Genomic DNA, 71,545 nt, shown 5'->3' with positions numbered 1-71,545 from the left:
GCACTCACTAGCTGGGCATTTCTTGACTACTCAGGCATCTCTGTTCTCTTTGAATGCCTGTTGAAAATACTCTTCTTTCAGGATGCCTAGGGTTGGCAGCTAGATGGAAAAACCACAGTCTTTGTTAAGGAGAAAAGGCATCTTTGCACAGCTGTAAGCACAAGTATCCTCAAGGCCTGTCTTAGCACAGACAGAGCCAGCCCACATCTTCTGCAGCTGAGCCTGCAATTTGAAACTGTGTGGAGTGAGAAAGCCAAGCCTGGCTGTGTAAATGGTGGGGCTGGGCCCCTTATGGGCTTCCCTTGCCTATGTGGATATTTATCAGCTCTCATGTAGGGTATTGAAGTGTCTTCTGATGCCATTAAGACAAGGTATCCCTGTATCTGGGCTTGATTAAAAATGGCCTTTGGGTCGATCATTAATACCCAGTTAAGTGCAGCTGAACACTTCTCCAGCCTTGTAGAACACATCATGGTGTGAGCCTGGAACAGAGAGGAAGCAAAAGGCACAAAATCATTAAAAAGGACCTTGTCAGCATAAAACCTGTCTGCTCCTATTTGGCCCAGACATGAGGGAGGAGTCTGACGCTGGCCGGGGTCTGTGTACAAATCACCAACAGGACAGGGCTGCTGGGAACGTGCCTTGAGCTGTTTGATTTTCCACCATCAGCCTCATTACATGGTTATGACAATGGGAAGATGCCAGCAGCTCACATCCCAGGCAGCAGACTAAGAATTTAATTTAAAAGTTTTTTGACCAATCACACAAAGCAAAAGCACATTGACAGCAGTTCCATCCAACCACCATAAGCACAGGTACCTTTGGTTAAACAATGCTTGCTTATTTCAAATACAATACCTGCTTGTGAGCCTTAAAACACAATGCACAGAGCTCCATTATTAAGCTTAAAACTTCCTAATATCTTGCTAGATAAACTTTTCTGCAGCTTAGGGAGTTATTCTAGACAAGCGTTAATATACAGATCATTGTTCTATTTGTCTGTGCTTTTCTACAGTTTAAATAATTTTTCTGCTGACCAATCTCATGGCTGCTGCTTGGCTCTAATCACAGTCCTGTGCCTTTTGCAGCTTTCTCAAAGCCCTCTAATTTTGTAGATTCCCAGAGTCAAAATTCAATCCACTCCAATCAGCATCTTTTATTCCTGATTGTTTTCTCTTTGCAGCCCACAGCACAATCTTTAGGAGCCTTCTGTAGGGATCTGCAGAACCACCTCTGTCCCTCAAAATACTCTGACAAGGGTAGGCACATCACTGTATATCTGCAATCCCAGAAAGCAGGCTGTCTTTAAACTTTCTTTCCCCATAGATAAATAAGTAAATATTTAAAAAGAAATGTTGTCTTGATTTTAATGGAGGGGAAACCCCCAAAGAACAAAAAGCCCCATGTTTATTGTTTCAGCTGTCCAGCAGTGCAGCCAGCTGCCTGCTGCAGCTCCCTGAAGGGATTCTGCTGGTGCCAGGAGGCATCCAGGGGGCAGAGCCACCACCACCCCATGGTGCCAGCCTGGCAATGCCAAACAGGGGCAGTCAGTGCAGGCAGCACTGCACTGGGACAGCAGGGGCTCCAGTGAATTTATTTCACAAATAGTGCCAACATAGGCTAAGAGGGTCAGACTCCATCTCAAATGCAAAATAAATTTGGTCACAATTTGTCTGTATGGGATTAAACTGCATTATCCACCTCTTGGGTTAGCCATTCTGCTGTAAGTGGCATTCATTTAAAAAGTTTTTCAGAACTCTTTTTCATCTCTTGTACATCAGTTTATTTAGCCAAGGCTTCAAATTTCTCAAGTATTTTCAAACTTAACTGCATTTTTTTTGTGGGTTTGTCATTGTCTCACTCTTCTTCTTTGCTTCATCCCACCTGTTCTCTGTTTCATGGTGCGGAATGAAATATTGTTCTCCCTCTTGTCTTGAACAGCTATTACTTCTCAAGTAAGTTCATTAACTCTTAAATTCCCCAATTTCTCTATAGAATAAAGTAATCAGATGATCAGCTACAAAAGTTGCACACTTTGCCTAAGCCGTCTTTGCATTATCCTGATGCTTCCAGAGCTGCTTCCTACACATTGAAATTCTCTGTTTTGGCATTGCTCAAGCTGACTGATCATGTTGTCTTGTTTGACATTAATAGAATCTTGAAACTCTTGTTTAAAAACAAGTATAAAATATAAATGCACCTTGGTCTTCAAACGAAAGGCTGTGAGTTTCTTGTGTGTTTTGGGCCTGTCCTGTGCTCTTGCAAGCATCAGAAAACTCTGCATTGACATGAAGTGCCTGTTGATCCTTCCATCAGCACCTCTGTGAAAAATGCCAATCACTTGTTTTTAAAATTTTAAAAGTTTAATAGTAAGAAAATGGTTATAAAATAGTAATACAATTACAGTAATAATAATTTGGACAATTTGGATTAGGACAATATGAGACAATACAAACAAAGAGTTATGGACAGTCCAGGTACCTTTTTCTGAGCCTGAAAAAGGACCCACGTTAACAGAGGATTAACCCTTAAAAGCAATAGCCTGTTGCATATTCATAACCTCATATATGATACATAAATTCCATTCAGACACAGGATTCTGTCTGGTCAGTGTCAACTTCTTCCTCTGAATCCTGACAGCACCTTAGAGGCAGGAAGAAATTCATTTCTTCTTATAAGAGAGCAATAAATTTTTTTACTCTGAAAGATTCAGGTGTCCTGTGGCTGCTATCTCGCTGTGAGTCCTTTCTTTAAAAAAAGTATCTTACACAGCATAGTTTCTATTTTAACATTTTGTTATAACCTAAAAGTATATTTAACACAGTACTTAAGAGAATTTACACAGCATTACTTTCTAACACAACACATATAATATTCATTTTAATATTTGTGAAAAGCCAATCATAAAATCCATGCATTTTTCACAACCTCCAAAGGCAGGAGCCAACGTGAAGCATGTTGCCTGCAGCTGTACAAAGGCTCCCTGTGTCATGTGCTGCATGGGAATGAGCTCACAGCTGAATGGAGCTACTCGACCAGTTGTGGATGCAGTCTGACAGTCACAGAACAAACATGACTCACTTAAGAACATTCTCTGCCTTCCTTTTTAATAACTGGTTTCTCCAAAGTCAGTAAAGTAGAACTGAGGGGAGAACAGAGAGTTCTCCAGGGAGCTCTGCACAGTGTTCTCACACACCCCTTCCTGTGCTGCAGGAGCACGTTTGAAACCAGAGCTCCACAGCAATTCCCTCTTCTCTGGTGGTGTCCCAGCCCTCACACTGCAATCACCTCCACAGCAGACATGGACATGCCAACACTTACAACAGCAGTGGATGGTTCTGTGTCCTGGATCTAAAACCAAAAAGCTTTAAAAAACTAAATGCTGGTGTGCTGCAGAGACCATCACCCGTGTTTATCTTAATGATGGTATTCAGATGAGAACAGGATTCTGAAAATAAGGAGATTTGTGTCTGATTTGACCATCAAAGCTTGGTTGTGTAGCTTCACATACAAGAGTGTTCAACTTTCACACTCAGTTTTCTTAACAATGAGCTAAGAAATTAATTCCTGGCATGCTTTTGCCTTTCCACCTTGCAGTAAATCAATTATCACTTTGATAAAAGTTTTTGACAAAGTAGACAATAGAAATTACAATATATCAGGGTAAACTTTGAAAATTACAGCTTTATTTGTAAAATATTTTTGGCACTATAAAATCTTCACCAGTGCCAATAACAACAGAGAAAAAAGTCTTAATTATATAAGGGGAACTGAGGCTTTGTTTCAGATGAAGCTATTAAAGTATGCAAATAGTAGCATGATTTTTGAATGTGGAATACACAAGTCCTCATACTAGTTCTTCTCCTGTTGTTTCACTTTGATTGTAGAGGACTGATAGTACAGGATTGCTGTGGCATCCCAAATGGGAAGCAAGGGAATGCACCCACCTCAGGAGCAGTGGCTGTGTTTGGATGGGCCCAGGGCAATTTTCAAGTATATTTTGTTAATAGTCTTCTTATAAAATTTATTGTACTGTCATCCAACGTGTGGCTGGGAAAAACTTCATTCAAATAGATTTGGCTGCTGTAACTGACATTTGACATTAACTCAGTGTGAATTGCAAGATTCTCCATCTCACAATTCAAGGTGTGGTGTAAGGGCCTCATGATGTGGAAAGTGCCACATCTCTGGTCTTGGGCACTGATTTGTACTTCTGAGGGACCTGAGTCCAAGTTCTAATGACCAAGTTTATGGGACATAATGAGCTTTAATTGCATCTTAGAACTTGAGGAGATGTTTTCTCAGTAGTAAGTCAGTATATGACAAGAAAAGTTGATTCATTGGTTATTGGGTTCCAGTGAAGTCCAAAATCTGTCATTTAAAAAATTCACCTGTCATTTAAAAAATTCCCTTTTTCAGTTTGCTTTCTGAAGTGCCTTCAAGAGTAGGACAGCATCCTCTTTGCCTATGGTGACCTTGGGATGTGCTTTCTCGTACAATGTCACGTCATCATTGGAACATGATGAGAATAGTGGAGAGTAGGGCTAGAATAAGGAGTCGAGGGGAATTGTAAGAGTTGGAAGAAATCCCAAGGATATTCCAGCCACAGCTGAAGTAGATTAGCCCAGTCTTTAAAGACGAGCTGTGAAGTTTAATCAAAACACCTATTTGCTTTTAACCCTCCTCCAAGGTGAGTTAGGTAACCCTTGATAGGGAATCCCAGATGGGGCTATAGGGAAACCAACGCAGTGAAGGTGCAAAGTCTTTCTGCAGAGGAAAATTCTCCTCATTCTAGCAGTGCCATGAGTGGGGAAGCACATGAGGAAACACTTCAAGGCACCAAGAGTTAGGGGGGCAGCAGCAGCGCTGTGGGGTAACCATATGGCCACAGATAGAGAAATATGGTACTGATAGTACAGGACTGCTGTGGCATCCCAAATGGGAAACAAGGGAATGCACTCACCTCAGGAGCAGTGGCTGTGCTTGGATGGGCCCAGTGCAATTTTCAAGTATATTTCGTATAAATATGCCCATAGATAGAGCAGCATTTTTATAAATGTGTATGGAAGGCATACCTCACAACTAGGCTTTTTAGGCAAAATAAGATTTCTTTCATCTTTCTGTTTTGTTCTGGCTACTCCATAGTGCTGTGATATATAAGTGGGTGGAATATGTCCATGCTGTGAGCTCCCAGCTGGAGCAGGGCTCTGGCACCACAGGCTCCATGATCCAGCACTCCTTGGGTCCTTGGTGGGCTGTCCATCCACTCAGCTCTGTGCATGTCCAGGGAGTGCCCCTGCTTCAAAGCTGACTTGGGCCTGCCCTCTCAGGCTGCCACTACAATGCAGGTGTGCTCTAAGGCTGCCCCAAGTCTTCCTTGCACTTTACAAAGCCCAAGAATGCTATCCCTGCACGAGAGGAATCAGTCTCCCAAGCAAGCACTGCTTTCTTCAGTGTTAAATGAAGGCAGCAAAAGCTCCCAGCCTTATTACCAACCACAGCTGGTGAGTAATGCACAGCAGGAGAGCAGGGCTGGGGAAACAAAATGATAATTGTAAATTACCCATATCAATAAAAGGAATGAAAAGTGGCTGGATAAGTTTTTTAGACCCACTGGAAAGAAAGACACCCCAATGCTCATTTAGTTCTCTATCCAGACCCAAAGAAACCATGAGCAGCATTTTTGTAAATGTGTATGGAAGGCATATCTCACAACTAGGCTTTTTTGGCAAGGTAAGATTTCTTTCATCTTTCTGTTTTGTTCTGGCTACTCCATTTTTCTCAAATATAGTTCCTTTGCTTTCATGTAGCACTTTCCTCTAAGAAACAACAAATAACTAATATTACTTAGGATTATTAATTCTTGCCTTTTTAAAAATGTCCTTTAACCATTCTCCTTTAAGAAATGTAAGGGTTTGGTTTAGTTTGGTTTGGGTTTTTATTTTTTTCTAGTCACTGACTTAAACTACTTTGATTTTTTTTATTGTGAAGTTACACAACAAAAGCATTGAATTCCAGAGTTGTTCTACTGCTAATGAAGTATGACATGTTATAAGTGGACAGAATATGTCTCATTATGGTAATGAGTACTATATTTTAGTTGATTTCTGTGTAAAGGCTCATGTGATTGTTTTGTCTGCTTGTTTGGTTCTCCCCATTCAAATGGTAATTTTAAATTTATTGTCTACTGACAGATAGAAAGAAATCCCAAGGATATTCCAGCCACATCATTCTCAAGAAATTTTACACTCAGGAAACGAGGTGGTTGAGGATTTTGTCCCCAGAGCTGCACTTAGTAAAGGACTGTAGTCAAGCTCATACCAATTAAATACCAGATAATCCACAAAGATGGGAAAGATTTCTGCCCCCTTTGGTTTAGTTACTCTCTTGAGCAATTGCCAAAACTGTTTATGTCAAAGGGATTTATTCAAACACACCTTGTATCAATCCTTCGCCCCCTGGTTCTGTGTTTCAATGACAGTGTGCAAAGTGAGCTGTCCTTTCTCTTTTCCTTCTAATTGATTAGAATTAAACCAAAACAATTTCTGATCACTTATCAGAAACTATTTATTGATAACATCTATAAAACTTTGTTTTCTAAAGTTTCTCAAATTGACTCAGTACAAGGGACTTTTGCAATGCCTCATTATTAAAATCAAAACTACTGCTTTGTTTTCAGCAGTGTGGCCAGGTACATCAGGTTTTCTTCCTGAAGCAAACTCAGGACACAAAAAGTCCTGAAAACAAACCTAAGCTTCCTCTGACTTCAGTAGCAGCAACGAGCAGCTCAAAACAGCTCAAGTGTGAACGAAAGCCGGAAAATTAATTGACGCAGAGGAGTAATGGGAAATCCAATCTGAAAATGAAGTGGTTTTAATTAAGAGACACTCTCCAGAATTATACAGAAAGACACTCTTTCCCATTTGAAATTTGGCTCTTCCTTCCTCAACAAGCACAAATCACCGGTCTATAATTAGCACTGTTGTGGAAGGAGTGGCTGAGAGTCTGGCTGGAGTCAGGCCTGGGACTGTGGCAGGGAGGGCAGACACTGTGCTGCGACGCATTCCAGCTAGTTTGCCACTTAGCATCCAGTTTCTTACAAGTGTTTCTGTTATGATCTGTTAATGCTATCATATTTGCTAAAAATGAAAACAAAGTAAGGAGGGACGGTGCCTCAATTCCCAGAATCTGAGAGCAGCAGCATGACTCCCTGGCACGGTGATTGTCAGTTTACCTGTGAGCAAGTCCAGCTCCAATCCCATGCCAAAACCTAATCCAACACTTTATGTAATGATTATTTAATAAAAATTGCATAAATGCTCACTGGTGGGGAAGTCAGTACCCAGATGTTGTCTCTCCACCCTTATTCTGTTTGTGAAGGAAGGTTTGTCTCTCTCTATGTCCCTGCAAGAGATTGGTAACATTTCCCTCTGTATCTGTGAGCCCAAAAGCAGATCACAAATGTGATGGAGGGCAGGAAACTGACTCTGCTCAGCAAATGCAGAGCTGAAATCAATGCAGAGTGAGCATTAGGAACCAGTGGGGAGGCAAGGGTTGGAATACACTGTGGTACAGGTCCAGCACCATGTCCTAGGCCTGGATGCTCAGGTGTGTGTTGAAGAATTTGGGTGTCTCAAGAACACCTGCTAAATATGGGCACATTTAATCCAGAAAGGAGTGCGCCTCAGGTATCAAAAGCTGTGGAAAAGAGCCTTTAAAAGAATTTTTCAATGCCCTGTCCATGGCATACCTGGACTTGGGAATGTACTTTCTCAGTAGCTTACAGGCAGGAAACAAACTCAGGGAGCTTTCTGGGAGATTAACAAATTGGACTGGCTCACTGAGGGGCCAAAGAAGTAGCAGAGTGGGAAAAGGAACAGTCAAGACCACATAGCCATGAGTACTTGGTGGCAGTGGTGCCAACCCCTTGATGGAAGTGAAATGTTAGATCAGCTCAGAAATGCTGCGAAAGCTGTTTTTGGCATAAATGTCTGGATGCTTTTGAATGGTGAAGCCCAAGATGTGATCACTTTCTATCAGGGCAGAAAAGGATGTATAAATCCAACACAGTAGGCAAGAATAAGGATGCACTTTCCTGCTTGGCATCTCTTATTAGCTCTCTTATGCTAATCTAATGACATGCAAATTTCATTTTAAGTGCCTAACTCTGTAATTTGATGTTCCTCTTGGTCTTGGATCCTCGCTCCAGCTCAAAATATGTTCTTTGATCCTGTTTTGGTTTGGCTTTTGTGCTCCCACAGCTGTGATGTAATCCAACCAAAAACTTCTTTCATGGGATATTTTCAGTCAAGTTGGTTTCCTAACCTAACTAACAGCACAGTTGCATAATCACTGATTTTTAACTCAGTGGAGGTGGTGGGACTGTTCCTTTTGGTGGATGTGTAAGGACTTTGATCACCTGAGGCAGGCCGTGAAATCACAAACTATCACTCTCTGAGTTATGCAGGAAGCTCTAAACCCCTTTTCAGCACTGTGAATTCAATTTCCAGCTCTCTTCATTCAGCTTTCTGTGAGGCTGACTGCAGAAAATGAGTTGCTAATGCACACTAAACAGCAGGATCTCAGACCTGGAATGCTCTGAGCTGTCTGCTTCTAAAATAATGCTCATGAGCTTGGGGATGAGCACATGGAGGTACAGTGGGGAGATACACCCCTTCCATTTGTATCCCTCTAAAACAACAATTCAGGGCTCCTTCATGTGCCACTTTTCAAGATATTTGGAACATCAAATTACACTGCATTTGCCAACAGAAACTGAATTTAATAAGAATAGATAGAAAACAGTAAGAATAGGGACAGAATGAAAATTTATATTCCCCAGAAGTTGTTAGCAAAGGTCTGGCAACAAGCAAACACTTGTGCAAAGGACTTTTGAACTGCAGCATATTTCAGGAACTTGCTGCTTGAGTTGAAGTTCTTTATTGGTTTTTTACATTCCTTTGCATTTTAATTAAAGCATTTTCAAAACTGTAAGATATTGCTGTCTATTTGTTACAATTTATTCCTACATCCTCCAATTCTTTTAGAAAAACCTGTCCATATATTTACTGGTAATGGGCATAGTGGGTTTTTTCCTTTCCTCCCCCTTTTGTCTGTATGGAGAGTAAGAGTGACGACTTTTGCTCATTAGCAAAAAAAGCCTTTCCGGATCTTTGCAAGAATCAATGACTGTCAGCGTCACTGTAAATGGTGAGTAATTAGACCTAGGAAATGAAGAATTAGATGTGGGCTCCAGCTGTAAAGTATTGATTGTTTTTTTTAATAATATACAGTTCAGTCAATGCTGTGGAGTATCTTGGAACAAGAGACCTCTACAAGTGGATAGGGAAGAACAGCTACTCAAAAAGAGGAGACTTATTTCCGTAGCAAATAGGAAGCTACCTAACTTCCTAAGGTAGTTTTCCTAGTGGTCTCAAGTTATTAATTTTCCACATTGAAAGACTTGGATGTTTTCCCCTTTAAAAATGTAGATACTGTCAATACGTCTCTGCTTATCAGAACTGACTGAATTGGTTCAGTTAAGCAAACATTCTACTTTTTATGAATGCTGAGAAAAGGTTTGGCATTTGCGTGTGTGGTTAAAAATCTACTGATATAAGGGTGAGAATGAGCGGGATCCATAGGGAGTCCCACAGGAGCAGCATTTTCCCGGCGGGGCCGCACGAGGGAGCCGGGCAGAGGCGGAGCTGTGTCCGAGCTGTGTCCGGAGCTGTGCCCCAGCCCCGGGCAGTGTCCGAGCTGTGCCCAGCCCTGGGCAGTGTCTGAGCTGTGCCCAGCCCTGGGCAGTGTCCGAGCTGTGCCCCAGCCCCGGGCAGTGTCCGAGCTGTGTCTGAGCTGTGCCCAGCCCCGGGCAGTGTCTGAGCTGTGCCCAAGCCCTGGGCAGTGTCTGAGCTGTGCCCAGCCCTGGGCAGTGTCCGAGCTGTGCCCCAGCCCCGGGCAGTGTCTGAGCTGTGCCCAGCCCCGGGCAGTGTCCGAGCTGTGCCCCAGCCCCGGGCAGTGTCTGAGCTGTGCCCAGCCCTGGGCAGTGTCCGAGCTGTGCCCAAACCCTGGGCAGTGTCCGAGCTGTGCCCCAGCCCCGGGCAGTGTCTGAGCTGTGCCCAGCCCCGGGCAGTGTCTGAGCTGTGCCCCAGCCCCGGGCAGTGTCTGAGCTGTGCCCAAACCCTGGGCAGTGTCCGAGCTGTGCCCAGCCCTGGGCAGTGTCTGAGCTGTGCCCAGCCCCGGGCAGTGTCCGAGCTGTGCCCCAGCCCCGGGCAGTGTCTGAGCTGTGCCCAGCCCTGGGCAGTGTCCGAGCTGTGCCCAAACCCTGGGCAGTGTCCGAGCTGTGCCCCAGCCCCGGGCAGTGTCTGAGCTGTGCCCAGCCCCGGGCAGTGTCTGAGCTGTGCCCCAGCCCCGGGCAGTGTCTGAGCTGTGCCCAAACCCTGGGCAGTGTCCGAGCTGTGCCCAGCCCTGGGCAGTGTCCAAGCTGTGCCCAGCCCGCCGGGCAGAGCCACCCTGGGGCAGCACCACAAGGGGACCGGGTGTGCGAGGCACAAAAAGGGCTCGCTGAACATAGCAGCGATTTGTTCTGCCATGCTCCAAGAGTTACAACTGAACACACACTCACACAAAATAAACAAAGCTGGGAAAAAACCCTGACCATTTTAATGCTTTTCTTACAATCTTTATATTCTGGAGAACCATTTGTGTGTGCATATATGTATTTTACTACTGCCTACCAGACAAAGTGACCTTCAAAACAAACATGCAGCACCCATAAAATTTTGCAATAATTTTATTTTGCTTTGTTCCTTAGTAGATGAGTCAATAGCAATATTCACTCCTTTAGAAGCCATGTGCCACCACTCTTGTATTTCAAATTGGAGGTGTCTGGAATAATTTGTATCTACACACATGATTTCTCTTGTGCCAATTTTCTGGAAGTTGCAGAATTTGGACTGAACTTGTTCAGGGCGCATAATCACATTTTGAATAACACAGCTTACCCTGGTTAATGGTACATTAAATATAAAGCTGTAACGACTAGGTATGAATAGAACTTTTAAATTATTCCCATAAGCTTGACTTAAAAAATTGATTACTATCCCTTTAAAACAAGCAGAACTCAAGTAATGCCTCTGGTAGTTACCAGGGTGGGAAAGGTACTGCCTGTTTGTGGTAGTGGGGGTTACTCTTCTGCCAGGACTGGCATGTCCTGGGAACTCATTTAGCTCTAGTGCCATGCTTTGCCATCCTTCTCATGGGGTGGGGGACAGTGTGGATCTCAAGGTTTTGCTTTGGTTGAAGTGCCTTAGTTGGAGTCTGTGGTAACAGACCACAGCCCTTAGCACAGAGTCAGGGACAGGTATTTTTGGCACATAACATGAAAAACAACATGCCATGGAAACCAAGAATATTATTCTACATCCCTTTAAGCCTAAAGCAGAGAACTTGCAAAAAGACAGTAAAATTCTGGATGTGAAGGCCTACCAACAAGGGGTTGACCAAACTACAAAAAGACTACCTAATTAGGATTAATCTTAAAATTAGACTCCTCAGAGGAGTGCAACCTAAGAATGGTATCCTGGTAAGCTGACTTGTGCATCGCAACAAATCCACTTGCAGAATCTGGTCCTAATGCTTCCGCTGCCCACCCCCTCTCCTGCCCAGCAGTTAAATACTCCACAGTCCTTTACTCGCAGGCTGTTTCTGTAACAGTCAGAGCATAAATATCTGTGTACCTAATGGACTTATCCTTAACATCGCACTGAGGGAGGGAAGCGGCATTAACCTCATTTTGCAGATAAACAGTGGAAGCGCTGATGGCTGTCCTGTGCTTCATCCTATGGAGCAACTGCTTGCATGCAGTGAGTGTAAAATGCTGTCAGCCTGATCGTGGCTTTGGCACATTCTCTGTTCCTCTTTGCAAAGCCATCTACCACAGTGGAGACACAGGAAGCTCAGAATACACACACATTAACATTAATTTCTCAGCTACTGATTGCTCTGCCTAGCCTTGGAAGGTGTGAAGGCTGGAGAAGTGTTCAGCAATGGGTTATGGGGTTATCTCACCGAACTGCTCAGGTCCTCTCACCAGGGTAGGATGGATGGTGCAGGGGCCTGAGCAAAAACCTGTGTGAACAATGTACAAGAACTCATTAAATTCTTCCTTACTGTGAGATGGGAAGTGTCAATGGTCTCTGAATATTTTGCTTGAACACAAGGGGGAAATATTCTTTTAATAAATATAAAAAACTTCTTTAAACAGCCAGAACTGAAAGCAATCATATAGTGACGTGTTACCATGTGGAAATGCTGTTGCCAAGAACAGTACGTTTGAGAGCTCGGAAATTCTTAGTTTAATCACTGCTGTAGTTATATTCAGGCTGATGCTACGGGCCGGTGCGGGAGAAAGCTACAGCCCTGCGCTCTCTTGCGCTGCCCTTTGCTTTGTGACCCGGCGCCTCCTGAACAATCCGCGGGGCCACTTTCGAAACTTCAGGGCGTGCACCCAGCGCGGGCGGCAGCACCAGGAAATGGGATCCGGGCGCCGCTGCCTTATGTAAGCGGACCGAGCGGCGGCGGCAGGGTGACCCGGGGGCTGCGGCGGGGCCTGCGCGGGCCCGGCCGGTGTCCGTGAGCGCTTAGGGGGCCCTGGCGGGGCGCTCGGGCCGGCCCGAGCTGCGCTGAGGAGCCCGGGCCAGGCCCGGCGCGCGCGCCCCGGCCGCCAACGGTCGCTGCCCGCCCGCGCGCGCGCGCACGACACGTCACGCGCGGCTCCGAGCGGGCGGGGGCGGAGCCGCTCTCCCCGGGGCCGTCACGTGACCGCTGCCCCCCAATCCATCCTCCCCGGCCCGGCGGTCCCGTAGCGGCGGTGGCGGCGGGCGCGAGGGGAGGCGAGCGGAGCTACCGCGGCTTCGGCGGGAGGCGGCGCGGGGGCCGGTGGTGAGTGCGCCTCGGTGGCGGCGGCGCGGGGGAGGGGAGGGGCGGGCCGGCGGCGGGGCAGGCTCGGGAGGCGGCCGCGGCTGTCGGTGGAAACATGGTGCCACACGTGAGGCTTATGTAAAGTGAGCGGCGGCCCGCGCGGCCAATGGCAGCGGCGCGCGCCCCGCCCCCGCCCGCGCGTCTCGCTGGCGTCACGCGGCGGCGGCCAATGGGAGCGCGGGCGGGGCGGGCGCGCGGCGGCCGGTCACGTTTCTGCCCGTATGAAGCCCGAGCCGGGAGGCGCGGGGCCGGCGGGACGCGCCGCGCGCGGTGAGTGGGGGCCTGCCGGGCGCGCTCCCCGCGGCCCGAAGGGGCTGGGGGACCCTCGGGGAGCGACGGGAGGGGGCGGCGAGCGGCGGCCGCGGGGGGCACAGGGGCTCTCCCGCCTCCCCCGCCCGCCGGGCCGAGGTTACGTAACCCTTGCGCCGGGGCTCTCCCGTTGCCGGGACGATGCGCACTCGGGTCCCTCTTGTGCCGCGGGGTCCGTCCCGCTGCCGGCCCCGGCCCACCGGAGCGGGGGCTGCGCGGGGCTCCCTCCGAAGGGCGGCTGTGACACGCCCCCCCCCCCGCTGCCCGTGAAACCGCGGCAAGGGAAGCGGCGGCCGGCTGTGAGTCGCTCCCGGGGCGGGGTGCGGGGCTCAGTGCGGCACGGCCCCCGCCCGCCTTGGACCGGGAGAGCGCCCGGGTATGGGGGCACGGACACCCCCAGCGGGGCCGGGACGGCAGCTGGGCTCTCCCGCTGGGGCCGGGCAGGGGCGCGCAGGGGGCGCTGGCCCGGGCCCGGAGCGGGGAAGGAGGCGGCGGGGCCGGACTCGGTCCGCCGGCGGGGCTCCGCTTTGCCGGCCGCGGGCTGCGGCCACGGCTGTGCCCGGGGTGCGGAGCGGGGGAACCGGCGGAGAGCACGCGTGTCCCGGAGCACCGTGAGGGGACCGAGCTGGGCCCCACCGGGCGGGCGGGCTGGCTGATCCACGGACGAACTGTGTGGCAGCGGGTATCAATCTCAGCGCCGCTGAGATGTGTGAGCTACAGGTAGAGTAGGCAACAGGTGCTGTCCATTTGTTTTGTGCGGTGCCCGTAGCTTTTAGGACAGTCTGTGCCTTGAGACGGTGTGGCTGTGCTGCTGTTCACATTAGGTGCATAGTGTTACATGCATGATTACAAAACGCTTTATGTAAGTACAGTTTCATGCAAATAGGTGAGCAGCATGGTAACAGGCAAGCTGACGCTTTACATTTGACTTTTCGCAATAGGGTAAGCGTTTTCATAATGGGACAGCATTTCTCTGTGTACCATAGGGGCTTAAAAGGCCTCCCAGGAGGTTGGTATGAGGTATCAGGTACGTGGGAAACTACAGTGCTTTGTAAGTGTAGTCCAGTGAAAAAGTAACTTGGCTGAGACAGTGCATTGATTCGGATCAAAGAAACAGAACCATTAAGTAGGAAAACACCTCTGAGATCCTTAAGTCCAATTGTTTCATCCATATGTCCAATCTAAATCTACCCTCTTGCAGTTTCAAACCACTGCCTTTCATCCTGTCACCATATGCCCTGATAAGAAGTCTTTCTACATCTTCCTTGTAAGCTCATATCTGTTTCTGTTCTTATGAGCAGAGATCTGCTCGTATCGCTTTCTTTTCCAAATGCAAGACTTTGACATTTATTGTCTTGGACATTTGAGATTGAATAGCTTTCACGAGTAAAGGGAAAGAAGTGGAAATTCTCTAATGATTCTAGTGGTAAGAGTATCTGTCAAGTCAGAAGTAGAGTAAAAACCTGACTAACATAGTGAGAAAACCTTCCAAGCTGCCAGTATTGTTTCAGCCACAGTTTGATTGATGTTAGGGAGAGTGCCCACATTGTTGCACTATAACATCAAGTTCCTTCTTGCTTATGCTTGTACGAGTTTGAGTGCTTTTATGATCTTTCTGTTTTGCCTTTGTCTCTGAAACTTGCATTGTTTCTGCAAAGTGAGGAAGTTTCACTGTAGGACTGGACTGTGTCCTTGCTCCATGCAGAGCTGGATGTTAGTCTTGTGGTGATGACACTGTCCTGAGGTGTGCAGTCCTGATTCTGGACTCTGCAGGTTGCTCACCTCACTAGTAACACATAGAGGAAAAGAGATGGCCTTTGGCCATGAGTAGAAGAAAAAAGTCTACCAAAACTTTCAGGTTTTGGTGAGGTTTTGGCCATTTCAAGTGTGTATTTCAAGGTAGAAGGAAGATACTGTAGTTGGGTGTCATAAATGTCAAACACCGCAGTGAAAGAGGATGGTCTGTCCCATGAAGAAGTGGTTTGGCTTGATGTAGTTCAGAAGGCAAAGGCATGGAAAGAGGGTTTTTGGCTTTTGTGCACTTTTTCAGATTTGGCAAGTTTTTTTTGGTTTCATTTATAATTCAAAGAATGCGTGGTTTTGCTGGAATTTTTCTTTATTTGTCCATTGGTGGGACTTGTTATAGACTTCCTATATTCCTTTTAGCAAACAAATTCTGTTGGTGAAAATCCAAGTAATTTTTATTTTTACAATTTACTGTTACTCATTTTGGATTTCCACAGAGAGGCATTAAAGAGGCAGCATACTCTTGGCATAATACCTTTTCCCTTTTTTCTTCCTCTAGTCATATGATTAAAGTATGTAACAACACAGTTTACTTGATAAACTTACTTGAGCCTCTCCCTGAACAGTATTCTCTTACATTAATAAGCTTTTCTATTAAACTGAGATGTTGATGGAGTTTAGTCTCAAAGTATGAAGATAGAATGAAGTGGGGAAAGTGATTGGCAGTAGAGTTCTGGATTCTTCTTCCACTTCAGACGTTTATTATGACCAGGAAGTGTTTGGCTTAGATACAGACTGATAAACAGTTTTCTTTTTTTCCTGGGTTCTTGCCACGCCCTTACTTCTCTAACATCTTTACAGTATTAGAATATGCTTTAGTGCATTAAAAAAAAAATCTTTTTTTCACCCCTCAAAGAATAAGGAAATGAGCAAGTTACCATGGGATGAGGTATATTTGTTGTGGTTTAAAAGCAAGAAGATTACTGGTAGCCAGTAGAACAAGTAAATTATCACTAGTCTAGATCAACTGTAGTGTTTTCCATAGGGTTGCTATGGTTGGCCTATGCTAAAAGGAACGTCATGTTCTTAGCAAGGCCTTGTGTAATAGCTGGCATGAGTGTCCTGTAGACATTGTATTATACTCATAACATTGCCACATCATAATTACCAGGTAATCAGGTGTTTCTGAAAAGGAATTTTTGTCTCCAGTTTTGATTGCATGGCCTAGAATTCCTCTATAAGGATGGTGGATTATTGGGATTTTTAACTGGATTGTCTTACTGCATTCCACATTCAGTTATATCCATGTAGTGCAAGTTTTAAACTGCTGAAATATTCATTGTGTTAACTTAGCTTGTCAAGCACTGAACAGCAAAGGAGTCAGTTAATATCCCTATTACTCTTTGTGATACTGTTGTATTACTCTAAAGAGCTTTTACTTGTTCTTTTGGTTATGGATGAAGTTGAATGCAGAAAGTGTTGGTCTTGAAAGTAATGCTGCTCCTGTTTCATGTCCTGTGTAAGAAATGTCTGTCTGCTTTCCTGCTTGAACTGTGGCCTTAAACTTAACCCCTGCTGTGGGGTCAGACTGGAATATTGTTGGTTAGCAAGGAGGCTTTTTTCAAGTTGAACTGACTTTTAAAAAGTAGAACCAAAGCTACGTTGCCTTTGCGTGTAGAGCTCTGCCTTCTGACACTTAGAGCTTTGTTTGTGAGGGGATAGGGGTGTTTCTTTTGAGACTTCTCTCTGTGAAGTATTGTGTAAAACGCCAATCACTTGTTTTTAAAATTTTAAAAGTTTAATAGTAATAAAATGGTTATTAAAATAGCAATATAATTAGAGTAATAATAATTTGGACAGATTGAATTTGGACAATGTGAGACAATAAAGACAAAGAGTTACGGATGTCCGGGTACCTTTTTCTGGGCAGCACAGCCCGAAAAAGGACAACCATTAACAAAGGATTAACCCTTAAAAACAATAACCTATTGCAGATTCATACACCTCATACATGATGCATAAATTCCATTCAAATACAGGATTCTGTGTGATCATCATCAACTTCTTCCTTCTGATCCTAACAGTGCCTTTGAGGTGGGAAGAAGTTTGTTTCTTCTGATAAGAGGCAATAAATTCTTTTTGTTTGAAAGATTTAGGTGTCCCAGGGCTGCTATCTGGTGTGAGTGCCTCATTTCTTTCTTTAGAAAATCTCACTAATGTAGTTCTTATTTTACCTACAAAAGTTACCTTTTAATTACAAGACTACATTTATTATATTATTAAAATGTTAATGCAGGCCTACTAATCAATACATCAAAATACATATGGTAAATACCTGTGTAGAGCCATATAATATGCACTTTTCACAAGTATGATTAAAGGACATGGGAAAAGAGAAGGTAGAATCAAAGCCACAGTTCAGAGGGTGATAGGTTTGCTATCTCTTGCTGGGATTTCTTGCAGCCCCAGGCTGCTTTTGTGAAATATTGAGGCAGAGAAGACCAGGAGGAGAAGGGTGAGATTGGCGTGTCTGTAGAGCGAGTGGAGATGCGTGCAGTGCCTCCGAGCCCGTTGTGTGTGTAGTAGGCAGCAGCGAGCACATGGGGCCCCGCATGCCTGGTGGCCACGCCGGCTGTGCCGCTCTGAGAGGCTCAGCGCCTCGGCAGGCACGCTCGGCAGCCCGCTCGCACCTGCTGCCGGCGCTGCGGGGACACTGGGGAGGCTGCGGGTTATTGCAGCCCCGAGAAACGTGAACGGTCTCTGGTTGGGGCTGCACGTTCGGAGAATGACTCACAGCTCTTCAGTTCTCGGTCTCAGAGTTGTTTATTGGATCTTATCTGTAAAAATTTTCCTCCTGTCCAGCTGAGGTCTGTCCAGCAGGACAGTCCCAGGCACTCTGCCTGCCCCTGTGGTGGTGTTACCTCTTTATGCTACAAATTACATATAACGTATTTACAATTACTTTCTAATACCTATCACCTATGTTAGACAATGAACTTCTACTCTAAACCAATCCCAAAGTGCCAGCATCACTGCAGAAGATGGAGGTAGAGAAGAAGAAGAAGAAAGGCTGGACACGTCCAAGTCCCTCCATCTTGTCCCCAAAACCCTCATTCCAAAAACCCCAAAATCTACCCCTTCACCCAGTGATAATTTTATTATTACACTACTTAAACCTCTGTGGCTTTCACGTCTCCATACAAAGCTGGTAATTTGCTCCACGGGTCATAATCAAATCCCCAGGTGTTCTGGGCTGTGTGCCAGGGTCTCTGAGCAGGGTCCTGGCAGCTCTGGACACCCAGAGGGATGCACTGAGTTCTGACAGGACACAGGCGGGCTCTGGGCCTCTGCTTTGTGTTCTGGGGGTACCTTCCAGTGCATATGGGGTCTTTGTCTGAATGGCTGTAGCTGTGATAAACAGGGCCAGGAGAGCAGCTCCTTTAAAAGGTCTTTATTAAAGCCAGCTCTGGGTGGAGAACCCAAGGGGTCGCACACACCATGACACTGAGGAGGAGGAGGAGCGCAGCTTTGTCTCTGGGCAGAGCTGGGGCTTCCATCCTCACCAGAGTCCTTAGGAAGACAACGTTGGCTCATAGTTTAGGGGGATCCTCCAAGCTGAGTACTATTAAATTATGGTGGCAGGACAGAATCTGGCTCTGGTCAAGAGTGGATGATTTCCTGTGGTTCTGCTGGGTTAAAATCATAGTTTATGTGCTGGTTTCTTGTTTTGAGAGGGTTCATATAGTTCCCACAGCCTCTCATTTAAATTCAGTCCAGGTGCAAGTCCTCCTGGGAGCAAGGGAAGTGGTTCCCGATGGAAAGGGGTGCAAATACAGAGTATGAGGGGGAGAGATACAAATACAGGGTAAAATAGTCACACTTAATAGTGGCAACTAAAGGCAAGTCCTAGAACTCTAACATTCAATATTTAACAACAGACCAATACTTCAAATTAAGACCCTATCAACTTCATTAACATCAACGAGCAATTACTACTCCGAAAAAGAGCTCTCATCTCCAGGGTTTCATTTGTCACATTTGCAAAGGGATTGCACCAGTAGGGAATCCTCTGACTTGGTCCTGTCCCCTGTGAGGGGTTCCTGAGGGACAGCAGCAATGCACTGAGTTTCAGTGAGCTGCCCAGCTGTGTTCTGTGTTTTCTTGCTTATCCACATATGAAAGGGAGGTTAGGAGAATTTGTGTGTGTCAAAGCTTTTGTAAAGTCAAGAAGTTTTTGTACAGATGTTCTCAGCTGCTGAGGATCTGCTGCTGAGGTAGTGTGTGGTAGTCCTAGAGGAGCCTTATAAGTTCTCTGATGTTTTTTGGTAGGCAACTTTGCTCGTAGAACACAATCAGAGGCAAGGCTAAATTTACCTTCCTCAACATATATAAGCACGGAATATGGTTTTCATTTTTCCTTAATTTTCTTAATTTTCCATAATTTCCTTAGTTTTCTCCCAATAGGAAGGAAAATTTTATTGAGGATGCTGAAGGGGTAGTGACTCAATATGTGGTTTACATGAGTGGACTGAAATACACAGAAAGCATTTCTGGGGGCAGGAGGATGAGGAGATTCTGCAGATGGTGTGAGCAGGCTGCAGAAGTTCTGTACAAGCAGTACCAGTGTTGATCCTGACAGGATTTGGTGGTGGGAAAGAAACTTCATCTGTATGCCAGAATGTCTGGGAAAGACTTTAGTTTTGCTTCCCTCTGTTTTTGAGCATACCATGGTGTTTCTTAACACTTGATTTTTCTTATAGGTAGAATAGTTAGAGATGGGCAGAGATTTCCTTGTATATAGATGGCTTTTTTTTTTCTTAAAGTAGAGCTGACTTTTTAAAGTAGAACCAAAGCTCCATTGCCTTTCTAACATCCTGTCCTGAAACAGAGGCAATTCACTGTTAAATAACACCTGCAATTGGTTGTAATTGAAGCTTAGGGAGACAAGATGAAGTGGTGAGGATGTCTAGTACTTGTCTTTTTTCTTGGTTTTGCTTCCTATCCTCCTTATTCCTTGCAGCTTTTGTATCTTAGTACAGTTTTTGTGCTTGACCTTATTACATGTACTTTTCTATTTCTGCTTGGTTTCTTTAATTGTACAAAGATCTTCAGTGTATAAAAGCACTTGCTTGATTCCAGTTACAGCTCTGCCATGGTTCTCCTGTGACTTGAGCTCTCATTTCAGTACTAACACACCCAACTCCTAGGACAAGTGCATGGTGTTTGTCAGGTTGCTGCACTTTTTGGAGAGGATTATTGCTGTGATGGGGACAAGAATTTCTTTGGCACAGCATCTTCCAGAAGGGGACTTTGATTCTGGCTGAAATTTTGAACAGGCTGTGGACCACAGCAATGTCTGAAGGGCAGCATTAGCCTGGAACTACGGTAAATGTGGTGAAAGTGTGTCTTTTTCTTAGAGAGGAGTAGTAGATATGCAGATATACTGCTTAATGGGGATGTCAGCAAATACTAAAGTTCATGTTTGAGATACTTTTAAATTGAGATACTCTTAAATCTAGTTTCAGCTAGAATAAAGGTGAGATATATGACTGGTGGGAGATTATTGTTCTCTCTTTTCTGTGACAACACTTGGCAATCTCAAATGCATAATTTTTCTCATTTTTTTTCAAAAGGAGCAAGAATTGACATGCTAATTTAGAGTTCTGATTATTGATGTTGTGCTTAATTGTCTCTCCAGTTCCACTTGGGAAGACAGTGGCATTTTCTGGTTACAAAGGAAATAAGGTGTTTTTTTAAAATTCACACTGCATACAAATAATTTTACATACCTTTAAGAAGGCACCTTTTTTTAAGACAGGAAGCTGGAAAGAAGGATGTCTAGAAATCAGCATGGGGCATGTGAAGGAGATGGTGTTTAGTGTCTGTAGAAGATGTCTCAGCACAGGCTGCCTTTTTTTTTTAATAGCAAATACCCAACTTGTTGGCAATTAAACCTGGCTCTGGGCCAAGTCTGTTATTCAAGGTGAAAGAACAAATTTGAGAGACAGTTTCTATTTGTTCTCAGGGATGATCAGATTCACTATGGATCTTGAGCACAGATGGTGGGTTTAACAGCACAATGAATATTTACCTGAGAGGGTAAAATGAGCTTTGTTTCTGGTCTGGCAGAAATGAGAATTTGGGGTGGTTTCTTACATTTATAAAGGGAAGAGACTTCAGTGGGTAATTATGCTGGGCATTGCTCAAGGAACCAATTCAGAAGTTAGGTTACAATAATAAATGCTTTTACCAGTAAAATCTGGTTGCATTTCCTCTCATCTTGTATTTGTAGTCTTTATAATTGTTCTTCACTTGTGGAAGACATATTTTGCATTATTTGACTTCTGTTGCATTATGAAATGAATTTGATTTCTCTTTTATAAAAAATTATCTTGCTTACAAAACCTGATATTCTTTTTTCTTTTTTTAATAGGAATATATTGATGACACTTTGAGATTTGGAAAGACCATGATTAGTACATTCATTGAGGTGAGTGTTTGATGCTGTACCCAAGAAAGTGATTTGTGATATCAGTTCTGAACTTAGGAGGGTGGGAGGTGTCTCTGTGGTTTTGTTATTGCTCTTTTGTGATCTTCCTTTAAAATGCAGTGTCAGAATGCCCAAAAACAGGGATCTTCAGGGCTTTACATTTCCAAAGAACCTGCTGCACAAATCATGAAGTGCATGGAAATGCTGTGGCTTCTCTAAATCTTCATGAAACTTGAATGTAGTGTAGTGTCAGTATCAAGTGCTGCATCTGAATTGTTTGTGCAGGTGTTTATTAATAGCTTCCATTTTTTTGATTGCTCTTGCAGGTGGTAAGGAACTTTCAATTATGAGGAAAATTTTGGGGTCCAGAAAACTTTTACTGTTTCTTAGAAAATCAGGATGATAGCTCAGGCAGAAAAGGGAAAATATTATGCTCCTAAACTTGAATTTAAAAAAGCAAATTGTGGTTTCCAATGGTATTTTTTGGTTAGCTGTGCTCTGCTTTGAAAATAAAGAAAAGTTGATTGTTATTGGAACAAAAAAAGGAAACATAATTAAAGGAGTATGGTGGAGGAATGTAATCTGTGATGTGAAGAAAATTTATAATGTGCTTTCATTAAATGTAATCTGATGATGCCACAGAACTGGCCCTAGCCAGGAAAGACAGATGATGTGGATAGTCCTGCAATATAGCAGTACAGATGGAATTGTAACTGAGATTTTGAGCATTAACACTACAATGTCTGTTTAGTCTAAATGATTGAGGAAAAAACCCAAGCAATCCTGTTTTTCTGTGGTTGGAAAATGTGATCTGAGTGGGTTCTAACACCTGCCTCTTTCCAATGCTGCAGGTGTGACTTCAGTTGTCTGCAGAAAGTGAAGCTGGTTCAGCTTGGTTTGCCTCCCATATCACAGGTGTGTTCCTACAGCAGGGTTTTCACTCCTTTCTAGTATCTGAAGTCTTCTGTGCCTAGAATAGAGATATGTCAGTGTGGAAGGAAATGAGGAAATGTCACAAGTTCTGTCTTCCTTGGGAACTGAACAAATTAGGTTTCCTTCTGTGGAAAACACTTTACTGGTGATGGCATCTGTAGATAAAGTCTTTTAGTGTTTTGGGACTTGGGCATACTCAATCACCTGTACATTTCCTCTGAAAAATAACAGAAAACAGGTGAAATTGGCTGCCTCTGATTCTGTTCAGACTGTTTTAAAGACAAGTCATTCAAACCAGGCATTTTGTTTCTGATAAAAATCCTGTTGGTGTAGATTTGCCTTACTTTCCATTAAATTGCAGAAAGGCTTATCATGAGAATTTTTAGTAGTTTACAAGGACAATTTTTCTTGATGTTTTAATGTCTTCTTAAATGTGTTAAATACATGAAACCAATAAGATACACAATTAAAATGGTACATGCTGCCAGTCTGAGTATATCCTCAAACTTAGACTTTTGAAAACTTTTTAAACTTTTTTTAATTGAAATTTTACAGGGAGTTGAGTTAGTGTAAAGGAATTGCAAGAGCTGTCTTTAAGCAGTTAAATCCTTTAAACAAGGATTTAACTGGTGCTGAAAGACATTCCACATTTTCAATGTTCAGGCTGAAAACTGTGAAATCTGCAAGTAGTTCTGGCTACAGCAATTTCTAATGCTTCTTCTGGTCAGAGATAAAGCCTATAATTTAAATCCTGTACTATCAGTTTGTGATAAAAACAGAAGCAAAACATTTCAAGAAGCAGTGCATACAGACTTCTATCATAATTTGAGTATTTTTAGAGCTTGCACTGGCTTCACAACGTCACACAGGACGGAATGTTGTGAATAAATTCTTCCTTTAGTCTGGCCAACACAAGTGTACTTCCAACAGTTGTAAGAGTTTGCAGCATGTTAAATTAAGGCTTGCTAGCGTGGGCTGCCTTCCAGAGTGCTTAGCCTGGGATTTGAACACTGTTCCAAACATTTCTTCTGTGTATTCAGATGAAGCACTTAGAATGATGTAATTGTCTGCCACACAAATGTTGGTCTTCTGAACTTCTGATTTTTATTCTACCATTTATTTGTCCCACATGGCAGTGGCATGCACCAGCAGATTTAGTTTCCTAGATTTCCTAGAAGAGCTTTGATTTTTTTTGTTTTTCATTGAAATTCCCATTGTTTCTCTTGAGAAACTTTTTATTAGGAAGAATCATAATGTTAATGGAGTTTGTTAGTACAGACTTTTGACCATAAAGAAACAGTTTTTCTACTGTGAGAGGGAGTGATCACTGAACAGATTTCCCAGAGAGACTATGGAATATCCATTTTTGGAGATAGCCAAAAGCCATCTCTTGGTGCTCCTGAGCAGCCTCTCCCAGGTGACTCTGCCTGAACAGGGAGCTGGACAAGGAACCTCCAGAAGGTTCTTTTGATCTCAATCCTTGTGTGAACTGAAATTTGATAACTTCCTTGGTAAAATCTTCAATGCTCTTACCAATCCTACTGTGACTGAGAGCCATAAAATGATATTGCAGCAAACTTGATGAGCATTGGAGCTCCTGCTGACCAGAGCACATCAGGCTCTGTGCCCTGCTGGGGCAGCCGGCCCTGTGTTCCCAGTGGCTGTGGCAGCCCATGCAGACTGTACACAGTGTGATACCACTCTGATTGTGAATCCTAAGGGTTATTTTATAGTGCAGAACATAGTATTACTTTAAAACTCTTATTTCAGAACAAAAGTCTTTAAAATGTAAATTTGTGTCTTCTTCCTCTGCTGTATGACAGTTTCATGTTTAACCAACATTTATCTGCATAGGAGTGACATAGCTGTGAGCATCTCTCTGGTATCTGTTTGAAGAGGACACTGTTGGGGGGCCCAGGTATTTCTTTTATATTTTATAGTTATAGAGGTGTCCGGACTCTGTAATGGTCAAAGATTTCCAGTAGAAGAGGATGAGACAAGAATTAAATGCATGTGGGAGACTCTGGACCTAGGCACCTCATGCTTTTGATGCTAGCTGGGAGGGAGCTTGATATACACTTTTGGCACCTTTTCATAGAAAAAACAGGTAAGAAACACACATAATTATTATCATTCATGCTAGTAGAAAGATGCTTTCCCTCCTTCTCCTCTAGAGCTTATGCAGAAAATATATTGTTCTGTGTTTGTTATCTTTAAACTGGGGTTTCAGTTATATATAAGTACTCATTTAGAGCAGTATTTTGGGTATAAATGGGGAGTTACCTTATTTGAAGCTAAAACAGTTTTCAGCCTTAAACCATACTTATTCTTAAATTTAGGTTTGAGTTTCTTCAGCAAAGAAACAATCTGGTTGGAAGCATCCTCACTGTGGGTGCCAGGGCCCTGATCTGATGCTGACTTCTTCCTGTGTAGGTGCTGCTATAAATTCAGGGTGGCACTTGGATGGTTCTGGAACAAGGCTGTGTCCTGATCAGTTCCCTTTGTAAAGTGGCACCTGAAAGCAGTGGTTAATGAAGATGACCCTTATAAGACAAATAACAGTCTTATGTTCAGGATTTTCTTGAGCTGAAAGGTGACTCCTGATCAAAAAGTTGTGAAATGAATATTGTGAAATTCAGATTTTATGGGAGCCTTTGTGATTTAGTAGATATTGATAATTTTATTGACATTGACATCTCATTGTTTGTTTAAAAAAAGAGCAAAACTTTTTCATGATTACTTGGAGTAAATTAAGTAGTGTACTAAAAAAGTTCCCTTTCTTTTTTTAATGAAAAAAATCTTGCAAGAAATTACTGAGCATCTTTCTTATTCTTTCCTATAATCTGGGAATATTGCCATCTTTTCTTTCCCCCCTTCCTAGAAAAGTCCTAGTGAAGGTATTCTGTTCATTGTTCTTGCCAGGAGAACACAAAGCTCTCAATGTTGAAGTTGCACAGTTGAACAAGTCACTTCTTGGATTATTGCTTGTTTGCCAACATTTTCTCTTAACGTTTTTCGACTCCCAAGCATTTAATTATTGTCTAATTGCACAGAGAGAATGCATTCATTGTAGATGTTAATTTTCAATCATATCTAGAATTGCATGATCTGGCTAAACCCTTGCTAGTTATTTGTCATCTAAATAAGAAAACTTTTATCATTTTGCAAAGCAAAAATCCAGAAGACGTTTGGAAGCCTTTGTTGTTGACAAGATCTTCAGTAAAATTTATCCTGACCATTAGGAATGTCTCCCATAAGTTCTAGTACAGTTAAGACTACCTGAATATTTACATGTCTGTAGGCATAAAATGTAGTGTGGTTCTTGCTTTTTTGGGAATATTTGGAATAAGTTGATAGTAGTTGCAAATTTAGACTCAAATAATGAGATGTTTGCCTCTTACTGAGTTCTTGAATTGGATAATTTTGACTCTGGATTGTTAGTTTCCTTTATATACCAGTACTAAATATGATAGTTTTTGTGTGAAAGGAAATCTGGGAAAATGTTCTCTGAATATAACCAGATCTCTGCTGAAACAATATTTTTTGGGTTTAAAGTTGCTGTTACAGAAGAAATCTCTCTCCTTGGTGTTCTACAACCCTTCTTAAGGGTGTTTTTCAAAACCAAGCTCAATTACTTGTTTTACCATTTGTCCATACATATTTTGGTGTGGTTTTTTGGCCATGTTCAAGTTCAGGCTGTTTCCTTTGTCTTACTGCAGAATAAAGGAGCAACTGTAGGTAATGAATAACCAGAAGACCTTTGCTGCATATCTAACCTGGCAAATCAATGCCTGCATTTAGTGCTCAGTGGAATTATGGTACCTTTCACACACTGCATCAGGATCTTAGAGAGCTCTAATCTTTGCTAGAGGCAATAGAATGGGTTTTTGTGGGCCAGTTGCTGTAAAATTAAGCTTAGCTGGTTCCAGTTTAATTTTAGGTAAGTTTTTATTTACAGAGTCAAAATAGACATCCCTTAAAAGTTTAGAAGGTGGAGCAGAAAATAAAAACCTGGCTTCTTTTGATATCAACCCTAAAAGAGCTCTTTGTGTCTCCATGTTGAGATGCTTACTGAACTTGGTATGGGATGTAATTACCTTCCTCAAACTGTTAACAAGAGAGAACCTCACACTGGGAAAACATGCAAGCTTTTGCCTTCCAGTGTTGTTTGGTTAGTGATTGGGCATTTATTCAAGCATATGAGTGGGATGAATACGTGAATTTATTCTGTCATTTTCCCTGAGATTAGTTTCAAAGATAATTAATCTCCCTGTGTGCTGTCTGACCGTCTGTGCTCCTGAAGTGTTCACAGAGTGCTGGTGTCTGCATGCAGATGTTCCACTTAAAGGCCTTTCTGTGCTCAGAGAGAAGTCTGGCCAGCTGCATCTCTTCTTATCTAAATTGCAGAGCATGGTGGTTCTGGAGGCTTATTGCCAGCCTGAGCTTTTTTCACAGTTACTCCTATCTCTTCTAAGACAATGTCTCCAAAGTTAGGGCATATATTAACATCATATTATAAATTTAAAAAGCACCAACATTCTCCCAGAGAGGTAAAGTCTTGTTTTAGACAGGCTTCCCTTTCTGCAGAAGCTCTTGCAAGTTTATCATAATATTTTTCTTGTTCCTTCCTCTTTACTCTTCCTGTATTCCTTACTCTGGTATGTGCCTCTGGCGCTGAGGCCTTTGAGATTTTGAAACTGAAGAAATTTTGTGCAAGACTGACTTTCAGTGACGTTAATCTTCCAGTCTTGGCTAGGAAAACCATTCCAGCTCATGCTGAGCCAGTTCTTTTTGAAACATACCTTTAAAGATGACAAACTTGTGTTTTCTCCATTACTCAAATACTCTTTTTATTTTGGTTTTTTTTTTTTTCCCTGGTTTGATTGTCTTTGTGATCCAAATTGTGGTCAGTATAATGTAGTTATTAGGTGTGGACAAAGCTGCAGAAGTTCTGGCATGTTGTTAGTTACAACCAAAAGTAACACGACTGAATTGCTTCTTGACACAAATTTCTGCCAGGTATCAAGAGGAAAAAAATTCACATAGTGTCTCCTCAAGGGTCAGTATCTATTTCTTTTATATTGGTGACTCTCTTAATTTGTACTCATTGCTGAAAATAAAAATGATTTTTAAAACCCTAAAAGCTTGACTGTCATTGAATCGATCAACTCTTGTTTCAGGAATTACAGGAAATTCCTCAAAAGTTATTGGATAGCATACAGATTTATTTATTTATTTTGGGAACAATTCTCTCCCACCTAAGGAAACACTGCTGAAGTTTCCTACAAATACCTGGCAGAAGCTAGCCTGGGTGTCATGGAAAGAAGGGAGGAGATGAGACAATAGATGGTATTTGGAGGTGGAAAAAATTACTCACCAGTGGTTTAACAACTCAGAATTTCAAACTGTAAGACTCTACACACTAGCTATGGCACATTTTCATTGCCTCTTAGACTTCCAAAGATTACAAAAAATACTTTTGGAAAATAATTTTCCAAGGAAAGGTTGTGTCAAAGAAGTGTTTGTGAACAATTCTCATGGCTGGAAATACTACAGCACATGTAATCCTCTCTGGCATCAGAATTCAGGAGAAGAGGTTTCTTGTGCCCAAAGACTAAAACACAAAATATTTACATTCATTGTTCTTCCTATAAATAGCACAATTTTACTGCATTACTGCTATGTTGGGCTAATTACCTTCAGAGAATTTAGGGCTATTCTGAGACTCTGTCTTTGGTAGTTCAGGCTTATAAACCTATCAGTAGTGATTTACATAGTTTTCTTTATGGGAGTAAGTATAGCAGCCCAAAGTTGGGGTTTTTTTTATTTTGCGAGAACTCTTTTCCCCTATCTCTAAAGAAAACATCATTTCCTAACAGATACAGTGGTGTTTTGATTATGGTAATTTTTTTGTCTCATGTATCTAAAGCTCTTTCTAAGTAGCATTTTGTCAGGGAAACAGGAGGAAACTCCAATGTTGGGTACAGACTATAGGATGAGAAACTGTAGATCTTGCCTTACATTTGGACACCTCGGGCCTCCTTTAAGGTGATGCTGTGAGTGCATTTTTTCTTAAAGCTTCATTTGAACTGTGATGGGGTTAATTACCTTCACTCATGGAATTCTGCATCAGGCTTTACAACCTGGGTGTACTCTGAGAAATAACAGGATAAATGACACTGGGAAATGGCTTTGGGGAGTGGCTGCAGTTATTTAAGCAGCCATGCTCTGATTTACACAGCAGTGGGAAGAGCAGCCCCTGGGTGCAAATGGATCAACACGTTTATGTGTGAAATGAATTTGTACAGAATCCTACAAGATAGCCTTACAAATAGGGCTAAATACTTTAGAGAAATATGTGAAAAACACTGATCACTTGTTTTTAAATTTTTAAAAGTTTAATAGTAATGAAATGGTTATAAAAATAGTAATATAATTAGAATAATAAAAATTTGAATAATTTGGATTACGACAAATGAGACAATAAAAACAAAGAGTTATGGACCTCTCAGTACCTTTTTTTGGGCAAAATAAGCCCAAACAAGGCCCCATGTTAACAGAGGATTAACCCTTGAAAACAGCAGCCTGTTGCATATTCATACACCTCATACATGATGCATAAATTCCATTCAAACACAGGATTCTGTCTGGTCATCATCAGCTTCTTCCTCTGAATCCTGACAGCATGTTCAGGGCTGAGCAAGGCAGGAAGAAGTTCATTTCTTCTGATAATAAAGCAATAAGTTCTCTTTCTCTGAAGGATTCAGGTGTACTGTGGCTGCTATCTGGTGCAAGTCCTTTATTTAAAAAGTAATTTACATAGCATAGTTTCTATTTTAACATTTTGTTAAAACCTAAAACTATGTTTAACGCACTACTTAACAAAATTAACACAGCATAACTTTCTAACATAACACATATAATATTCATTTTAATGTTTGCAAAAAGCCAATCATAAAATACATGCATTTTTCACAAATGGAGCTATCAAAGATGCATTGTAGTAGGACTCACAAGAAGTAATTTTAGATTATTGGCTTTAAGGCCATAAGCCTTATGTGTATGAGTATGCTACAGGCTGTTACTTTAAAGGGTTAATCCTCTTTTAACATGGGTCCTATTTTGGACTTATTTTGCCCAAAAAAAGGTACTGGGACATCTGTATCTCTTAGGCCAGCATGGTGTGGCTAAAGCTGATAGACCAAAAAAAGCTTAGAGTGTATTGTAATTAGGAAATAGTTGATTTCTGCTTGTGATGGCATGAATTATAACATCTGTATTGTCTCACCCTTCACATGAGACTGAAAATGGAATGAAAGTGTTTAAAATGCCTCTCAGTTGCCCCATCTCTGGGTCAGAAAAGAGCTTAATCTGACACATTTCTAGAGCAGTACCAGGAGGTTTGTCCATGCAGGAATTCCTATTCCATGCTGGCTCTCAGGGCTGCTTTTGGTCCCTGTCACAGCCAGCCAGGCTGGCTGAGCTCAGCTGTGGCCCTGCTGGACACAGAGCTTCTCTCAGTGTCCCCAGAGGGCAGGGCAAGTGTCAGCTCCTTGTGGCACTGAGATTAGATCAGAGATGAACTATCTGACCCGGTTAATCATTGGCCACCAGAGAATGTGCCATTGTGACATAATCCTGCAGTTTCAGCTCAGAGCAAATGCTCTTTTATCGTGCTCTGGTTATGTAATCCCCAAGACAGAAGTGGTTAACCTTAGTCCAGGAAAAAACTGTCAGAGCTCCTGAGGGGTAATTCAGTGCCTGGATATGGCAGCATCACAGGAGGTCTGGTTTATCTGCATTAAAATACCTGAAGGAATACCTGCAGAAGGAAAAAGTATATTTTACTCTACTGAAAGGCATTTTTCTAAGTGAATTATGATAATATAATTCACTTAGAAAAAATACAATATAATACAATATAATACAATATAATGTAATATAATGTAATATAATGTAATATATATATAGTTTTCCAAGTGAATGATAATATAATTCACTTAGAAAAAGACATGATATATATTATATATAATATAAAATATATATAATATATTCTATTTAATATAGAATATATTATATGTATTTTCTATATCTCATATATTATACATATTAGGTATTTTATATGTAATAGATATTAATATATATGTTATATATTATATATGATATAATTTTCAAGTGAATTATAATAATATAATTCACTCGTGAATTATACACACCTATAATTATTCACCTATAATTCCCTTGTGAATAAACTTGTAAGGAAAGAAAATTATTTATATCTTTATACAATTAGAGATAGCTTAAGTGAATGTCCTTAAACTATACTTTTAAATGAAAGCAGATATCTTGCATATTATTTTGACCAGATGAGGAGACATGTAGTGTTTTCTGGAAAATGCAAAATAAATGTAAAATGCCTGGAAAAACATCAATTAGAAGGGTAAGAAAATAGCTTCCATGTGGTGTTGCTTTGGAGGGAGTTGAATCATGGTGTGTTTTAAATTACTGTTGTGAATGTTTTCCATTACAGTCTTTTCTTAAATACCTAAATATTTATTTATTTGTGTTGAAGACAGAACTGCTGCAGTTAATATTAACAAAACTTGGTTGTTAATTTTTTTATTGACTGTCATTCCTGTCAAAGTTTCATTAGTTAATAATTGTAATGGTGAATATTTTAAAGGAACAAAGAGGAAGGAACATACATGGTTCTGTTGTCATGAAAACAACAGAGATTCTCAACAAAGAATCTTAGTTCATAGTTTTACACTCTTGTCTCTGACTTGCTGAAATGGATGAGGATGTGAGTCATATTAAATATGATCTTTTTAAAACATAAATAAAGTTGAACTGCTCTCCAGTACTTCTCTTTTGATGATACTTCAATATTGGTCTGCCCTTGATTCCCCTCTGTATACACTCTGATTGTTGAGCCTGATGCATCAGAATTTGGTTTAAAGCAAGGATATGGGGTGGTTTTTGTTTTAACCTTCCTTTTCCAAGCAATTTTTATCATTCCCCCCAAATTAGTGGGAATTAGAAGATAAAATTCTTCTCAGGGTTATTCATGCATTAGAATTTTTGGTGGTGGTGATTTAGGTGTGTTTGTGTGTTTAGTTTCCCTGTTCCTGCTGCATGTTCTGTCTGCTCACCTACATGGCTTTTGTATAAAGAAAGTAATGAAGAGTACAGTAATGTTCCTTCCCAACTGATCTTAAAAAAAACAAACCCCAATATAAAACAGAAGACCAACACAAATTACCTCCAAACCAAACAAGCAATGCTCTGATGTCTAAATAGAATTTTTTTCCTTTATCAAGGTAAACTGAAAATCATAATAGCTATAATACAAATCTAGGCAGCAATACTGACAAGTATTAAGGAAGAAAATAGAAAACAAGGGTATATGTGATCTTTTCAGGAGTTTTTCCATGTTTCCCTTCAACTTACTTTCTTATGTGTGGGTTTTTACTAAAAAATAAATACCTTTTTTATGATAAAACATTGTGAGATTTTTTCAATTTAACTGAAACATTTCACCATGCAAATGCTGAATTTATTAACCAAGCATGTCATTTTTTACTTTGTTCAGTCAGTGCAAATTCCAGTTTGTCAGCAAGGCAAACAAGAAAATAATTTTTTTTTCTTCCTTCCCTTCCTCCTCAGATTTGTGCATCTGTACTTCCAAACAGAGTTTATACAGAGGGAAAATTCTCAATATGGCTTGATTTGCTCTTGGTCTTGGCAGTGTTTCTGATGAGTGTCCCACGGACCCTGTCAAGTTCTGGAGGCTCTCCTCTAGCACTGAGGAGCAGAACCCTGAGCAGCCGCCTGGCTTCAGTGGAAACCTTTCTCCATCCTTGTCCTTAAAAGAGCAGCTCAAGATGAGTGACTATCCTGGACTGCCCACTGACCACAGCCAGATGATTGCTGAAGACTCAGAAATTCAAGCAAAGCCTGAACACTCTCATGAAGTTCTTCAGGAAGATATTGAAATGAGCAGTGGCTCCAGTGGCAATGACTCCAGTGGCAATGACTCCAGTGGCAATGACACAAATGAAAACTATTCAAGTGGGCATGATTCTCATGGTCATGAATCTGATGAAAATGGGAAGGATTCAGCAATGCTCATGGAATCTTCAGACTGTCATAAAAGGTAGTAGCTCTTAGTAAATACATTTCGCTTTTATTTTTGCCCCTATAGACTTTTTACATTTGAATCAATATTTCTGAATAATAACTAAGGTGTAAAGCCTCTTCAGCAGGGAGCTGAGTGTGCTGCTTTAAGCTGTACTCTCATGTGGTGTAAATTTTGTAGTATAAATCTTAAAGAAAAAGTCTCTGGTGTTGGTGTTTGCATTGTCAGCATAATTTGCATATTTCTTCTCATCACTGAGTGTTTAACTTGCCTTATTTATTTATTTTCTTGTAAACTAACTTCTGTAATTATATGTCAAAACCTGTCAGTTAATTCTTATGTGTGAGGGTACAACCCTGCTGTTTTAATCTTTTCAGCATTAGTTTTCTGGACAGAGCAAAGCTGTGTTAAGAACCATCTCTCTAGTAGTCCTGTGAGACCAGGGTGTTGGGACTCAGTGATCCTTATGGCTCCTTTCCCACTCAAGCTGTTCTGTGCTGCTTAGATAAATATTTACAGCTTTAGTGCCCATTTGTTGTACCATGCAGAAGCTTTTAAAATTTGGGGTTGGAATTTTGGGGTTTTTGTGTTGTTGGAGTGATTTCTTTTGTGGGGTTTTTTGGTGGGTTTTTTTGGTGGTTTTTTGGGTTTTTTTTTTTTTTTTTTTTTGAGGTAGCCAGTTATTAATAGGAAAATAAAAAGCTACAATGAACAAAAGTTTTTTGTTAGGTTTTCAAATATTAATCTTTTTCTCTTTTGCTTGTTCCAGTTCAAGCTCAAATGCATTCAGTCTGATGATTGCAAACTCTGAACACAATCAGTCCAGCAGTGGATGCAGGTAAATTAATGGGCATCTATTTCTCAGTAATATGCTAAATGCTGAAAACTAAATAATGTCGTATTTTGGTTTTTTTGTTTTGTTTTGCCTCAACCTAGATGACTACACAAGAAATCCTGTCTTTGATTTCTTCCTGTCCATAATCAGTAGCATCTCATATTAACCACTTGATTAAATTAGAGCTTTTTGTTGCTGTTCCATGTGAGTTGTGTGGTAACCTTTGAAGTTATGTTACTTTATTTTGATTTGGTAGCTTAAGTCTGTAATTTTGTTTTTTTAGGGGTCCCTTTGAATAATGCTGAGGTTTTGTAGCTTTGAATTTTTTTTTTGCTCTTCAGAATTTAATCTGAACTTGGTGGTGTGTTAACTTCAGAATCCACCATTGAGCTGGGTTTTCCCTGGTGTCCAGCACCTGTATCACCTGCTCTCCTGTGTTCCATTTGCTGGGATTCAAGGCCCCAGGGTGTAAGGATAAATGATTCACAAACCCCAGCTGCAGGAATGAATCCCTCTGTATGAACTCTGCTTTTGTTCCTGATAGCCTTGAAGGCTCATATTTAGACTCTTCAGAGTACCCTGCTGTATTTGTTTTAAGTCAACTTTTTTACGTCAAGTTGGTGACTAAGTCAACTAAGTTGACTTTTTTAAAGTCAACTTTTAAATCAGATCAGGAGATGAAAGCCTGGTCCTGAGCAGATCAAAGATATCTAGCTAGAGCATCTTGATGTTAAGGCCCATATCTAAGAATTGCCTACATGATGTGTTTCTACCTGATGCAGCTCCTAGAAAAGTGCAAATTCAAATTATTCCCATGCACCATTTGGTGTGTGTTCACCATATTTTCTGTGTCTGCCTTGCATGCACCTGTAGATTTTGTTTCATGCTGTATTTGCAACTGGAAATTGTGATCCAGACTTTATGTTGCTTAGTGTGGAAGAGTGAACCAAAGGCATTTCTTAATCTTTGTTTCCCATTGATTTAGTTTTCTTCTCTGTGAAATTTTGGAGGGTTTAGTTGCTACAGTTTTTTTGGTGTTTCAGTTTTAAATTTTATTAATAGCTCTCTGCCCAGAAATAATTAAGAATCCAGATGGTAGTGTGTTCTCCCCAGCCATCAGGGTTATAGAGCAAAATCTGATCATTTGGGAATGGAAGACTGAAGATATCTAGAGAATGATCTTCAAAGAGAAGACTAAAGTAGTCTGACAAACTCCTTACCTTTGTAGGCTTAATCTTTTATTCAGACTACTGGGGTTTGCATTCAGTATCGGTGCCAACCAACGACTCTAGTTTAATATCTGTAGGTACCTTTCCAATTTGCTGTCCACAAAAAGCAAAATTAAAAACTCCTATCTTTATAAACTTGCTTATTCTGTCCTGTGGCTGCCTGCTGTGCCTGATGCTCCTGCTCTCTGGAAAAACATTCTGGAGTTGTGTAACTTATTTTCCAAAAATGTCCACCTTTTGTATTTGCTGCTGCTGTAGGCTGATTTGGAAAGGTTTTTTTTCCTTGCAGAAGAATCTGACCAGTCTCATGAAGCAGCCTGTACTCTGAGAGTACAAACCAGCAGTATGCTCAGTTATTTCATAATCTTTCCTCTCTCTTTTTCCCTACTGCCAGCATGAAGGGTTCTTCTGTGAAACTCTGTTAACAAAGCCCTGTTTGATTGCAGCAGTCCAAACTGTCAAGCCACGTTGTACACATGATTTTAATACACAGCATGAACATCATGTTTCCCAAGGGAGTGCTACGGTCTTTTGTTTGATCTCTTGCCATTATTTCTTGGTACAAAATGACCAGTGAGTAAATGAACGCTGCGTGTCTCACAGTGCTCTGTGATGGAAGCAAGAACAATGTGTATTCTCTAGCACAGCTTTGTCACTTTGCAAGCATTTTTGGTGAAATACACCCAACACCTGTCAGATGATTTATCTACCTTTTCAAGCACTTAAAACTTCTCAGAAAAATGATCACAAATCCTCTTGAAAATTACTTGGCAGCTGAAGCAGCTTTTCTGGCCACTTCAGTCAGGCGGTGCAGTTGCCAGGACTGTTGTTTCCACAGCAGTGCCCAGGGTAACTTCTTGCAGATTGCCAGCCATGACAATCAGGTGTTAAGAAAAGACCTTCCTTTGGAAGGGAAAAAAATTTCAGGAATATTTAAGAACAGCTCTACAATCCTCTTGATCATTGTGAATGATCAGCTTTTAAAATCTCCAATGTGAAAGGCAAGGTGATTTATCATTTTAACTCCTTCCTACCCATCTGCCATCCATCTTTGCTACCCTCTCCCTCACTTCCCTCACCTCCTTTTCTCTTCCTTTGTGACTGTATCAGCACCTCTCAATAATGGGGAGAGATCCCAGGAACTGCAAAGGAAGGTCATGACTTTCTGATATTGGCAATGATGGTCTCTGTAGTTTGTCCTTGTCCACTGGGACAGCTCTTCTGAACAAGCACCTGAGACCTGTGAATGCAGCTGCAGTCTCCAGCCTCCTCTGATTCTTTTCCTTACAAATTTAGTCAGAGTTTCCTCATCTTATTTAATGTGTTGCCATGCTTAGATGGGATGGATTGGTTCAAAGGATTTCTCCATTTGTTTTGTTAACTTGGTGCTCTCCCACTGCCATTCCCTTTTCAGGGACTTTTCTTAAGGGAACCTGCTTGAACAGGAGGTGAAGAGTTGAATGGACCTCCTGCTTCTCTCCTTTGGAGTCCATGAACATTTCTGAGTTTGATTTTGAAAGGAGCTAAGGAAAATACCACTAAAAAGGGAGGAGGGGAACTGTGGTAAAAAAAATTTAAAATTCTGTTGTGCTTGGACATATGTACTGTTGCACATACAGAGTCCATTTTACAATTACATTCCATGTGGTGGTAAATCTTTCATTTTAAATGGTCACATAAGAATTTCCTTAAGTTCTGGAACATGACACTGAGTGAGTACTGGCAAAGTTAATGAGGCTGGTGATAGAAACTGATGTTGGTGATAAATGCCAGAGTGTGTTTGGGCTTCTCTGAGGATGATGTGTCACTTCAAGCATTCAAGTGATGTTGTGGTTTTTGTTTTTCATCTTACAGTAGTGAGCAGTCCACTAAAGCCAAAACACAAAAGGAATTGCTGAAAACACTGCAGGAGCTGAAGGCTCACCTTCCTTCTGAGAAGAGAGTGAAAGGCAAATCCAGTGTCCTAACAACATTGAAATATGCCCTTAAAAGCATCAAACAAGTTAAAGGTAATAAAGTATGATACTGCCTAGATAATGCCAACCTGGCTAAAGTGAAACTTTCAAAATAGGAGTTTCAATAAACATAGCCCTACAAAGAGAGCTGTACTATGACTGGAAACCTTCCTTACCAGATATTTTCATGTTGTTCCTATTTGTTGGCTTTGTTAATTTTTGTTCCTTTGGGAGTTGAAGCAGCTCTCTAGAGGCTTGATGTTTTAGTGCTGTTTGGTTGAGTTAGAAAATTGATTTGAAAACAATTTACAGTTTCATACTGTTTGAGCTGTCAGACTACAATATGTGACCATTCATATATGGGTAGATTAAGATGTGTACTTTTGTTTGAGTTACTGATTAGGAAACTTTACCAGGGAAAATGATGTATTTGGAATAGTGCCTAGATTTCCCAACTGCCAACTTCACAACTTCTGCATTTATGCCAAAAAATATTTTTGCCATTTACTGCTTCTGGGCTGGGTGTTTATTGATAATCTTGATTATAAATTGTTTGTTGTTCTCATGTAGCCAATGAGGAATATTACCAGTTGTTGATGATTAATGAATCCCAACCTGCTGGTCTCAATGTATCATCTTACACAGTGGAAGAAGTGGAGACTATAACCTCAGAATACATCATGAAAAATGCGGTGAGTATGGTGCCCTGAGTCTCAGTGTGGATGGAAAATGTTTCCTGGAACTGGAATTCTCAGGCATGCCTCCTTCTTACAAGGGAAGGGTTGGTAGCTAGGCCACAAAGCTGAAGAAAGTGCCTTTTGCCCCTAAGGGGATGTTAAGAAACTCTGAACCTTTTCAGATTTTACAAACTTGTTTCTGTTGGTTAGGTGGGAAATAAGAAGCTTGACCTCCCTGATCCTCTGAATAGTTCCTCGTGCCTGGAGGTGGTGGTGTGACAAATCTCTGTGTCCATGTGAAACACGTCATTAGGTTTCATTTCAGTGCAATTGCAAAAGTTGGAGAGTTAAATTTTTCCAAATTTTGCTCGAGGCACACAGTGAATCACTTCAGCTTATTCTTATACTAGGGGCTATTTGATGTTTCACCAGTTTTGTGTTAGTGTGACTGAAGAGTGACAAAAGTATTGGAATCACTGTGTCCTTTCCTGTGGGATTTGTCTGGTCTTTGCAACTGGTACAGGCTTTCTGTGGGGTCCAGTGATGCTGTGTTCTCATAGAGACAAGAAGAGCTAGGACCATCACTGGAGTTCTAGCAGTGAAATGATAACCTGAATGATTTTTTAAAATTATATTTATTTCCATATTATTAGTATTTTAGGAATAAGTTATGGAGTCTTCAAAAAATAATGGCATCTAAATGTATTGGACTATCTTCTATTTTTTTGAGCTGCAACCTCTAAAGTCTGAACTCTCTAAAACAAGAGCATGGTGGGGGATGTTCCATAGCTTGAAGTAGATGGGTTTTGTTGAACCTGTGAATAGTAAAGACTGCCCACAAGGTGAAATAAATAGGAAGTGCAGAGTACAACTGAGAAATTTAGCCAAATACCATAAACATTGTTCAATTAATGATTATCTGTTTGTGAAAGCTGTGTTGTGCTGGCAGCTCTTCAGTTCCTGTGCAGTGTTTGTGAATGCAGCACTCAGGGTTGTGACGCAGGGAGCTCCTCTGTGGCAGGAAGAGAAACAATACAAGTGTGTGGGACTTCTTCCCAGCTGTATACTCATTATTTTTTACAAGTGGTTTAGAGCCCTTTTTTCACTTTTTGTGGCTGGACCACCTAACACAAACAGCCTTTCAAAAACACCTGAGTGTCATACATGTAAATCATGTCTGTAAAAAGCACAGGGAAAATGTGAAGTTATATAGCTGGAAGGTCATTAATTCTTAATTTGTAAATTCATTCTGCATCACAGAACTGTAGGCAATGATATTTAGGGCTTGTAACTCAGTAAATAGTAGTGTATTATTCTTACTGCATAATTGAAAAATATTCTGTGTCTACTTAATGAGCAGATTCATTGTGTTCAATATCTGTAATAAAATTAGATTTCCTTAATTCTCATTTTGAACTTACTGATGTTTTTATATCTTAAATCTTTTTCTCAGAAATACATGCTGCACTGAAGAATCTTTCAAACAGTCTAAATAATTTGAGATTTTTGTTTTCAGGATATGTTTGCTGTAGCTGTTTCTTTGATAACTGGGAAAATTTTATACATCTCTGATCAAGCTGCTTCTATTCTCCGCTGCAAGAGGGGCTATTTTAAAAATGCCAAATTTGTGGAGTTCTTGGCACCTCAGGATGTCAGTGTGTTCTATACTTCTACCACTCCATACAGATTGCCATCATGGAACATCTGCAATAGAGCTGGTGAGTGGGCTCAGCAGCAGATACTCCTCTGACCTTCTTGCAGTCACACAAATTTAAATACTGATTTTGAATGTCCTTCCATCCTTCCCCATGACTTCTTGAGGGTATAGCACAGGGGCATTATTAGAACACCTCTGAACAGCTCTAGGTGTACAAATCTATTCTGTAAATCAGCAAGACTTGTCTCTTGGTTAAAAGTCTTCTCAATGTCACTATTTATCAGTTCTCATTCCTCTTTCAGCCAGATGATGAATGAAATCAAAGTAGGAATTCATGCTGAATGGTGAATTTACTTTCCACTTGTACTAGCAATCAAATGAAAACAAACTTTCTTCACATTTTCTCTTCCTCAAGTGTAAAGGGGACAATACTCTGTCTCCTTCCTTTTAAAATAGATTTGAATACTGGACACCTTGATTATGGTGTAGAAAAAGGTATTTCAGCTGTCATCACTGACACTCACCAAGTGTAATCACAGCTCTCTTCTTCTAGCCTTAGAAAAATTATATTAGGATAATTAATGGTGAAGGATCACATGTCTCAGGGCACTTGATATTTGTTTGTGGTAGGATTGTTTTACTCATGTACCTGCAGCTGTTAGTAATTGAGAAATATCTGCCAACTGTTTCAACTAAATACTTGAAATTCAGGGTCTGCTCTAAATGTTTGAAATTCCAATGCATTGCATGCTAAATCTGTGAAGTAAAGCCGGGGTGTGAACCATATTTAATCTGAAAAAACAGTCAGCAGTAAACATGTGCTAAGCAATGCAAACATAAAGCAGGTCAAAAGGGACCTTGTGAGGTCTCCAGTGCAACCTCTGGCTCAAAACAGGGTCAGTGGTAAATGATATATAATCCTAATTACTCAGTTAGGCAGGAGGTTTTTTACATTTTCTGTAGCTTTATTATGTTTGTGTACAGCTTCAAATTTAAAAAATGCAGCAAGTAGAAGTGTGCACACTCTTTCATGTATTTGTTGCCAAACAGTATAATATCCAAAATATTGTGCACTGGAGGCCTTTGAAATGCCAGAGCTTCCCTTGGGAATCAGTGTGTGGCTACTCTGGAAAAGGAGGGAAATTAGCTTAAAACATGAGAAGAAGTCTTCAGGAAAAAGAGAGAAGAGGAGTGCTAGAATTGTATTTGGTGGTCAGATTTGGGATCCTAGATAAGCAAACATTTTTGATCATTGGTATAAAGTACTGTGAAAATGCTGATAAGAGTAAGCAGCTCAAACTGGAGAGCTGTTTAGATATGTTTAAGAAAAACACTTGATAAACAAAGAGCTCTGATTCACATGCCAGCCTCAGAATCTGAGTGATGTTCAGATTGAGTTGCTTATGATGTACATTGTTTAACCAATACATATGGAGAGTTCAGGGAAAACTTAAACTTTAAAAAAATGTATTATCTAAGGAAAACTTCTTACACTAAATATCATCATCTTCTAGTAATTTGTAACTTGTTATGAAATGTGTTTAATATTTCTAGAGTCTTCCACCCAGGATTGCATGGAAGAGAAATCTTTTTTCTGTCGCATCAGGTAAGACAATATTGTAAAGCTTAGTGCTGTGTTATGAAACCAAGCATTACATAAGTATTTGACTTTTATGAGAACCATATGGTTTGAACATTTCATGCTTTTTCACAATGTGATTGTGAAGCAAAACATATGCACATCCTTGAGTTGATGAGCTGTAGCAGCTACAGAGAAAACTGAATTGATTTCGGAAGTTCCATCTTGGGAGTTAATCCCTGTGAGTATTGACCTTTGTGCCATAAAGGGAGGTGGTACAGCATCTCCTCCTGCTCTGGAAAGCCTTTGGGTCATGGAAATAGAACTGTTCAGCACCTGCCTCAGTCTCCTTCATTCTAAAAACCAATGGCTGAGATTTATCTCTGGTATCCCATAGGAAGATACTCCTAGGTTACTTCACTTGTCTCTTTTGTCCTCTGTTTAATAGAGGACACAATCCTTTGGTTTGCTTTTCTTCCTTCTTTTCCTGCCCCAATCACTCTTCTTTAGTTTTGGGGTTTTTTTATTTATTTAGGAAAAGCTGGCAACTTAGTTCATGGTCTTTCTTGTGCACTTTGATTTCTTGATGCTTACTACCTCTCTGGCAGCATTTCTGAAGCAAAAATAGGGGATCCAATTATTTAATTACTTCTGGAGTAAATAAATACTTATTATCGAGGTATGAATAAACTTGAAATGAATTGGAGGTACTGCAGAGCTCCAGAGTGTTGCATTGGATGTGCTGTAGAAGTACTGCTGGTGTTACTGGAGATTTATTGTCCAATAAACACTGGTTTCAAAAGCTTTACTTTTATTTAGCTCTGCTGTTATAAACTTATTACAACTGATGCTTCTTTGGTCGCTGTGTAAATGGTTGTTTTCATTACTATGTTTGCATTCTGGTTAAGCAAACACCTGTTATTACATATTGAGTCTTCACTGCTTCTAAGCTGGAATAAATATTGATTAAAAGATGACCTTTGTGTTAACTCAGGGGATATAGCAGCCTTCATAAAAAAGCCCTGTAAACTCATCCCTCTGAAGGAGAACAAAGCAACTTAATGTATTTTGTGAGCTGGTTTTCTGTCAGACTCCCATGTAATTCTGCTGTGGGTATTGTTTCAGGCAGTAGAGAGAACAGCGGAATCTTTATGAAGTTGGTATGCAAAGGATACCATCAGAATGAGGTTCTCTTCCACCAAAAAAAAAAAATCAAGCTAAGATCTTGGGTGCTATATTAGTAGCTAACATGCAGTTCTTGTGTCATGAGGGAAATACAATGCATAAATTAAAATTGTGTTCAGTGTAAGATGAATCTGTTGAAATAATTAACTCTCTTTAATTATTAGTGCGGGAAAGGAGCGGGAAAATGAGATTTGCTATCACCCATTCCGCATGACTCCCTACCTGATCAAAGTGCAAGACCCAGAAATAGCAGAAGACCAGCTCTGCTGTGTGTTGCTTGCAGAAAAAGTCCATTCTGGTTATGAAGGTAATCCTTGAGTGCACAAAGACTAGCTTGCTTTCCTAAAAGTAAGATGTGTTCAAGCTTTATTAAAATGAAAGAGAATTGTTTCTGTTCTCTGTCCTTGCTGCTTTCCTGTATGCTCTTGGCCAGAATTTTAGACTGGCAGCTTGAAGTACTATATATGCAAAACCCCCAGTTGCTAATATGCTTTTATTTTTCTCTCAGCACCCAGAATTCCTCCTGACAAAAGGATTTTTACAACTACGCACACACCGACCTGTTTGTTTCAGGATGTAGATGAAAGGTAACTTACAGAAATTCTTTTTAAATTTACTCATGAGCAAGCTCTCCAACATCTTTGCAGGATTTAAGGTGTCTATATGGGGTTAAAAATTATGCAACTACTGAAGGGTGTTCAAGCTAAGAAAAGCACATTCCCCCCTGTTTTCACTATGCATGAGAACACATTACACTGGTATTTAATTTAAGTGCCTGCTAACAACTTGTTCTTCCACTTTCCTTCCCTCTTGGGAAATTCTGGACATAAATTCAGTCAATGAACCCATGTTCAAAAGAATTCCTGTGCTGCCAGTTATTATCTGTATGAGACATTTAGGTGTGGATTTTTTGTTTTTTTAAGTTTGATTCAGCAAATATGCTGCTGTTGCTCTCTGCTGGCCCAGGTACAGCTTTTGAATACAGCATTAGATCTTCTTAAAAAAAAAAGTGTATAAAAAGGATTCAAATTACACTGGCTGAAGGCTTCAAATTGCTTTGACAGTCATAAAAGCTGGTTAGAATAAGTATTTACATCCTAAATTAGAAACAAAAATGCCACCTGTGATCTTAGTGTATATGCAAAGACTTGGGAACTGATGTCGAAATCAGGCTTTCATAGAATCGTTTAGGTTGCAAAAGACCTCTAAGATCATCAAGTCCAGCACTAAGCCCTGTCCCTAAATGCCTCATCTGCACATTTTTAAATACCTCTGGGGATGGTGACTGCACCCCTCCTCTGGGCAGCCTGTTCCTTGACAACCCTTTCCATGAGGAAATGTTTCCTAATAGCCAATCTAAGCCTGCCCTGAGGCCTTTTCCTCTTGTCCTGTCACTAATTCCCTGGGAGAATCAATTTTCTCGCCCAGTTTGCTGTTGTCTGCAAACTGATGGAGGGTGCTCTCCATTCCCTTGGCCAGATCATGAATAAAGACATTAAACACAATCCTGAGCCCTCGACTTGAAAAGAGAATTCACCTATTCCTGAGTTGCAAACACTGCCTTTCCCCTTCCTTTTCCACTTTCCTTGATATTTTCTTTGTGATGGTTTCTGATATTTGGGCTGAATATGGTGCTTTGTTTTGATTTTTTTTTCTCCTTAGCAAAACCCAAGTAAGCTGCAGTGGTAATATCTGACTGCTGAGATTCTCCTATTTGTTTTTAAGCATTCTAAGAATGCTAAAATTTTCTTTGGAGGTTGAGATGGGGGGGGATGTCTTCAGACAGAGTAGGAGCATAATGGACAATTTTGAGATTCTGTGGTATTTTTGGGTGGAAATCTAGTTTCTAAAAAAATATTTCATTCTTGGCAAAATCCTTAAATGCAGCAGAAGAGAGAGGGATTGGAGAAAGGAGGTTATTGTGATGTTTGACTAAGATGGAGTCAAGGTGAAAAGAACTCTGCTTGACTTCTGAGACAGTTTTACCTGTAGAGAGGCAGATGCTGTGGCTGAGTTGCTGTAGGACAGACAGTGAAATGCTGACCAACTGTTTTTCCATGCTGTGGTTTATACAGTCCCTCTAAACAGCTCCAGTTGATAAAAATATTTAATCCACTGTAGTTCTGTCTTCTTCATGGATTTTTCTGTCTACTTCATTTCCAAGCTTCAAGGCAGCTGCAGAGTGGGTTTATCTTTACAGAGAGGCTGAGGGCACAGTGCAAAGCTTCTGTTCCTCTGTGCATGCCCAGCTCAGTGATCTCCAGTAGTCATTTAACAGAAATGGCAAAACTGCTGAGTGGAGAGCCTTGCCCTTATTTATTCTTGGGCTTGAGTGGAGCAGTAAATCCTTCCTTGTGAATCCTAGGGAAGCTTCTTTGCTGTTAGCTTGATGTTACCACTTGTTCTCAAATACCATTTTCTAACACTTCCAGTGAGGGTTGATTGCATCTTGGTCTGAAATTAGGACTTTGTGTCATTTATTTCCGTTCTTGTGATTGTGTAGTTGATTTTGCTTTTAATTATTTAACTCCTGAGAGCACTGGCAGCCTGATAAATGTTTACCAAGATATGCATATGCAGTTTGTTACTCTGAAGCTCTCCAGGGTTTGGTGGAATACACAAAGCAAGAGATTCTTAAAGAAAGCAGAATCTTAATATTTGAAAATGTGCAACTGAGCACCTGCTGTTGACTGAGTGTTGTTCATAACATAACCCTGAAACCATTGCTTGACTTGCATAAAGTTAATTTCTGTAATCAGTACGTGTTGATGAGTTGGAAGAATGCATATTTGTCTGAACTCTGCAGGTCAATCTCTGCACAGAGTATGTTAAGTAAAAATAAATATTTTCTTGAAATTAAATTGATCATTCCTATATGTATTTGCTTTAATATATTTGATACTTCACACATTTAATGGGTGTAAGTTCATAGTGGAATGATCTTTGTAAATTAATTTAAAGCAGTTTTGTTTGTAACTTACAATAATAATATAAAGAGACTTCTTATTTAAATGTCATTCTATGAAACACAAACTAAACTTGGCAGCATCTCCTCATCAGCCATTCTTATGCCACACGTGTATTTGCATTCATAAAATTAATTTATTAACTTAACCTCTGAATTTTCATGAGTTATTCATTATGAGGAAGCATAATGATACCAAGATGTCATTCTCAAATACAGCATTAGATGAGCACTGAAGGGCTGGTTGGAAGGGACTGCTGGAGGTCTTGGTTCTGTCCTTTTGATTGAAATGAAACCTAGCCCAGTCTGGCTAAGGTCAGCTGTGGCCTTGTCTCAATAATGCCTGAAAATTTTAGAGACAGAGATGACTCAATCTGTATGGGAAACCTCCTGTATTGCACTGCTCTGTTAAAAACCTTTTCCTAACATGCAGCATCAGCTTTCCAGACTCCAGTCTGGGACCATTGCCTGTAGTTTTATTGTCTGGCACCATTGCCTGTAGTTTTATTGTCTGGCACCATCAAGAAAATTTAACTCCATTTTTGTAACTCCTCATTCCAGCAGTGTGGGAAGTCCTGGATCATCTTTTAGCTTCCTTTTCATCAGAGCAGGCAAGGCCAGCTCAGTCTCACATTCTAGATCCCTGACTGCCGTAAAGCAGGTGGCCAACAGGAGCAGTGCTGAACAAAACCTTCTTGTGGTGTCATTTGATGAAGCCCTGGCTGAAGTTGTCTGGAGTTGACTGTGATTTTAAAGTCCTCTAGCAGCACAACTTTTCTCGTGTGCTTTGAACTTGGCAGCACTTCTAAATGTCAATGTGTCAAAGTGATCTGGTTTGCTCTGAGTTCCATGCCAGTTTCTGCTCTGTTGCTTTAGTTCATCTACAGGCTTTTAAGACTGATTATTAAACTAATTGCTTTGATAATAAGGCATTAGTTGCTCTCCACTTTCCCCTCTCAGCCTCTTGGCTGGATGTTTGATGTTTTGGGGAACTGATGTAATTCCAGGGGGTTGTTGGAAGTGCAGTGTTGAAGGCATTTGCTGCATAATGCTTTGGAGTTCCTGCCTGACACAGATCCCCTGTCTGGGGCTGAGTTCTTCATTAAAGCTGTTCAGATACCTCATATCTTCTGCCCCTGGGCCTTTGGGGAAGATGTACAGCATTTTGTGCTTACAAAAGGACTTGCTGCCATTTGGCAACTTAAACATCACTGAGTAGTGTTGACTTAGTACATTTTTTTTCCAAAGCACATTTTCAGTGGTTAACCCTCAGAGTGGTATTTGTGAACTTTCACTCTTTATCCTTAATGCAAATGCTTGAAGTGATCAATAAAAATTGTTTTGTCACATAAATTAGTTTTTCACGTCACTAGAAGTGGTCATGGGTAACGTGCAGGAATTCAGAACCATTGCTTTGAATTCTGTAGTTAATAAGCCTGCTCCCTTGCAGCTCCTCTGAGCTGAACTCTTCACCTGCCTGTGAGAAAGTTGTCTTGAGTGCTGGTCAGCTCCCCTGGTGCTAGTTCAGCTGTGGTAATCCTGTGATCCTTAGCCATGGCTCCCAGCCAAGGGATTAGGCTACTATTTACCTTCATGAGAGTTTTACAAGATTAAACTTCATTAATGCTCTTTTAAAATTGGGGTAAGTATTTATCCTCTAAAGTTAGGCAGCAGAGAAAAGATAGAACTGCTGTAGCAGACTCCTTGATTTGGTCTAACCACCACCCCACGAACAACCAAAGCCTCCCTTGCCCTAAGTGTATGGCTGTTGTTAACTTGACACTGCTTTTTCAACAAATGTAAACTCAAAATTATTCATTCTCTTCACAGGAAATGCAGCAAAGAAAGCTGAAAATGAAAAAATTTCAAACATGAAATGTACATTTATTCTACTTGATTTTTATTATGTTTTCTTTGTCTTTCTTTCTTCAGAGCAGTACCTCTGTTGGGATACCTACCTCAGGATTTAATAGGAACGCCAGTCTTGGTACATCTTCACCCAAATGACAGACCCTTAATGCTAGCAATTCACAAAAAAAGTATGTAAACTCTTACTGTGTAGAAATACAATTTTTTTTCTTTAACTTATTTATGTGGACTACAAAGACCTCATGAAGCAGTAGGAGAAACTTAATTGTGACTTTGATTTTTTCCAGAAGTAAATACTGAATCTTTTACTGCACAACTTGATTCTTAATGCAAATCCATGAAAATGAGAAATGACTCAGTTTTGTACTTTCTAAGAATCATACATATCTATTGTAAACAAATGGACTATAAATTAATATTTCATACATAAAAGTATGAAATGAATGAAAAAGTATAAAGAAAAGTATGAGAATGATGTGATAGAAGTTGTCATATTTTACATGTTACTCTTTCTTATTTCATGGAGAAGAGTTTGTAAAGCCACTTCTTCAGCCTTCTTTAGTTTGTTGTATTCTAAAGGTGATTTTCTTGACTATAGTCCAGTAAATTATGAAGATCTGCTTATTCTGGTAGCTCAGAATTTCTAAATGTATCAATATATCCAGTATTTGTTCCCTCAAGTGTCATTTTCCTCCATAAAGAGGAAGTACATTGAATGTACAGTTCATTGTAAAATCCTGAATTGTTACATGGAATTGTGCAAACATTAATCTGAATTTTCTGTTTGATTCCTTCATTGCAGTTCTTCAGTATGGAGGGCAGCCTTTTGACTATTCACCCATCAGGTTTTGCACTAGGAATGGAGATTATATCACCATGGACACCAGCTGGTCCAGTTTCATCAACCCTTGGAGTCGAAAAGTTTCATTTATTATTGGCAGACACAAAGTTAGGACGTAAGTCAGGATATTTTTTTTTTGTTTTCTCTTCCCACGTAGAGATCCTTGAGATGAGGGAACAGAATAAGCATTAAATTCTGTGTAGGATATGGAGGTGGTAAATTGAAAATGGTCTCTGTGGGTGAAACACTTGAATTTGCAGTGAGCTGGTATATGTTTGGTTTGTGCAGGGGTCCCTTAAATGAAGATGTCTTTGCTGCTCCCAACTACACAGAGGACAGGATCCTGCACCCCAGTGTTCAGGAGATCACAGAGCAGATCTACAGGCTCCTCCTGCAGGTACAGCAGGGGCTCTGCCCCTTCCCTGCCCCTTCCCTGTGCTCACATCCTGCTGGGACAGCCTCTCTGTCTTGCTGTCGCATTGGCTGTAGCTGCTCCTATCTACTGGAATTGTTGGCTGCAATCCTGGGAATTGCTTGCACTCATCATTACCACACAAGACTTAGTGAAGTGTGTTAAAGCTCCAGTTGATATCTTAAGAATTTCGTGTAGTTATGGAGTCCTCCAGACAAACAAACAAAAGAAGACCAAAAAAAAATCCCAAAAAACAAAAAACCCACCAAAAAAACCCCACCCCAAAACAAAACAAAAAACCCAGAAAACCCCAGGAGAAAAAAAAAAAAAAAAAAAAAAACAACCCAAAAACCCAAGCAACAAAAAACCCAGCATAAAATAAAATAAAATTGCTTTTCCTGACATGGAATTACTGGTGTCCTGAGGTGGGTGTGTGTATACAATACATACATACATATATATATTTTTTAAATGTTGTTTTAACAGCCTGTACACAACAGTGGATCCAGTGGCTATGGGAGTCTGGGTAGCAATGGTTCACATGAGCACCTGATGAGTGTGGCATCCTCCAGTGACAGCACAGGAAATAATAATGAAGACACTCATAAGGATAAACCAGTAGGTTTTTGATTTTTCTCATTCAAGTATGTGGCACAAAACAAACTAAGTGGGGATTTTTAACTTTCAGAATAATGTTTTCAAATTAGAAATACAAGAAAGGATAAAGAAAATGCCATCTTTCTTTTTTTGTTTAATACAGAAAAACCCTTTTCTCTGAGGGAATAAGCATTTGTGGTGTAAATGAAGCCTCAGGGTACTGAAGAACAGTGATAGACATGAAAGTCAGTTTAATAGAGAATTTAAACCTGTACAGTGTGTTCACTTAATCTAATGTCTGTTACATGTTATATGCTGTGTTTCTTGGAAAACCAGCCAGATATGTGAAAGCAGTTTCTTTTGGGAGGGGAAAGTCTGTAATTACTGTTTTCTCAAATGAAAGTAAGAAGATTAAATGCAGTAATACCTGCAGAACTAAGGGATAGCTCAACCCTGATCATTTTTAATGTTTTAAAAATATAGCATTTATATAGAATGAAATAAATTGAATGGAATAAAACCATTTTCTAGTTTGTGCTTAGAACTTTACTTTGTGATTAATTCTGAAAGCCAAAAATTTTCCTTGATAAGTTGTATTGCTTGTAGGCTAATTCTCCCAAATCTGATTTGTGCTTCTGTGATCAGACTTTACACACTCCTGCTCTTGGCAAGGTGGTCACTTTCCTGGCTTTCAGTTCTTAAACACTGGTGGAGTAAGCAGATGAAGTCTCAGGATTTGTTATTTAACAGGGAAATAGATGCCTGGCATTCCTTCACTATTTCCACAGACAGTGGAGGCTGTTACAGTTCAGTTCTGTAACATCCTGTCAGTGCTTGGTTTGACTTCTAGGTTTTTTATCAAGTGATAGGTTTGGTTTTTTCCTGAAGTCATCTTTGTAATGGATATTTTATATTTTCCTATCCAAGTTATTCAAACAGATTAAAAGAAACACAGAGTAATTGTTTGCAGGAAACATACTTTAAATTTCTTCTCTTCCCAACTCCAAATTTCTGCAGCTGCCCAATAAAATTGTATATACACATATTTCTCTTGTGATCAAAGTAATTGCAAGATAGAGATTAACTGAGGTTAGATTCAGTCTACTGAGGAATCACTGTGCATGATGTTTTATGTCAAAATTTGGAAATAACTGTTCTTCCCAAACTGCTTTCAGGAGGTTTGTCAATATGCCCGTAAGGTCAAGAATAAAGGACAGCATATTTTCACTGACAGTAAAGCAAAACTGGACTACAAGAAAGAATCTTTGGCAGGTAAGACATGAGCAGTCTCCTGTGCTGGTGCCTTGGATAATATGGCAGCAGGACTTTTTTCTAGTTGAGCTCTATTCATTGCATAAAGACAGCATTTTAGCAATTCAGATTTTATTGTTCTGTGTCTCTGCTGTGCCCAGGAAAATCCTGTGTTTGGCTGTATTGAATCAATAGTGGTGTAACACAGTTAAGGCATGGCCTAAAGCTGTTGTCTTGAAATCATTTAAGTAGGCACTGGAGTTGTCCTCATCCTGAGTGTGTTTCCACCCTAATTATATATATTTTCTTACAGCCATAGTGTCTATTCCCTTTGGATCCATATGCAATCTAATTAATCTTTATAACTCCAAGCACAGGAAAATGTTTACATAATATTCATTTATTGGTGCATTACAGTGGTTAATTTGTGAGCTGCTAAATATATAGAAATGAAAAACCTTTACTACTGTTGCTTTTAGGGGAGTTTGTAAGGATTTAATGTCTTAATTGCATAATAGCAGTATCTCTTTCCACAGAAAAACAGAATACTACTGGTGGCCAGGTGAAAGGTGCAGGGGGAAAGGATACTGCAGGAACAGTTGCTCCAAAAAATGTGACTACTGAAGAGTTGGCTTGGAAAGAACAACCTGTGTATTCCTATCAGCAGATCAGCTGTTTGGACAGTGTCATCAGGTGAGTAACCTGTGAGTAAATTACTCTTGACCTCTGGACACAGGACTGGAATGTCTAATATTGCTAAATCTTTGTATTTTAGGTACTTGGAGAGTTGTAATGTGCCTGGTACAGCAAAAAGAAAATGTGAGCCTTCAACTAGTGTTGCATCACTGAGTTCTGGAGTTCATGAACCAAAAGCAGCTGATAATTCAATCCAGCCTTTGGGAGGTAACTCTACATCACAGCTTTCTCATAGCTGAGTTGTGCTGGCAGGCAGTTGGATGCTACTTCTTTGCAGAATAATGACAAGTGAATCTTAGGCATGACCTCATAGCTTCTTTCTCAGGGTTTGATGGTGGTGATTTAACTTTTAGCATTAATATATTCCTTACAATTAAAATACTTAGTAGTTGATGCATATCATATGCATACCTGAATTGTAGATGCTATAAACTTAATTTGTACTGTGCAAAATACAGTAGGATTTTGAGGTTCAGGACTTGAATCATTATCAAATGTAGGAAGTTTATTTCACAGTTAGGGCTTGTAAGAATAATCAGCTGAAGAACCTAGCCGCTAATTAATTGCAACAAAAACATGCATCTTAGTTTTCTGCTTGAAAAAAAGGAACAAGAGAAGGTAAAATGCAGCATTGGACTGTTCTGTGTTTTGTAAGATGTTAGAACCCAGTGTTCATCCCTGAAGACAAAAAGCTGGGGATTACTGAGGCAAGCTGTCTGAAAAGTCTGCTGCAGACAGAAACATTCAGTTCATTTTTTAGGCCTTAGATGCAGTATTTACATAGTCCCTTGTCTGGATGGGGAGCTGAGTGAAGATTTGTAACTGGTTAATCCAAGGACTGTGAGATTGGTAAAGAACTGCATGCAAATGAGAGATTGGCTCATTCTACCTTGTCATTATATGAGGCTGAAGGGACAGTGTCCAGTGGAGTTTCTCAAAAATTGGTTGTGGGAATGATCTTGGCTATTTGATGAGCTTCAAAAAGAAGTTCTAATGCAGCTTTTAGAATCAAATTAGAAGGTATCAGTAGACCAGGAAGAAAGAGTCCTCCAGCAGGGATTGAAATGCTGTAATTTGGAGTCTCTGTGGTTCTGGTGGGCAGGAGATGATGTGGGTCACCAGCTCTTTGCTGCACTGATGACTGGGACAGATGAAGTCACCAGTCAGGAAAAAGGCAAATTTTAGATCTTAAATATGTGTTATGGAAGTATTCCTATGAGAGCAGGAATGTTTTAATGCTGTTTTGTGAGGCACTGCTCTGACCTCTGCTGGATTACTGTGTGTAGCTTTCAGGGGAGAGAATTTTAAATAGCTGCATGCTCAAAACAAAGCTCTTACAGTAACCAGCTAATGAAAGAAATCAGTGTACAACCCTGTGGGAGCCCAACTTACTCTTGGGCTGGGAGAGGCTAGAAAATGTCTTCCAAAATTGTGCCATGAAAGAACAGTGAAGACCAGAAAAAGAGGGAAATATCCCTTATTGAAAAGGTTTGGTTTGGCTGTATATGGGCTTAGAGGATTGCATTTGTTGCTCCACAGTCATTGTATTCCTGGAATGTATCAAGTAAAAAGTTCACTTTTTTGTCTTGTCAAGCACACTTTGGCCTTTACTGCTTTGCAGCCCTAGCAGCATGTAGCTTGAATTTGCTCTTGTTTATGTTCAGTAAGCTGCAGCTTTATTTCTTTTAACAGATCCTGCTGTGTTGAAGGCATCTGGTAAATCAAGTGGTCCCCCAGTGGTTGGTGCTCACTTAACATCTTTGGCTTTACCTGGCAAGCCTGAAAGTGTTGTGTCCCTCACCAGTCAGTGCAGCTACAGCAGCACCATTGTTCATGTTGGAGACAAAAAAACACAACCTGAATTAGGTAGGATTTTTGCTAATATTTTTTTCTTCAAGATGACAAGTGCTAGCAAGTTCAAATTTCAGACATGTGAACAACTGATGTCTGCTCATGATTTACATTTTCTTACAGCCAAGGTGGCCTTAGGAAATAGAATAAATAGGGATGGAATGTGTAATCTTAAACTTGCAGCAAAATTATTACAGAATTGTAATACCCTAAGAATGCATGTACAGGGTTTTCTTTGCTTCATCTTGAGTATTTTGCCTTCTGTTCCTGTAGAAATGATAGAAGATGGTCCAAGTGGAGCAGAAATCATAGATGGCCAACTTCTTGCCCCTCCATCCAGCTCTGCCCACATAAATCAAGAGAAGGAGCCATTTAAAAAACTGGGACTTACAAAGGAAGTGCTTGCAGTGCATACACAGAAAGAGGAGCAGAGCTTCTTGAACAAATTCAAAGAAATAAAGAGATTCAATATTTTTCAATCACACTGCAATTACTACTTACAAGATAAGCCAAAAGGACGGCCTGCTGAGCGTGGTATGGCAATAGTTTTCACCATAAAACTTGTATTTATATAGAAAATAAATCCTGTTGGGAGAGCATTTCTGTTTTTAGTGGTTTTGTGGGGCCAGTGTGAACAGTGACAGTTGCATGCTATTTTCAAAACCTGCAGAAAAATGTTCTGACAAATCTTGCTCAAAGATTAAAGTGTAATATTGCTTTTAGTGTCACAATGGACATTTTAGTAACTAATATTTTGATTTTTGTCTGTTCTCTATACCATTACTGTCATGCATCTACTCTCAAGGGACAAAAAAACCTTCTTTAGAATGTTTGCTTTACTGTATCTGTGCTTGTATTCCCTTGCTTTTCTTTTCCTTCTGTCTTGCCATCTGTGTTTTGTTCAGATTTGTGGTTTTGTTTTGTTTTCAGCTCCTTTGTTTTCCAGTTTTCCCCATTCCACTGTTGTGTAATTGGTGAGACAATCTGATAATTGTTGCCTTTAAGGTAATACTGTGATCACAGGATGGAAATGGCAGAGACTAGCAGTAGTGGTGAGATTGTTTTGTTTATTAGGCCTGGGAGCTCTGGATGGCATTTTCAGAAGTGCTTGATATGATCTTTGTTCTCATTTGGGTAGTGACTTGGCTTGGAACAGAAGTCAGACACTGCTAAGCATTTTTTTCAGATTTTTATCTTAATTTTTTAATTTAAATAGTTAAAAAGGTCCTGTATAGCTGCATTCTTATAACCTTTCCTACACCTTTTCCTTTTGCAGGTGGCCGTGGACAGAGAAACGCCGCGTCAGGAACGGATCAGCCGTGGAAGAAGAGCGGGAAGAACAGGAAATCCAAGCGCATCAAACCGCAGGAATCCTCAGACAGCACAACTTCTGGGGCTAAATTCCCCCACCGCTTCCCCCTGCAAGGGTTAAATGCCACAGCCTGGTCACCGTCAGAGACGTCCCAGGCCAGCTACTCAGCTGTGTCCTTCCCTACCGTCATGCCTGCCTATTCCCTTCCCGTTTTCCCAGCAGCAGGGACGGTGCCACCGGCTCCTGAAACGTCACTCTCTGGTTTCAATCACTTGCCAGACTCTGCAAACACTTGTCCTGTGGGGCCATCCCAGTTCTCTGCACCCTTCATGACCCCTGTGGTGGCTCTGGTGCTCCCCAACTACGTGTACCCGGAGATGAACAATAACTTACCTCAAACGCTTTACCCCGGCCAGCCCAACTTCCCTGGCCATGCCACCTTCTCCTCGCAGCCAGTGTTCCCAGCACAGCCCCCCTTTGCCACAGGCAGCCCCTTCCCACAGCAGGCGTTTTTCCCAGCACAGCCATTCCAGTACAACCCCCCGGCAGAGCCTGAGAGGGCTCCTGAGCCCCGCCAGGACCTCTCCCGTTCCTGCACTCCGCAGTCGCCGCCTCCCCAGGACCAGGCTTCACCCCCGCTCTTCCAGTCCAGGTGCAGCTCTCCCCTCAACCTCCTGCAGCTGGAGGAAACCACAAAGACTGCAGAGAGCGGGGCTGCAGCAGGGTTACACGGAGCTCTGGCTGAGGAGGGAGCCATGGGCAACATCAGCACAGCAGACAACGGCAGCGGGAAGGAATCCTTACCTGTGAGTCTGGGTCACACCCTTCTCCTGCCTCTGATCCATCATTTCCAGTCCTTTCCCTTCCAGGGCAACTTGATAACAGCAGACAGAAGTTATATAATGTCTGGAGCATTACAGTTGTAATTGTAAATTCACAATTGGAGTTGGTAAATTCAAACTTGAGCAAACCGAACAAAACGTTAAGTCCAAACATTAAAATGTCCTCAACCTTTAAAAATTAAATCTGCCTCATCATTCTTCTAAAGTTCCACTAGGAAGCTTGGAAATATACCCTGAAAGAGTTTTGTTCCATTTCATTGAAGAAAATAAGAATATGGATAAGCCCATTGAAAACTGCTGAAATAAACTAGCACTTTATTTTTAGCAAAAATGTATGTGCTAGTGAATTTGTGTGCATGGGAAAAAACAATCTGTAAGTGGTCTGAAAGAAGCTGATTTAAATTAAAACCACATCTGTGTTTATAAACAAGCAACCAAAGTAAATGAAGAATTCATCATTTCTTGCAGACCATGACTTCATTTTTGTTTTGTTTGTTGCACTAAAACTGTGCTGAGCTATTTGGTAACTTCAAGGGTTTTTTTATTTTGTGGCTCGTTTCAGTTTGATAAATCAGTCTAACAAACAAATTGAGCTGGAGTGATATGTCTGTAAAGGTTTCCATGGTAGAAATATGTAAACTATTATTTGTGCTTTCTAAAGGCACCATGGAGTATCATTATAAGTGTTGATGGGATGGAGCAGCAGCCTATATTTTATTTGGCTGCCTCCTTCCATTATTCAGGAATGTGTTCAGGGTAAAGTCAGTTCTTTTCATTATTACATGTTTTGCTAAGTTCTATCAGCCTTAATTGCTGATATTGAATCTTGAAACTGATTTGCAGACAAGTTTTGATTCAGTTAAAAATTAGTGTAAGTGAACAGGAAATACATTTCTTACTTTCTTATGAAACTATATTATTAATTTTTTGAAGAGAAATTCCATTGGTCTTACTGAAGGACCCCCTGTCTGCCTGTCAGACCATTCATTATTCCTTGGCATATGTTATTGGTCTTTGAATAATCATGTCAGCATTAGAATATGAAGTGAAATGGATTTATTACTAATCATTCACGTGATTAGTAGTACAGCTATTACATTTAGTAATAAATGGATTAATAAATGAAGCCTGTCTCATATGCCCTTCTCATAGCAGTTGATCCCATCCTCTCTGTCTCCTCTATAGTTTTGAATAGTTTTATAGTTTTAATAGGTTTATAGTTTTGAATGTAAGATTTTTTTTTTTCTAAGAGAAATGTTGAGCTAATTTTGTAATATGGTCTTGGGTTAAAATACATGGTGATGTGTAAGTATAGAGAAGTGCTGTGAAGTTTGTAACCTTTTATTTAAATGGACACTGCAAAACTATGAACTTTTTATTACCTTGAAGCATAATTTCTGAGAATTTATTAATTTAAAGTAACAAAGCTATTATATTTAGTAATAAATAGCTTCGATTTTTGGTGTTTGGGTTTTTTAATTTCATATTTTCTCCTTATCACTAGGCTGAATCTCCAATGGATGCTCAAAACAGCGATGAGCTCTCCATGTCCAGTGTCCTGCTTGACATTTTGCTGCAGGAGGATGCCTGCTCAGGCACTGGCTCAGCCTCCTCAGGGAGTGGTGTGTCTGCAGCTGCTGAGTCCCTGGGCTCTGGGTCCAATGGCTGTGGCATGTCAGGGAGCAGAACAGGTAACTCAGGCAGCCCCAGCCCTCCTGGCATTGCTGAACAGTTTGAGGTATTGCAAACACTGTGAACAGCAAGTGAAAGGCTTTATCTTTACTTCTGTTGCATAGTTTATTCTTGATTTCTTTCTTACTGCATTGTACAAATGTTCTTCTGTTGTGCTTGATTTACAGAATAAAACCTTTTCTAAATGTGTGTAAAACAGGCATTAAGATATTATGTAGGTATAAAGGAATAATAAAAAGACCATACTCCTTCATGTTCATTTAAAACTTCAATTTAAAAGTGAGCTAATTATTCTGTTGAAAATTACTGGAGATTTTATTTAAGAATTTGAGTTTTTAGAAGATTAATGCAGTTACTCAAGGGTGGAAATACCCTCTGTTTAAAAAAATAACTAGAATGGTGGTTGTATTTACACATTTAGTTCTCTTTAATCTTCTCTACAGTCAAAAACATTCAGATAATCCATGTATTGGACAATTTATAATGAAATGTTAAATCTCTGTTTACAGGTAGCAGTGAAACTAGTCACACCAGCAAATACTTTGGCAGCATTGACTCCTCAGAGAATCACCATAAAACCAAAATGAAGACAGAAATGGAGGAAAGTGAGCACTTCATCAAGTATGTGCTCCAGGATCCCATCTGGCTGCTGATGGCCAACACAGATGACACAGTGATGATGACTTACCAGATCCCCTCCAGGTAATGCCACTGGCACAGCCCCTCACACATCCTGGGTTCAGGGACAGCAGAATGTTCAGGAGGAAAGATGTATAAGAATCTCTATCTCTGCAGAAATAAACTGGTTTTCATGTTTAGCTCAGTGCCAAGAAAAATTCTTGCCTCCTTTTGTACACTACACAAGAACACATATCTTTTGTACACAACACAAGAACTTCTCAGGAAGGAGAAATAGTTTAATTAGGTTTAGCTGTATTTTTAGGTCGATTTCCTGAGTTGAAATGAGCTGTGTGTATTTTTTGGAAGCTGTTCCATGGTTAGTGATTTGTTCCTGCTTGCCCAGAAGCCCCTGGTGAATGTGCTGAGATCTGGGCATGGTCTGGCTGGAAGATCTCCAGTCCTTGGCTCTTGTCCTTGAGGTGCCACATTCACTGGAATGCTGCTCTTGGATTTGTGAATTTTTTTCTGGGTTGTTAACTTCCATGTGTTCATTCTGCTCCATAAATTAGGACAAGGAAGTAGAAGGGAAAAATCACAAGGCCTCTCATAAAATAAACTTATTTTAAAAAATAAAAAACTCACTACTTCAGTAGCAAAGAGCAGATACAGGGGAAGAAGGGGTGACAAGTCTGGATTATTTTTTTCAACCTACTTGTTTATATTTCTTGGGAGCAGTGAGTGGTGTTCTGAGAAGTTTCAGTAAAGACAAGCCTTTGAAAGGGCAGGTAAACAAGCTTTCAAAATACAGAAGCACAGGCATGATGGGGAAAGTAAAGAATACATTGTAAGAACTTTAGTGGGGTTTTTTTCCCTAGTTTTAAAAATACTTTGACATTTCTCAGTTTTTGTAGTCTGGAGTGTGGACAGCCACAGGTGGGAATTCCAGTAGCCCATAAAAGCAGCAAAGCCTGCCAAAGAGCAGGAAATTTTGGTAACAAGAGTGAAGCTTATTGTCAGAGTGTGGTGCCCAAGAAGTGAAGTGTGAATCCAACCTGCTCTTAGCTATACTGTAAAGAAAAGAAATTATTTTGGGTTTTTTGGAGCTTGCTTTCTATTGTTGCCTTTTATAGAGGGATACAGCTTGTAAATTTGCTGTGGGATGGGTTTTTGTAGGTTTGAATGGAGGTAGGGCATTTGGAGGGTGAGGGAATTTTGGCTGCTGAAACAGAGCTGCTTTCTAAAGTTTATTCATTCTTGGTAACCTTCTTTAACACATCTTACCCCTTCTGCTTTATCTCCTGTGCATTGAGGGTCTGCTCTGGGCTCTCCTCCCACTGGAGGGGCCTTGGCCCTGCAGCAGCACAGAGGGAAACTGGAGCTGTGCTGGTTTCACTGGTGCTGCCTGAATTGCTCTAAGAAAACTGCACCCACTGATGGGATTTGAAAAGACAGTGAGGCAGCAGAGATGTCTGCAAATGCAGAGAGCAGCTGGAGTAATCACATTTCATTTTCTTCCCATATAACGTTTCTAAGCATAACGTTCTGGAACAAAAATAGTCTTTAAAAATGTTAGTATTTGACCTCACATAGGCATGAAGCCCAGAAACTGATGAAGCTCAGTTTCTAAATATGTTTTATTTTAGGGATTTGGAAACAGTTTTAAAGGAAGATAAGCAGAAATTAAAGCAAATGCAGAAACTACAGCCAAAATTTACAGAAGAACAAAAAAGAGAGCTTATTGAAGTTCATCCATGGATCCAGCAAGGTGGACTGCCAAAAACTGTTGCTAATTCTGTAAGTTTAGTGGGTTAATTACTTTTGCATGTATAATAGTGCTTAAATTATTAGTTGCCTATGTTAGACTCTTCCTTTCCTGTTGCTATGAAAGCTTGGTCAATTATGCATAGGAAAAAAAAGAAATTCAAACTTCCATGCAGTGGTTTCTAGCTTGATTCAATTTAGCATAAATCTCCTTTCCAATGGAGGAAATTAAAGTACTGGTGAATACAGTAAAGAAATTTCCTTCCTCTTTCTGAATTTCCATGTCTGTGTTTGAAATGCTTTAGCAACACAGCAGAAACTTCACTACATAAAAATCTCTATGTGCAGAATGAATGGCAATATACTGATCCTTTTTTCTGTCAGACTTCTCAATTAGGATTATGATTCCTCTAAGTAGTTTAATAGCTTGAAAGGAAAAAAAAAAAACAGAACAAAGCATCTATGCAATTTTATTTGTTGTCTGTGTATTTTGCTTATTCATACACAAATACCTGATTGCATTTTCTTTTCCCTAAGCTTTCTATAATTTGTGGCCTTTTTTGCACAAAAGCTGCCAAACAGAGAGGCTCTGTTTGCACATGAGTGTTTCAAAAGTCAGTGTGAAGGAATTGCAGTGGAATCCTAATTGAGGTGTTAATGTCACTGCAGCACCCACCTTGTGGCACAGCTGCTTCCTGTTGTGTTCTCAAGCACTTGCATTGATTTATTGCACTTTATAAAACCATGGTGTGTGGAAAAGTTGTGGAGTAAAATACATCTGGTGGCTGCAGCACAGGTGGAAAGGTTCTCTTGGAATCAAGGGTTGCAGGTGGACTGGTGCTTGGAAAAGCTTTTTAAATTTTACTTATGAGTGCTTCTCTTCTTTTTTTCTTTTTAGGAATGTATTTTTTGTGAGGACAATATACAGAGCAATTTTTATACGTCATATGATGAAGAAATCCATGAAATGGACCTTAATGAAATGATTGAAGATAGTGGAGACAACAACTTGGTTTCCCTGAATCAAGTCAGTGAAGAACAAACATAGCCTTTGAGCCTGTTGTTTTGAAAATTGCTTCAAAACGACAGTGAAGGATCCACAGAGGTTTTAATCTTTTTATCCAGCTGGATGAATGCAGTTCAAAAAAGCAAATGTGTTTTTCTTGCTCTAGAAGAGTCATTTGTGAATGAATCTCTTTTTAAATGGTGGCAATCTCTTCCCAGTAAGGACATTGTTGAAGATGGTATAGCTTTTCTTTAAAAGACTCATTTTGCACTTACATGCCTCAAGTATTTCTTTATAAACTATAGAAACTTTCATTGATGCCTACTGTTTTTGTAGAGTGGGTTAAGAAGTGCTGCAAATCTCCTCACGTACATACGGTTCTTCAAAAATCTCCTTTTGGTGATGGTTCAGCATTATCAGTTGTTGAGCAGTTCTGCTTAGTGGCTCTTTAGCATTGTTCTTAATATTTGAAGTGGTCCAGCATAGTAGAAGAAATAACCTTCAAGGAAATCAATTCACACTTGCCCTTCTCATAGCAGTTGATCCCATCCTCTTTGTTTGTCTCCTCTAGTTTTGAATGTAGGAACTTCTTTTGTCTAAGAGGAATGTTGAGCTGATTTTCTATGATGGTCTGGTATTAAAGTTCATGTTGATGTCTAAGTACAGAGGACTGCAGACAACTTTGTAGCCTTTTATGTAAACGGACACTGCAAAACTATGAACTGTTATTACCTTGAAGCATAATTTCTGAGAAATTTTTACTGAAGAAATCCTTATGCTTAAAGATTTTAAAAACTTAAGACCGCAGAGGATGGGTGGCCATGCTCCAGTGGCTGTTAGACAGACCTTGGGGTAACTCTCACCTTTACTGCTGACTTGTTCTGTCAGGAGGTTGGCCATCAGTTCTTCCAATGTGGCTAAACAAACATCAAATTTGTATGTGGCAAGAGAGAATTAGATGTGTCTTGTCATTTGAAGATAGTTCTTATAAAAAAGAAGTGATTTTGAGAATAGTGTTGACCGACTCTATTTGATTTCCAGAATCTCAAATTTAGCGTGGCTGGAATCCTTTGCTGTCGAAAATTTCATTTTAATGCCTCTGAGATTGTATTGACTTGAATGTGTGTTCTTTATGTTCCTGTGCTCTTTATGTCTGTTGGATGTGGGAAGAGAACATGAGAGAAAACTGTTCATGTGTTGGTTAGTTAAAGGACTGATTTAGTCCTTTAAAGCAGTTTAGTTGCTGTATTGCCAGATGTCAGCTGTAAGTCTTGGGGTGGAAAATGACGAAAGTTAATTCAATTAACTTCAATATGTTTGTCTTAAAATACTTTTCATGGGAAGCATTTCCTTTTTTAGTAGGATAACATTTCTGTTCACTGAAATGTAAGGTTATTTTCATTCTATACAAATATTTCTCTTTCTATACAGGGAGGATGTGAAGTTACATCTGGCACCAAAAACATGCAAAAGTGACTGGTATTGGCTTAGCATAAGAAATAATTTGTTTCAAGTAATTAGTTATTAATTGGAAAATTTGCACTGGAGACAGGTTCTGCAGGTAGCAAAGTGTGTCAGCTTGTGAAACAAGCAGCATCACAATTTTAAAGAATGAGTAAGTATTTCAAATGTAGTGTGAAGCACTGCCCAGCAGGATCTGATGCCTGTCTTTAACAGCTCAGCAAAGTCAAACGTAAATATTTGTAAATACAAAGTGAATGAGAAATTTTCCAGTGTTGGTGTTCACGTCCAATGTATTAAATGTTTTAATCATCAATGGAACAGTGCAGCTATACCAGCATAGTAAATATATTTCATTTTTACATGGAGACACAAACATGGACCAGGGTTTGGGAAAAATGAAAGCTTTATATAAAAGGAGTGCATCATCATTATACAAATAATTTTCAAAGACTTCTCTACCACTTTAAACTTCTTTGCTTTAGCATGGTTTCTTTTTTCCCCATGTCTTTTTTATTTATCCTCATTTCTTTTATTATTTTTTTCAATGACCATCTTGTAACCATAACTTAGTGAAAGGAAGAGAAAAGTATATTTAGAGCATTTTGTGGATGTGCTTACTTATGGACTTAATCTTGCATCCTTAAAGTGTTTGCATTTACAGGGTGGTATTAAAATATTTTCCTGTAACTTTAAATCTACATGCCTCCATTTATAGATAAGATTCTGAAGCTGTAATTTTTCCAAACTGTTGTAAGATGATTTATTTGTGATGACACTTTGTCAACATGTCAACAATGTTTTCTGTACACTGTGCAATATATTTTGGTTTTGCCACTTGTGACTAATTTTTATGACTTTGCTTTTTAGAAAACTGGTAAATAAAACAGATATATTTTTAGTTGCCTTTTTGTTCCTTGAGGCTTCTGCTCCAAGTAAGAAGTCAGAATATGTGCTTTACTGATGGTATGTGATGGTATTTCAGACAGCAGGGCTTGCTGTGGTGTTAGCTCTGCCTTCCTGTCCTCGAGTAAAACTTCTGCCACCTTTTCTGAGTTTAGTGGTCACATGGAAGATTGACCCTTTATATTGAGGAGTTGTTCTGAGATCATGTGCCAATGTCCTGGAAGAGCACGTGCAGCTGGGCTCTGTGGTGTTCAGATCTGCCACAGGACACCTCTGGTGCTTTTTGCTTTGTTCAGTGTCAGCTGCAGCCCCTGAGCTTTCCAGGCACGGAGCGCTCCAGTCATGCCCCTGGGATTTGCTCTGTGCAGTGATTTCCAGTCTTCTCTCGAGGTGTGAGGGGTTGTCTTTGAAGGTTGTTAAACTTCCCAAGCTGCAGTGCTGCCCTGGTCATGTTCCCTTCTGTGCTGAGTGAGCTCAGGGCTGGGACTCCTCCTGCTCAGGAGGGACTCAGGTTGTGAGACCTTCATTAATTCTTCTTCTCCATGGCTGTGTTGTGAGAGATTTGGGGAATTTTTTAAATGGAACAAGCTGAAATGATCATAAAGGCCCCAGATCCTTCTGTAAGTTGCACAGTCGGGGTGTTTGTACCACAGAACAGCTCAGCTCACAGGGGAATTGTGGTGTGCACTTAATTGCCAGGAGCTGCATTTTAAAACATGCCTCTTGAGCACATTATCCAAGGCTCTTTGCAATCCTCTGAATTAACCCTAAATTTGCGTGCAGTTCTGTGTCTGTCTGAAAACACTTCTGTCCTAAAGCACCCACATTCCTTGCTCAGGTCAGAGAGCAGAGATGGGTTGGTGGAGCTCTGAGAGAGCTCCAGATCTGAGTGTCACCCCCCTGAACCACAGTGTCACCCATCTGTGCCACAGTGTCACCCTGTGCCACTCCAGAGGTGCTGGCATTGTGAGAACTTGGTGGGATGCAAGTTCTCATAACTGGTAACAAGAACCTTGGGAGCACTGAGGTGCTGCTGGTGGGATAAACCACCAGGTAATGTTTCACACTCATTTCTGCTTTTGGTAATTTTTTTTCCAGTTGTAAATGTAATGAGAGCATGAGTTAAACGTGGTTTCAGGTATTCTCAGACTCCTCCTTGGTGATTGTCTTCTGCCAGCCCCCAGAGCCAAGGCTTGCCCTGCAGAGCTGTTGGGTTTTTCCTTGGTCCGGGTTTTTCCCACCTCGGCAGCCCCTAGATGTCACTGGTGTCCTGGGATTATCCTTGGCAGCATTTCCACCCGTTTGTCTTTATTCAGCTTCCTGCACATTGTGGAGTTTGCCATGACATTGTTTGATGTGAAGTGAAAGATCTGAGGCTTGAATTTCAAATAAGATAATGAGAAATTCATACTGAAGAGCTGTTGGCCTAACGACAGTGAATGCAAACATCAGCTCTGCTTGGAAAAGGGAAACAGAATGCTGAAAGCAGCAGCTTTTAGTCCACTGTACAGCTGTCATGAATATAGAGGTGAAAAAAGATGCTGTCCTTACTGAGAATTATGATCCTTGATGGTTATTTTGTCTCTAAGGAGGATGGAAAGAATCCAAGGAACTGAGGAGCCTCTGACCCAAAGAAGAGCATGATGAAACGAGTCACATGTTTCTGACAAAGTAACAAACAGATTGCTTGAAGGAGGATAAGGTTTGTAGGTGTAGCTTCCAGAAATCCCACTGTTTAGCTTATCATAAGTGCTTAGGAGCTTCAGAAATTTATTCACTCAATTGAACAAGGTAACCAACAGCTCAGGAACTCCTTTGTTTCCAGGGGTGCTGCACGAGGTGTGTAACAGCTGAGTCTCTGCTTCACTGAAACAAAATACCAAACAAACAACAAACTGAACCCAAAGTTCTCCAGGCTGTCCAACTGGAAAAGTAACATAACACTGGGTAGAAACTGAGGCAACTCTGAATCACAGGTATTTCTGTTGGTGTCTGCTGATAAACCGTGAGCTGCAGCAGGCTGCTCTGTGTGTGTGTGAGCTCCATTCCCCAGGGCTCTGGCTCTGTGGCTCACATGAACAGTGTTTAACCTCAGTGGATAATGCACAGTGTGGAAACACTGCCTCTCCCTTGGAGAGAAAATGCTTTTCACTGTGAAAGAGGCCCCGTGTGTGGGGCAGGTGCAGGGATGGGCAGGGTGGGGACAATGCTGTGTCTGTGAGGTGCAGGAGGGTTTGGAGAGCAGCACCTGCTGCAGCTGGGCTGGAAGCTCTGCTGGGGCAGCACTGCACCCTCAGCCCCACAGGGACCTGCTGCTTTGCACCTCATTTGTTTTCCTTTGTTTTGGGTGGCTTCAAATTTCCTGGTATCCCAGGATTTGTCAAGGTGTACTTCTCACTCCTCACTCTGTAGTAAAACAGGATATAGTGAATTCATTGCTCGCTTTAAATTGTTACAGTGGTCTAAAGGTAAACTGCTTGTATTGCTGTTGTACTGCCTGCTTCAAAAATTCTACTTCTGTCCAAGAACTTACTGGCTGTGTTCTTCCTTTTTAAAAACCCTGACTATTGCTTGTCTAAGGCAAGGTCTGCTGCTTTCCCCTCTGCTGCCAGCAGCTGCTCTCTTGGAAATCTGTGGCCTTTTTGCACAGGGTGCTGGATGAATTCAGCAACGTGCTTCTCTAACTGGCTGTGATGTTGAATTTGCTCAGCCGTGGGAAGCAGGAGGAGGCTGGGTGGGTGTGCACAGCCAGGTTTGCAGGAGCAGCTCCGAACCCTTCCAGCTCCAGTGCTGGGGGTGGCACACAGGATTTCCATGAGGATTTTACCTGAGCCATCTGCCCTTTCTGTTCGCTGTCACTTCTGCTCCTCCTGACGCCTCTCTGAGCCTGTGTTTGCAGGTTTTTGGGAGCACACACAAACCCAGGCTGGAAATGCACTGGGCTCAGCACTTCCTTTATTCTCTGTTAATAAACTTCTCCCACCTCCTTCAACACTCAATTTTGAATACTGGCAGATCTGTCCTCACATATTTTGGAAAATATTCTTTTGTGGTTCACTTGTGTTTCTAAATTTAGTGCAAACCAGGGGTTTCTGATGAACGTGTTTAATTAGATTGCAGAGTAACACTTTGTGCTGAGCAGAGCTCCTGTTTCTCCTAGAGACCTGAAATACGGAGTTGGTTTCTGCAGCAATACAAAATTCTAGGACATAAAACCATGTTATTTTTCTCTTGCAGTGAGAGAACATGTCATTTACTGTACCAACCAGTGTATTTCGGTATCAAATGGTATGTAAGTGAATAATTTTTTATTTTTCATAGTTCAGCGTAATAGCTATCTTCTAGTGCAGTTTCTCCTTCTTCCTGCTTAGGCTAAATGAGGTTTCAATTTACTTAAAGAAAATAAAAAAAGAAAAACAAAAAAAAGCCACCCAAAAATAACCAAAAAAAAAAAACATAAAAAACCCCAAAAAAAAAACAAGCCAAAAAACCCCCCAAAAACCAAAACAACTCTCCCCCCAACAACAACAACAAGAACAACAACAAAAAAAACCACACACAAAAAACCCCAAAACAAACAAAAAAGCAACTCCAGGAAATAATGGAGTTGAAAAAAGATTCAGGTCTGTCTCAGGGCATGGACAATCCAGGAATGCCCCGGATGGCTCTGGCTGCAGGAGGATGTTCGGGGTGGCTCTGCCTGTGCCCCCAGGTTGTGCCTGTGCAGAGCTCCCAGCCTGGGCCAGACCCAGCATCTCCCCTGTTGCAATTTGTGCATTTCAGAAGCATCTGGCGTGTCCCAGCGCGGGCAGCAGTGACAATGGCAGGAATGTGGCCATCGGGAGCTATTTCCAGTGTCTATATGCAGTTGTCTTTACAAGCCTCCTCCTTTTTTGTGCTCTAAGAGCTGCCTGTGAATGGGGCAGACTTTGTCCCAGCTGCTCGGGGCAGGGAGGGGAGGTGGGCAGAGCCTTCTGCTCAGACCTGATTTCTGATTTTCTGATTTTCTGCCTCTTCCCAAACCCCGCATCCCTGAGGCAGCAAAACTTCTGTGCCCTCCTGGTTGCCCTGAAGATGTTTTGCCTCCCTCCCTTTTAGAGACAAATCCAAGTATAAATATATTTATTATAGAATTGTGCTGACATTTTTAATTTTTAATTTTTTTAATGCCAAAGCCACATGGCAACACTGAAGTGTTCCCACACCGTGTAAAGAGCTTGGAAATTCTTCCATTGTCTTTAGCTTCCATTGTCTTTTAGCATTCAAAAAGATGGTTACTGAACTCTTTCAGTAAAGACTGCTAAAGCTTTGGACGTAGTCAGGCAGTCAATTTCGTATTATTTTAGAAATAATTACTTTGTATTGCATGAGCAGTGAATTTAAATGAGTTCAGCTATAAAGACCTGATTAGGAGCACATATATGAACAACATTGTATTATTAGTCCTGCCCTCTATGTGCTCTACCATTATGAGTTGATGCTTAGGTCTTAAATTTTAATAATATCATTTCCAGAGAGTTCTGGCTTGGATTTTTAAGGGAAATTTGTTTGCTTGTTTGGCTTTTTAATTTTTTTTTTGTCTGATATCTCTGAGCTAACAGGTGGGATAAAGGTGTCTGTGTCTCAATCTGAGAACACCATTTATAGTCTCCCATCGATTTCATGGCAGAACGATATAAATTGAAGCAGACTGCGCACTGTAAATGGTTGTAGAGGTTTCACTTGCTGACAGAATTAGTTTGATGAGGTGATTTATGGCTCCTTTACCACCTCATGCAGAGTTCAGAGCCTGTGGAGTTTATGGAGTTGTCCTTCCCTCATTCCCCTGGCAGGGTGGCTCTGCCTTTTTGGGAGGATTGGGCAGCACCAAAGGGCCAAAGGCTCAGAGGTTGTGGCTCAGTGGTGCCTTGCAGGGCAGGTTGGGGCACCCTGGTCCATAAATCCTGCAAGGCCAGGAACTCAGGGGGAAAGAGCAGTTCTGACCTGGGCTGAGGAGCCTGGGAATGGAGGTGGCATTGTCACCTTGGTCATTCATACAGTCCTTGGTCATTCACACAATTGTCACCTTGGTCGTTCATACAGTCCAACTCACTCACTCAACCATTTCCAAAGAGCACCTGGAAAACTGTCAGATGTAAAATTTGTCTCTCTGAGAGGAGCGATGTGTGCTCTTTGTTCTGCAGGGTGCTCCCAGGAGTGGGGATGCAGGAACCTTCCCCAAATTCTGCACATTCTCTCAACACACAGCGCTGACCTGAAGCTGGTTACCAAAACTCCCCGTGAGTAAATGTCTGTAATTACATGTAATTAAATGTATCCCCAGCCCTCCAAGCACTGTCTGTGCACTGCTCAGGCTGTAGATAAGGCTGAGCTGGGCTGTGACACCTGGACTATATATAGGAGGTGACAGCTCTGTGCTCCTGGAAACATTTGGGCTGTTGCACTCTGGTTTGTGCCTTTCATGAAAGAATTGGAGGAAGAGGATAATAACAAAGGGCACTGCCTCTTTGGAGCTGCTTAACATTGACTGCCTTTTGAAAAAAACAGTTTTATCAACAGCAAAACACAATTTTTCTTTCTTTGTATAAGATACAGGGGTTCCTTGTTGGAGAGAATTTGAGAAAGAGACAAAGGTGAAATCACTCTTGAGGCTTGAGGAGGTTTGGACCTTTAGGAACAGTTCAATGGAAAGAAGTGAGGAGTTGTTAAAATACAAGCAGAAAAGAAAGACACGGGGCTGAATCTGTGTGGTTCTGTAATCTGTGACCATAACAAATGAGAAAGTGTCAAAACAGGGAAGGTTGGAATTGCCCTGTGCTAGACAAAAAAATGGAAAAAAACATTTGAGGAGGACAGGGAAAAGTGATGTTTAGAGCTTTTGCAAAAGCAGCTGGAGCTGCAGAGGGGCTGAGTGCTGAGCTGCAGTCAGGCCAATACAGAGCTCAACTCTGGGGCAGCTGAGTCACATCAAAACTGTGTCCAGGCACTGGAGATTTTGGGTTCTTTGAAAACCAAACCCCAGATAAGCAACTGGGCTGCCTGAATCTCTTTGCAGATTTATTCAGAAAATTGTCTAAAATATCATTGTCCAAACAATGCTTAATATCCAATGCTCTCTGAGAACAAAAGCAGTGAGCACAAACCCTGTATAAATGATCCTCCTTTGTTCCAGGGGAAGCACGGGGGAAGTGGAGCCCTTCCTCTGGAAGGTTTGTGTTTGTGGTGGTGCTGCTGGGATGCCATGGCTACAGCACTGCAGGAACAATCCCCAGCACCAGCTGGGCTCTCCCTCTGCCTGTCTCCACCTCCCTGCCATGGCTGACACTCTGGCAGGACATGCAGCCAGGCTGAAGGTGCGTGTGCTTCAGCATTAAAAAGGACCAGAGCTCAAAATCTTTATTTTGGGCCAGAAAGCCAAATCTCCGCATTGCCCTGCAGGATTCTGCTGCATTTCTGGGGGATGCAGAGTGAGCAGCAGCTTTGGTCTGGTTTGGTTTGGCCTGGTTTGGTTGGGTTTGGTTGGGATTGGTTTGGTTTGGTTTGGTTTGCTTAGGTTTGCTTAGGTTTGTTTTGGTCTGGTTTGGTCTGGTTTGGGTTGGATTGGATTGGACTGGTTTGGTTTGGTGTGGTTTGGTTGGTGTGGTTTGGTTTGGATTGGATTGGTGTGGTTTGGTTTGGGTTGGTTTGGTGCGGTTTGGTTTTGTTTGGTTGGTTGGATTGATTTGGTTGGCTTGGTTTGGTTGGATTGGCTTGGTTTGGTTTGGTTTGGTTTGGATTGGTCTGGTTTGGATTGGTCTGGTTTGGTTTGGTTTGGTTGGTTGGATTGGTTTGGTTTGTTTGGTTTGGTTGGTTTGGTTTGGTTGGTTTGGTTTGGTTTGGATTGGTCTGGTTTGGATTGGTCTGGTTTGGTTTGGTTGGGTTTGGTTTGGTTGGTTTGGTTTGGTTTGGTTTGGGTCTGGTCTGGTTTGGGTTTGGTTGGTGTGGTTTGGTTGGTGTGGTCTGGTTTGGTTTCTCACCCACAGGAAATGAAGGAAAGTGAAGGCAGCACTCAGTGGGGATTTCCTCACAGCCTGGTGTGCCCAGATGGGACAAACTGGGATCCACAGCAAAGCCCCTCCAGCCTGGGCTCTCGGGGCCAGGAACTGGGTGTGACAGGTGTCACAGGTGTCACAAGTGTGTGTCACAGGTGTGACAGGTGTCACATGTGTCCCAGCTGTGCTCAGCGCCTGTGGGTGCTGCACTGGAATAGTGACAGAGGCCTGCCAGACCAAGGAGTCCCCCTGTTTGTGTCCCCAAGGTCCAAAAGCACCTGGCAGGGGCTGCAGTTGTTCAGGAGGGAGGTGACACCTGGGAATCCCTGTCCCAGGGCAGGCAGGAGGGATACAGCCATTCTGTTGGGAGGGGAAACACAACAAACAAAACACCCACAGCCGAGCCAGAGAATGCTTGAATACATGGAACTGTTTTCTTTCCTCATCTACTTGTTTTGCGTGACGTGGATTATATTTGTTTGCGTGTTTCATTTCCCATCTGCCCCGTGTAATTTGCATTTATTAATTTGAAATGCATGCATGTGGCTGAGTTAGAGGGGTCATGGCTGGGAGAGGAGAGCCTTCCCTGGAGTGCTCAGTGCTGGGTGGGATTAACAAATCTGTCTGGGTGACCAAAGGGGACAGGGAGAGTTTGTGCATCAAACATTCACCCATCAGCACTTGCTCTTCATGTGGTTCATCCAGCATCTGAGTCTCATAATGTTTGGATCAAAGGAGACTTGAGAATGTAAAATTTGAGGAGGCTTTTTCAGCTGAACTGGCCAGTTAGGCAGTGACACTCCTGCCTTGAGAGACACGTGAGCAGCTCTCCCCTAATTAATTCTGGAGTCAAATTCACACTGCCTGAATGCAGAATGGAGGGAGGAGTGTCTGGCAGCAGACTTCAGCCTGGGAAACTGAGAAGATTTTGCTTGTTTTGAATCTACTTACTACAATTTTATCTATGATACAAATTAAAGTGCAAGAAAACATTGGCTTGAATCAACAGCAGGAGCTGTTGATTGTAGGGAAGATTTGACAATTCTGAGAGGTCAGCAGATGCTCTGGCCTCACAGTTTTGTTCTTCCTCTGTGCAAACCCAGGGCACCACAGGGAATATTCTGGGAGTATTCCTGTGTCTGCTGTGGGTGCCCTGACCCCCAGGGCAGCACTGACTCTGACCCTCATCCATGGAGAAAGTTTCCCAGACTTCAAGACAGACTGGAACCCACAAAAGTGTGAAATAGATTATAGAGAGCAGTGCAGGTGTATCACTGGGTGAGAAATTGAGGGTTTGGGGTTTTTAGTGTGTTGTGGATGGGAGCAAGATGGAGGGCACAGGGTGCTGTCCTGGGTTTCTTCTTCAGCTTCTTCTTCCTCCTTCTCCATGGGTTTGGGTGGCATTTTGTAATTGGGCAGAACAGTCTGCACTGTGGGCTCTGTGGGATCAGTTATTGGGTTAAAAGGGAAAATAATCCAGGTCTCAGCTCTTAATTGGACAGTTTAGTCTTAGGAGACCTTGTACCAAGAGATTGTTGGCCATTTTGTGCCTTCTAATGCAAAGCTGCTGAACTCACAGCAGTGAGACTGTTTTACTGATAAGGAATAATGAACACCTGAAACTACTGCCTGGAGTGCCTCCTTGCTTTCTACTAATATTTTAGCCAGAGACCAATGCAAAAACTGTAAAACCACAAATTGAGTTAATTTCACTCTTAAGAAATCCAAGGCCAGAAGGGATCAGTTAATATAATTACTTGGATGTTGTTGTTTTACTCAGTAGTTTTCGTTTGCAACCAAAGCAACTTGTATTTGCTTCTGGAAATATATTCTGTCCCACTCGACATTAAAAGAAAGGAAATTCATTATTTCTTCTGGTGTCTAATTTCAATCCTTTTCCTTCTCATTTCAGACACCCTGGACCTACTATCTAGGTCTTGGCACTTAAGACTCTATTGGATTAAAAGAGTTCTTGAAGCCATGACTTCCTCAGCTGGTAAGTGTGCTATAGAACATCTGTGTAATGCAACATAGGCAGTATAACTAACCAAATCACCCTCACTCATCATCTTGTTTAACTAAATTAACTCAAGGCCTCATGCTCTGAGGTGTATTTTCATGTCTGAACATTTTATGAACCAGCTTGGATTTTTTTTTTAACCTCCTTAAAATGCAGTGCAATGAATTTCACTCGCTGAAAACTATAATGAAATGCTAATGTGTAGGGAGCTGAAATCTGGAAGGAGAGAGAGACTGTTTTTCCCCTTTGCTTTTTCTTTAGCTTAGCTCATGCAGAAGCCTGAGGGGCCTAAAATGGGCAATTTGGAGACACTGTCCATTTAGATAATTGTGGACTCAGGAATTTGCTAGAGGATGCAACTTGGAGCCAGGCCTCTCATGCAAAAAAAAAAAAAATCTCTTAGGAGGAGGGGAAGGGGAGGCTTCTGGTTAAGGCAGCTGGATTAGAGTGTGAATCCCTGCTTTTTCCATGTGCTGCCTGCACCACCTTGGAACCACTGTGCTCCTCTGTGGAGCAAGGTGATCCCTCCTCTCCTGGATGGAAAGATAAGTGTGTGTTCTATCTCCATCTGTCAGAGCTGGGGCAGCTCTCTGCTGTCCCTGGGGCAGTTCTTTCTTTATCTCTCCCCCAGCCAACCCTCCCTCCAGATCTCTGCTGTCCATGGCCTGCTGTCCATCTTTGCCTGAGAGCCCTTTAA

General features: G+C 41.2%; 1 protein-coding gene across 5 annotated transcripts; it reads left to right on the top strand.

The window, feature by feature from the left end:
* The first annotated feature begins 12,927 nt into the window (after positions 1–12,927).
* On the top strand, positions 12,928–61,792 carry PER2 (period circadian regulator 2). Of its 5 annotated transcripts, none has more exons than XM_054282377.1 (26): positions 12,928–12,942; positions 21,470–21,526; positions 22,378–22,441; positions 24,406–24,566; positions 32,126–32,615; positions 33,367–33,435; positions 36,516–36,670; positions 37,187–37,308; positions 38,810–39,011; positions 40,505–40,556; positions 41,879–42,021; positions 42,223–42,301; positions 46,612–46,718; positions 47,351–47,504; positions 47,678–47,786; positions 48,288–48,419; positions 49,574–49,670; positions 50,186–50,342; positions 50,425–50,552; positions 52,038–52,211; positions 52,470–52,730; positions 53,473–54,314; positions 55,855–56,041; positions 56,552–56,744; positions 58,307–58,457; positions 59,323–61,792. In XM_054282377.1, the coding sequence occupies exons 5-26, from the start codon at positions 32,344–32,346 to the stop codon at positions 59,470–59,472; spliced, it is 3,936 nt and encodes a 1,311-aa protein (XP_054138352.1). In that variant the 5' UTR covers positions 12,928–12,942; positions 21,470–21,526; positions 22,378–22,441; positions 24,406–24,566; positions 32,126–32,343; the 3' UTR covers positions 59,473–61,792. The 5 variants fall into 5 exon arrangements, with proteins under 5 accessions (XP_054138352.1, XP_054138349.1, XP_054138353.1 ...); XM_054282374.1 differs by lacking the exon at positions 12,928–12,942 and adding an exon at positions 13,178–13,251; XM_054282378.1 differs by lacking the exon at positions 12,928–12,942 and adding an exon at positions 13,178–13,251 and having other exon boundaries at positions 24,400–24,566.
* The last annotated feature ends 9,753 nt before the right edge of the window (positions 61,793–71,545 follow it).

Source organism: Melozone crissalis, unplaced genomic scaffold (assembly GCF_028551555.1).
Source record: "Melozone crissalis strain CALT ecotype California unplaced genomic scaffold, PUWL_Pcris_2 ptg000034l_1, whole genome shotgun sequence".
Classification (NCBI taxonomy): Eukaryota; Metazoa; Chordata; class Aves; order Passeriformes; family Passerellidae; genus Melozone; species Melozone crissalis.
This window is presented reverse-complemented; position numbering and strand designations above follow the sequence as displayed.

Coding starts and splice junctions, on each gene's coding strand:
- PER2 (XM_054282377.1), top strand. CDS start 32,344: ATGAGTGACTATCCTGGACTGCCCACTGACCACAGCCAGATGATTGCT. Junction 48,420..49,573: donor ACACTCATAAGGATAAACCA/GTAGGTTTTTGA, acceptor AACTGCTTTCAG/GAGGTTTGTCAATATGCCCG. Junction 56,042..56,551: donor CATGTCAGGGAGCAGAACAG/GTAACTCAGGCA, acceptor CTCTGTTTACAG/GTAGCAGTGAAACTAGTCAC.